Source organism: Dermacentor silvarum, chromosome 7, assembly GCF_013339745.2.
Source record: "Dermacentor silvarum isolate Dsil-2018 chromosome 7, BIME_Dsil_1.4, whole genome shotgun sequence".
NCBI classification, from domain to species: Eukaryota; Metazoa; Arthropoda; class Arachnida; order Ixodida; family Ixodidae; genus Dermacentor; species Dermacentor silvarum.
This window is the reverse complement of record NC_051160.1, coordinates 175811230-175872318: the sequence shown is the minus strand read 5'-3', so window position 1 is coordinate 175872318 and position 61089 is coordinate 175811230. Positions and strand designations below refer to the sequence as shown.

Below are 61089 nucleotides of genomic sequence, written 5' to 3'. Positions count from 1 at the left end.
TTGGTCTCCCGTCCGACGCCGAGGGCTCTCGGAGAAACTTCTACGCCGGTACTTCGCACCATACAAGGTTCTACGCCGTATTAGCGACGTGACCTACGAGGCTGTTGGTGACGGTTCATGCTGCTCGAAACGTCGTCAACAGGTGACTGAGGTAGTGCACGTAGTGCGCATGAAGCCATATCATTCCGAGTGATGTGTACACCGCCAAGCTATCCACTACCAGTCTATCCGCCACGATTTGATCAGCATCGGGACGATGCTTGCTCTAGAGGGAGGGTAATGCCGCGTCGGTATTCGTGCACAAGTGCGCCCTTGCGCCGACAAAGACGACGACCGGGCTGCTCGAGATTCCGGAACGCGTCAAGAGAAGAAGAAGACGTTCTTGTTGTTGGCACCTTTCTGGTAATCTTCTCTCGAGTACGGCGCGGTGCTTCTATAATAAAGCCCTTGAGTTTTGTGTATCGCGACAATATTATTTGTGCTGTCTTTGGCATCACTGATTCTTCCTCATGTTGGTCTGAAAAGTATGAATAGTACAAGTAATTTTTTTTCTTTTTTTCGTCTTTTTTATTATAATTTTTCTCAGATAATGTTCACCGACAGCCCTGAAAGCCTTCAGGCAGCTATCGAGGACCTAAGCCGGATACCTTATAAAGCGTATGTTTCGCGTGTGATGGAATTTTTAGAGCGGCAGGAGGAGTGGGTGCTATTGTTCCGCACTGCTATGGTCACACGTGGCCACAACACAAACAACTTCGCTGAAGCTGCCATTAGAATACTAAAGGACATTGTGTTGTCACGCACAAAGCTTTCAATGCCGTTGCCCTTCTTGAGTCATTTTCTAAGGTATGGGAGATGTATTTCAAGGCACGGATCCTGAAACATGCAAATAATCGTGCGTCTGCACACCACTTGCTGTACGACAATCTTCTAAAGAAGATGCCGGAAGGAGCCGCACAGACCATCAAGCCGCTTGGGGACGGCTGCTTTACAGTACCAAATTCTAATAATAATGGGGATGTGTATGAGGTATGTGTAGACTCAAGCATGTGCACATGCCCGGCTGGCAACACAGGTGCGTTTTGTAAGCACCAGGCGCTGGTCCACAAGGAATTTGGAGGCCTATTTCCAAACTGCTCTGCACTAACACTAAATGGCAGGCACCAACTGGGGTGGCTTGCTTTGGAAAACAGCTGTCCTGGCATAGAATATTTTGCTGACTTTTCCAATGCTACAGAAGTGGAAAACAAGCTCCATGAGTCAGCAATTGCACTTCTAGACATGGGAGAGTCCTCTACCATTCCCGGGCAGAACCAGGAGCAGACATCTCCACTAGAACTCCAAACCGAACCATCTGCTTTAGTCCTTGAACAACAAGACACAAAGGCAAGTGTCATTTTACAGCCCTCATGTTTCTGCTTGACAGTTAACACAAGTTAAGTGCAGCTTGTTTCTTACCATAACTTTTGTTTTCTTTATAGTAAAAAATGCCAATGTGCACAGTTAATTGGGCTGCCTTCAGCTGGTGCATTTTTGAAGCCACTTGCAGCAAACACAATATAAAATTATAACAATGAGCATGATGGTGTCCCCCCTGCCCCTGACTAACAGTTGAATTGAATTGAATTTATTTGCTAGAAGGATACAAAAATGATGGAAATACACGAGAAGCATCTGGACCCTTAGCATCAAGCTAGTTTGGATCCATACATGAATAATAACAGAGATTTATATTTATAGAATGTCAATTTCAACAGTTGTGCGTTTATGCAGGTAGCAGACATCTTGTATTGTAATTATAATTCAACACTAATACAGGTCTTTGTAATGGTGTTTCAGCGTAACAAAAAAGTGTTTACTTTGTTTTTTTCACGTGTACAGGAAGACTGCTCCACAAAGTACAACCAATGCTAGGGAGCCGCCTTTTGCCATATACATTTCTTACAAGAGGCTGCAGGAACTTCCCATCTTCGCAGCCTCTTGTTGGGAACCGGGAAGACATGATAGATGAGCAGTGAAGTGGACAATTTTTAGTTATACAGTTATACACTATAATTGTAGTTTTATAGTTTATTAGCTAAGTTAAGTAGTTTGGTGTATAGAAGCAGAATTATAGAACTGCTTGACTGCCACAGCCCCTTCAAAGCATCCTTTTGCATGTTTTCCTATTGAAGACATCGAAAATGAAGCAGAAATAAAGTTATCTGATACTTTCAGAGTAAATACCGTGGCAGTCAACACAATCACCTTCTGCTACATTATATAAATCTACTTGTTTGGATCCACTAGGCCTGTCATTAGCTCTCACAAAAGCAGAAAAGCTGCTTATCCTGGTAACCAGTGCACACAAGGCCATCAAATACTTTATTATTCTATTCAATCTGCTATAGCTGTAGGCGAGGGTTGCCACCTGGCCAGTTTTCGACCAGCAGAACCTGTTTTTCTCTGACAATGCAGTGTGCTGGTCGAACCCTTGCATTGACACATTTTTGCGTTTTTCAGTTATATCTCAAGACATGATAAGCTGCTCCCGCCGTGGTGTCTAAGGCATCGCGCTGCTGAGCGCGAGGTCATGGGATCATGCTGAGCGCGAGGTCATGGTCAATCCGGGCCGTGGCTGCCGCATTTCGATGGAGGCGAAATGCAAAAACGCACATGTGCTTGCGTTATAGTGCACGTTAAAATACCCCAGGTGGTCAAAACTAATCCAGAGCCCTTCACTATGACGTGCATCATAATCGGAAACAGTGTTGGCGTGTTAAACCACAGAAAAAAAAACATAAGCTGCATCACATATGTTTTCTCTGGTGTTCTTACCAGACAACTGAGCTGTTACAACTGTGTTAATTTTTTTAAAACAAACTTTTTGCCGTTGTGTTGCAACACTACTTTTGATCCTTAGTTCTCTTTTTTTTCTTAGCGTTTCCCGATAAGTACAAGCACATCTTTAGTTTTGCTGAAGTAGGTCTTCATGGCAATCACCCACCGCTGGCACTTACTGCATCATATTTCACCCATAAAAAGTTTGTATATCAGCATATTGTCACTTTACTTTGTCGTCTTTTTGTTTGCATTTTTTATGATACTCTTCACGACTTCCCCTTTTTAGAACCTGTTACTCTAGGCAGAGTTGGCAACCCTCCTGTCAAAGTAATTTCGAGGCACTACTACGTCGTAGATCTTTAGGCCAATCACTTATTTCTTCCAATATCTTCAGTCTTTCTAAGCACCATCGCAATCTGATTAACTGGTGATCCAGTTTATGATTGATGTTTTCAAACACACAGGGCTTGTAGAAAATGATGCCAAAAATAATACAAAACAAACAAGGGTGAACTTTCGATAACACATTTCTGGCACCATTCTATGCAAGCGATGAACCCTATATGCTTTGAATATAAACTGCTGGATAGTGGTCTCTAGTATTTAAATAATGCAACCAATTTCACTATGGTTCGATTGAGCCTGTCCAGTTGTTGCACTAATGTAAATATCACCATAACATTTTCTGAAATCTGCAGTCTAGGTCATTTTGGTGACAATCGATTCATATAGTGAGACAGATGCAACACACCAGGAGGTTACAGCGGGCGTGGGGGCACTAGCAAACAATAAAATAATAAAAACAGGTGCTAGGGCCTTCACATTTTAATATAAGACGACTTATATTGCCCCTGGAGAAACGTCTTCCCAGCAATGCATTTCTGTTTAAAAGTGAATCCGACTTTAAGTGGATACGTGTAAGCTTGGTCTTTGTATGCTGGCTTTCCCACGTTCTGTGTTGCGGTGAAGCGCACTGAAACGAAAATGCGATGTGAACAGGGCCCGATAACGCTATCACGTTCCACTCTTGAAGGCGAAGCTTAAGCGTCCTTCAATTTTTGTAGTTGTCTTTTAAGGCGAAAGCCTTAGATGGCTCATGAGCCGAAAATTTGACCGTCCAGAAAGTTCAATGGCACCATAATTGATGGTGCCACCTAGCAAAAGTCATGGGTTTGAATGCCTTAACTTTACCTTAAGAAAGTTTATTAAAGCACTCGAACCCACAAACTTTGGTGGCAGAAAAAAGGAAGTAACAACGTATTTGAATGAGAATGTCAAGTAATTTAGTGAATGTCTCGTGAGCATGCAGGCTTTTGCCTTCATCTCCTTTAGCGTGTGCTATAGTGACTGCCAACTTTTGTTTGTTGAAAAGCATGAAAGACATCAATAAAAAGATGTGTTTTTTGTTTCTTGAATAGCACTAAAGATGTGTCACTAAAGAGGGGATAAGTGCTGCGACATTAACAGTTCTACTACATAAAATGACAATTTATCACAGCCGTAGTGACAGCATTTATTGATCACTATCCTGTTTAGTAAGGTGATGATTTGTGCTAGTAGGTCTTGTTCCATAGAAAAAACAGCACGAACATATAGGATACGTTTGAAACCCGCACTGGTGATTACACTTGCCTAGAATACAATGGTATTTACGCAACAATGGTCATTTATGCTCACTTGTTCAACTACTAAGTCATGCCGTGTGTTGCAATATTTTTGGTCTGTCACATACTGTTTTTATCTTTGCACTGGAGCAGACTTGAACATTACATGACAGATGTAAACTAATAACACAGGTCCACGAGATTTGTAAAAAACAACATTCTGCACTGAAAAAGCATTCCATTCGAAGTTAAAGCCAGTTGCAGCGAAATTTCGAAATGTGTATAAAGCATAGTTTGAGATAATGTAGGTATGATATAAAACAGCCGGCACGCAAAATTTTGTCTGAAGTGTAAATGGATGTGTCACGCAATCTTTGCAAACAAAGAGGTTTTTCCTACCAAAACTTACAAATCGCCTTCATTAGTGCTCACCGAAAGTGACATGGGACCCAGCTTGCGTAGCTCCTCGGCATGACCTCCAAGATTGGGGGTGCTGGTGGCTTCTCTGGCATGCTGAGAGGTGACGTACTGGAGCTTCCATCATAGTGCCAGCTGCCAGATGCAGACATTGTCTGCTTATATGCTGTTAAAATGTTGCTTATGACAAATCTGACAATTACCAGCCCTTCAGCTCTGCCAGTGTTAGAGATAACATATTTAAACAATTTAGGCAAAGTAATTTTATTGCAGTTGCTCTTTAATGTCTGCGTTATCGTTAATTTTCTCATATTCCTAACTAAATATTAAAGACAACAGGAAGCAACAGCCGTGTCCTCTTAGGCTGTCACTTACCACATTATAATTGTTGCACTTCAATATTATTTAAGCTTTGCTGCTCGGCAGTTTAGTTTTCATCAATATAAGGCATTTTAGCACAACCAAGGAGAAGTGATAAAAAGGAGACAGAAGTGCTTGCCCTGTCTGTTTCTTAAGTTGTGCTTTAGTCAATATTCTTTAGTTGTGTAAACCTGCATACATATTTAAGTGCACAATTATGCTTGAGCATTTGCTCAATGGAGTGACAACTGATCATTTACTTTTTGTTAGGAAGTTCCTTAAGCACTCCTTTGCTTTCTATTCGTAAGTCCCATACACTGTGCGCCACTGTGCGATTAAGGAGACTGCAACAACAGGAGCATGGCGTAGGGGCCATCATGGCAATGGATGCTGCTTTTGGCTTGGAGCTAAGGCGCGGGCGTTCCATGAAAGTGCAACCCACAGCAGTTTCAAGGCGGCGTCCAGGCATGACGGGAGGCTCAAAACTAGTTCTCGCAGGCCGACCCCAAGTGGTCCTTCACCCAAGAGGCCCAAGAAGCGTGGCCACACACTAAAGCAATGTGTAGATTTAAATGTGCCACATGCCAAAATGCATGGCTACGGGCATTGGCATCGATTGGTTCTCACTGAACCTAACACTTTTTTTCTTTGCGACACGTTCTCAGTAGTAATCTAAAGAATAGTTTCTCATGAAGATGGAGATGAAGTAATCATTGGTAGTCAAACGAGGGATGTCCCAGGCTGACTTTACAGTGACAGTGTGGCACTGCCAACTAGAAAGTTGAATGATTGACAACAGCCAGTTAAGTTGCCGGTGTCATCACCAAACTGTTCATAATGGCTAAACTTCACAAAGCACTGCGGTGAGAGTGTCAGTACTAAGACTACGGACAGCACGGACGAAGAGCCGTTTCAAATAAAGTTTTATTCATTAATTCAATAAGACTACTGTGTCCAAGAGAATGTCGCAAAGTGCTCTGGATCAATCTGACTAGGCATACCCATCTTCCGCCCCACCAAGGAGCTCACTCAGCAGTGAATTTTCATGAAATTCTCTTCTCGTTTGCATATTCTGAAGAGTCGGCAGTATGGTGCTAAACGCGCAGGAGCAATTCTGAAAGGTCTGTGCATCATCAGAATACACTGTTTCATGCACTTCTTTTCATGGCAAGAAGTGACGAAAAGCCAACAGTGTAGTTGTTGTCGTAGTGCCAGACGAGAGTTTCAGAGTTATGGCATGAGTAATGGTGCCGGAGAAAATTAGCATATAGTTTTGCCATCAGTCTTCTAGGTATTGTAAAGCATGAATTAGAACAAACAAAGCCAACTTATCGAACAGAGGCATATTGGTACTGATACGTCTTTCCAACTTTACCATGATTGAAGACGTTTACAAGAAAGAACAAACAACCAATCACCTAGACAAAGTAGAGGTGCAGTTTGTGGCACAAGTTCTTTCCCTCAAGAGCTTGGAACCTGGTCACAAGATACTATGCCAGCTAGCATGTTAGCTGTAAGGACGACTACCCCTCCCTTCAGAAACGCGCCAGGAGCACTTCAACTTGACACACAACAGGCCCATACCGTGCAATGTGGAGCTAAACAATTAGGCCAGGAGACTACATGCAGATACCAAACATACAGAGGAGGTTGCTAATCATGAAGACACAAACGGACATCAGGCACATATAGTGTACTGATGTGGCAATAACCGTGTAACAGTAGTATGTCACTAAATTTAAATACCATGCATGTGGGGACCATTCCCGGAAAGCCTACACCCAGAGAAGCTGAGCCAAAAGTAATCAAAACGGCACTTGGGGCGCATTTGCCGACTACAACATCATCCATGGATTTAACAGATGTCAGGGCCTGCGCATCACAGCATTGTCAGGGAAATCGGGAGACTGACGCACGACTTGCAAACGCATCACCAAGAAGTTCGATTACATGATACATAGCCATGCAGATATTCCAGGACACAAGCGGGCTCATGAGGCCAACCTACGAACTGAAAACCGGACGAGTTGGTGTGGACTCGTTATTAACTACAGCGAATGATAAACAACGGACAAGATCGATGCTCTGTGTGTGTTCACTTCGTTCTTGTCCGTTGTCTTTCTGTTGCGCTGTAGGTAATGAATTCATGAGGCTGCACAGGAGAAGGATGCCCCCGCTCAAGTCCCCGATTGCACATACAAATTTGACACACCCACACACAAACACACACACACACTAATGTTGCAAGACCGCATAGCATGAAGCAGTATCAGCAGGATGACACCAGACAGGGATGAGTGCTAACTTCCAACTAAGGTTTATTCTGAATATGAGGCGGTTTATACAGCTTATCACAAAAAAGGTACAACAAGAAGGGCGGAAACAAATTGGTGCTTGATGCCACCACATAAATAAATAAGAGACATACAGATAAAAATTCCAAGTAGAGGAAAAAAATAACTGCAATTGCCAATCGTGCATGCCAGCACCTCTCAAGAAGCAAGGTTCTTTTTCCAAGAGACAGACAGCTTGCTTACGGAAGTGCACTCTTGCAGTTTCATGTCGTAAAAAATTGTGTTTTTTGGAAGGTATTGACATGTGCATTTGGTGATCAAAATGATGTTTTCTTTTTTTCCCTGGACTTGTAGATTTATTTTTATTTTCTCTCCTGTTTTTGATTATGTTTGGTTTCATCAAACAGTAGTTTTTATCAGGCTTTCTTGCTGTACTTCTTTCTGGAACCTTCATAAATCACTAAATTTTCACAATAAATCTTTTAATTAGTTGGAAGTTAGTGTACCCAGTTCTTACTGCTTCGCACTATACACTCTTGCAACATTGCCCAAATAAACATTTTACAGGATACACAGAAGCATCGCACGGACCATTAAAGTTACCTGTTGCCGTCTAACAATAATGAAGAATAGCCTGGGTGCAAACGGCACTAGAGAACATGTAGGACGAACAAGGATACTAATATGATCTAACAATGAAAAGTTTATGGAACGTGCGGAGTAAATGCTGGCTAACAAGCAATAAACCGAAGATGCACAAAAAGGACATGCAAAAAATAATGTGTGATTATAACAGATTCTGACAGGAAACAGATCCATTCGCAACCTATTGCGAATGGATGTGGAGCTTACTATACGATGTTTTCCACAAGCTACAAATAAGGTACCATGCAGCGCTCACTTTTCTTTTAGGAGACTTCAATTTCCCTGCTATATCATGGAATGACCCTAACCCTGTGGTGAATAGCGGTTCCTCAGAATGCCTTTATTAGCACCTGTGCGGATTTCAATCTTCCGCAACTAGTCAAGCAACCTACCCGTACGAGGTCTTCAAATGCAACTATCCTAGATTTATTATCAACTTCTCAACCGTCACGGTGCAATCAGTGTCACTTTTGCGAGGTGTAAGCGATCAGGCTGCCATACAGTTCGATTTATTGAATACTTCATCAAGTGGGTAAAAACCTGTAAAAACTATCAGAGATTATGCGAGAGGAAACTTCATTTCGATAAATACTGAGCTTAAAATTATTCTGCATGAGTTCGTATCATGCTTTCCAGGTAGGTCTGTACACGAAAACTGGCTTCTTTACAAATCAAAAGTATTCGAGCTTACTAACCGCTACATACCGCTTCGCAGAATCAAGGTATGATACCTTCATTCTGCACCTTGGTTCACACCATCGCTGAAGCGTTTGCGCCATAAGAAGAAGCGTCTCTTCAGAAAAGCCAGGTTATCAGCTGCACCCGCACGCTGGACAGCATATCATGCCACAGAGCATGCCATGTATACGCATGCTCTGTCACATGCCAAGCTTAACTTTTTTCAAACAACGTTGCCGTCTTTGTTAATATTGACACGTATGTTTATCTTTCACCGGTGGAAAGCGGCCACCGGTGAAAGATAAACATGTATACGTGTCAATATCAAATCCACGAAAATTCTGGCAAGTGGTAAACAGTGATGCTGAAGAAATAGTCGAATTAACCACTGCCAGCGATGTTGCTGTCTCCAGGGATGAGTGTTGCTCTGTACTTAACGCTGTATTATCGATGTCATTTATTCATACTGAACCAATTTCATTTCCAGGAATTACTACCCATAATTTCTTTCATATATGGACCCTCTCATTATAGATTTTGATGGAATAAGCCATCTAATCCATAACATAAAGCTTTATTCACCTGGTGCAGACAGAATAAACCCAAAGTTTCTAAAAAATACTGAAATCTACTCATCCATCATGATATATGATTTTTTTGCAGTCCCTCGAACATGGTGTGCTCCCGAACGACTGGGAGATTGGGAAGGTGGTTCCCTTGCACAAAACCGGTAGCAAACATGATCCTGATAATTATAGACCCCTGTCATTGACAAGGATACCTTGCAAACTCATGGAGCATGTCATTTATTGTCACCTCGTAGAATTCTTGGAAACAAACTCTTCACTGCACAGCAACACGCGTTTAGGAAAAACTACTCCTGCGAGACACAACTGTTGCCTTTCACCAACTTCTTATTCTCCGCTCTGGATCGTTCCTCTTTCACAGACTGCATCTTCATAGATTTTGCGAAAGCATTCGATTCGGTATGTCATAAATTGCTACTATTTAAACTACGCGCGCTGAATTTAGACCCTAACGTACTTAAATGGATAGAGTGTTTCTTGTCAGGACGCACGCAATTCGTTACAGTTAATGACCATAACTCTGCCCATTGCCCTGTGACATCCGGAGTTCCACAGGGGTCAGTACTAGGACTCTTGCGCTTCCTTGTATACATTAATGACCTGCCTAACAAGATTTGTTTGTCCATAAAGCTGTTCGCGGATGATTGTGTTATTTATCGTGAAATATTAACTGTTGCCGACCATCTGACGCTTCAATCGGACCTCAGTAATATAGATGCATGGTGTGAGACCTGCTTAATGAAACTGAATACTAATAAATGTAAGGCAATGAGAGTTACTCGACGTAGTTCTCACGACACATCATGTACATATTCTCTTAATAGCGTTCCCCTAACTTAGGTTTTCACCTTGGCATTTATGTTTCTTAGAACCGTTCGTGGCAAACTCATCTGAACTATATAACATGTAATGCTGGCCGTACTCTTGGTTATATAAAACGTAATTTTATTCTATCTCCCACCAACTTAAAGCTTTTGATTTTTAAAACATTAGTTAGGCCCAAGCTTGAATATGCATATTCCATTTGAGATCCCCATGTCAGTTCACTTAATCTAAGCATACAAGCGATTCAAAACCGGGCAGCACGTTTTATTTTATGTAACTGCTCATGTACAGCAAGTGCCACTTCAGTGAAATACAATCTCGATTTGCCTAAACTGTCACTTCGTCGTAAACCGCGCGTCTATGTCTATTTCATAAAATCTATCATTGTAATCCGACTTTAAGAGACTCTCTTTTGTCACCACCATTGTACATTTCTTCCAGAAACGATCATCACTTCAAAGTTGACGTGCCATGTTGCCGCACGAACACTCACTTCAATTCATTCCTTCACACAACAAGCAGCGACTGGAACCGCCTTCCCGCTTCCATTTTTTCACTCGTAAATATGCACGAATTCAAACAAGCCCTTGTTAACCACTTTTTTGTAACCTTGCTACGCTGCTAAAATCTGTTTCTTTTTTTTGTGGTGATACCACCCGCTCCTCTCTGTAATGCCTCGGCCTTGAGAGAAAATAGATGAAAATGAAATGAAAATGAAACACCTAGCCCATTCTTTGGCCACTGGATATGTGCCACCGCGACACATGGGCAAATTTAAGCCTTTTTGTGCTCGTTTTAGCCTTGTTCATTAGCTGGTTTTTATCATTATGCTTTGTTGTACTTTGTGCCCTGTTATGTTTCTTTTCATCCCGTTTCTGTTTGCAAGAGCCTTGTTTATTCTTTTTTCTGTTACTGTTAGGTATTGTAAAAGGTTGTCCCCTTCGTCCTTCTGTAACAACTTTTTTATTCCCCCCCCCCCTCACCTTACACTCCAACCTTGCAGCCTGTGAGGTATATAAATGAATACATCTCTCGCCATTCCTCCCTCAACAAACATTACTGCGTTGATATCTTGGAGTGTGCATCCACATTAGCTGCCATTTGAATTTTGGTATATAGCTTATGAAGAGTTTAGCGCATAAATATTACATGACATTAAGGTTGTGACCTATGCGATGCATAAGGAACCCACCGCAGTGGCTCAGTCAGCTGAGCACCAGATCGTTTTAGCTCAGTGTCAACGTGAGCGTGACAAAGTTATTGCGTACGCAAGTCACCTGCTTTCACACGCTGAACGCAATTACTCGTATGGGCAGTGAGCATATCCGGCCGTACTTATACGGTCGACCTTTCACTGTTACCACGGACCATCACGCTCTCTGTGATGGAGCGTCCATCCAACTGGTCGCTTAGGTCGGTGGGCACTACGTCTTCAGAATTCACCTACACAGTGGTGTAGAAGTCTGGTAGACTACACCAGGATGCCGATTGTTTGTCTCGGTACTTGCGCTGCTGAGCACGAGATCGTGGGATCGAATCCCGGCCGTGGCGGTCGCATTCCAATGAAGGCGAAATGCAAAAACGCCCGTGTGTTTGCGTTGTAGTGCACGTTATAGAACCCCGGGTGGTCAAAATTATTCCGGAGCCCTCCACTACGGTGTGCCTCATAATCAGAACTGGTTTTCGCACGTAAAACCCCAGAAAGAAGAAGAAGAAGGTGCATAAGGAAAACTTGCAAAAGATGGCATGTTGTATTGTTGAAATAAGCAATTGTATATAGGCGCAGTTACTTTAAGAGCATTTAATTAACCACTCGACAAGACCTTCACTTAGCATAGATTCCAACAAGTGCACTTAATCCACATTTCTTTTACTTAATAACGTGGTCGTTACTGCGTGGCTAGATCTTGTAGATTAGAAAAAAAAAACTTGAATAAATCACTTTGTTGCAACATATTTAAAATTGGATACAACACTGCGATTGCAACGCCAGAACATGATACAAACACTCGCACTATAGGATGCGGACAAATGCTCTGGACAAACTCCACGATATTTGGATCCTGAATCTTAAGGAAGTGAACTGTTTAATTCCACCACTGTTAATGGGAGGAAGAAATAAAACTTAATTTTATTCCTTAAACAAAATCGCATGGATAAGCTCAGCCATTGCTGTGCACGTTCGAAATGAGTAATTATAGCTTGCTATCGACATTGAAGCAGCCTTTAGACTGCAAGAAAAAGAAACAGTTTTGCCGCATTGAGCATTCAATAGCAGGCAATTCAAGCGGGGATAAAATTATGCAAGCAGAATCTGCTTGGGAATACCAGATAGGAATGAGCATTGAGGCTTTCCTTTGTACTTTCGTACATTGAGTAATCTAGTTTGAAATTACTCCCATTACCATGTCGTAACAATGTTGATCTAATATATATTGGTTAAATACATGTGTACTGTGAAATAAGGAGCAGTGGCCTATCGGGTGTCCACCATGGAGCGTGGCGTCATCGCTGAGCACGTTGGAGACATGCTCCAACGCGGTGTCATACAGCCTTCGCACGGTCTCTCGGCTACTCCTGTAGTGCTTATCAAAAAAAAAAGATGGCACAATTCGCTTTTGCGTGGACTACAAGCGCCTAAATAAGATCACCCGCAAGGACGTTTATCCACTACCTCGCAATGAAGACGCGCTAGACTGCCTCCAAGGCGCCGAATTCTTTTCATCTTTAGACTTGCGATCCGGGTACTGGCAAGTGCCTGTGGCTGAGTCAGACCGTCCAAAAACGGCCTTCATCACACCCGGCGGTTTATTCGAATTCACCGTGATGCCATTTGGCCTGTGTAATGCGCCTGCCACATTTGAAAGAATGATGGACAACATCTTGCGCGGCCTCAAATGGCAGATATGCCAGTGTTATCTCAACGACATCGTTGTATTTTCCCCGGACTTTCCTTCCCACTTACTTCGACTTGAACGCGTCCTCAAATGCATCGCCGATGCTGGCCTCCAGCTTAACTTGAAGAAGTGTCGCTTCGCCACCCGGCAGCTGGTCATCCTCGGCCATGTCGTGTCAAAAGAAGTTGTACTCCCTGATCCGGCGAAACTACAAGCTGTTGCCCAGTTTCCACGCCCAAAGACCTTGAAAGACCGGCGCAGCTTAATTGGGTTAGCGTCAAACTTCCGCCGTTTCATGCACAATTTTGCCACCATAATATTGTCACGAGCCTCGAGAAGTAGCCCTGAAGGTTTAATAAACGTAGAGCAGCTGGCTCTCGTCTTCGTACGTGATGATCCTGTGTTTAGTGATCGAAGTCTGGCGTACCTTAGAAGAATGTGCGAAGCAGGTCCTGAATTCAAGCAAGAGCTTGCGCAGTGCTGTCTGGCGATCGGTGGACAGTTCAGAATTGATGTCGAGATGGCCCAGAGACGTGTCTGCTGTCTCCACTACTTGTGACGTGAAGCAGTTGTTAACGTTTGCTACTGCGTGAGCAAACGCTAACGAAGTGCCGCGGAACAGGTGTCGGTGCTCGTAGCTAAAGTTGGTAACAAGCAATTGCGAATGACCAGCACGAATCTGTATAACACTTCGAGGCACACAAACACCTTGCTTCAGTAGGTGTTCCAAGTTACTTTCGGCCACCGCTTCGCCATCGCGTAAGCCACAGCATGTAACGTCGACGAGGACACTGGCTCGTGGAGGAAGCGTTACACTGTCTGCCGAAACACGAAGTACGTCGTCGCGCCGTTGGCCGTCTTGCACGTCGATTGCTCGTGCGGCAGAGAAAGTGATACGACGCTCTTGCAGATCGATAATCGCGCCGTACTCCTGCAGGAAGTCAACCCCAAGAATAACGTCGCGGGAGCATTCGCGCAAGACAAGGCAGCTCGCAACGAATGTAGATCCTTGAATCTCAACTCTAGTCGTGCAGGCGCCCAGCGGAGTAACGACGTGGCCGCCAGCCGTCCGAATCTGCGAGTTATGCCGGGGAGTGATCACTTTCTTCAGCTGCATTGCTATTTTCCTGCTTAGTATCGTGTAGTCTGCGCCGGTGTCCACTAAAGCACTCACGGCATAACCGTCAATAGTCACTGGTATGTCGAGCGAAAGCCGGTCGTCTCGTTCATCTGCAGGTGATGGCGGATCGGTATGTTTCCGTAACTGCGTCCGTCGGAGGTCTTCAGCGCTTCGACCGTCAGCGACCTCGCCCCCAAAGATCGCCTCAGTTAGTCTTCCCGGCGGGGACTGGTCGACCGCTCGGGAGAATAGCGCTGGGGCGGAGGTGAAAATCGTCTGGGAGACGGCGATCGCGACTGCCGCCTGGCAGGCGGTGGCAAGCGCTGCTGAGAGAGGTAGTCCTCAATGTCCCGGGGTCGCTGGCCGTATCGGGGTGGCGGCGAGTATGCGGAAAAGCCGCGAATCCCAAGGCGCCGATATGGGCACTGGCGGTACAGGTGGTCAGCTTCACCGCAGTGGAAGCACAGAGGCCGATGATCGGGTGTGCGCCAAACATCCGACTTCCGAGGGGGCGGCCGTCTGTCGTCGACGTGGTGAACCGCTCGCTCCGAATGGTGGGCAAATGGAGCGGCATGAACAACGGGCGGCGTGGTGTACCCAGCGTCGTAGTACGGTATCGGCTGTGCCGACTGAACTGACACCGTAGGAACAGCACGAACGAACAGCGGCGGAGAGGAAGCAGGGCGCTTCAGGGCTTCCGCGTAGGTCGCACGAGGGTATTCAGGAGGTACTGGCGCGGCGTTAGCAGGAGGCAAGGTGTCACGAAGGGCCTGATGCAGTTCGTCCTTTATAATGCTTGCTATGGAGCTTACCGTAGGTTGCGGTGTTACAGCGGCCTTTTGCAACTCTTCACGCACTACAGAGCGGATGAGTTCTCGCAGAGAGTCACCGTTGCTTCCTATGGCCGCGAAAATGTCAGCAGTAGACATGCTGTTCGCTTGCCGCTCATATAGGTTCGAGCGGTGCAGAAGCATTTTTTCCATGGTCACGGCCTCGGACAAGAACTCCGCGACCGTCTTCGGAGGGCTCCGTACGAGGCCAGCGAAGAGTTGCTCCTTGACCCCGCGCATCAGATGACGTAACTTCTCCTCCGTCATTCTTGGATCGGCCCGTCGGAAGAGGCGCGTCATGTCTTCGACGTTAGTGGTCACAGTTTCGTTTGGCAACTGGACGCGGGCTTGAATCGCACGTTCCGCTCGTTCGTGGCGATCAGGACTGGTGTATGTCTCCAAAAGCTGACGACAAAACTCGCGCCACGACGTCAGTTGCCCCTCGCGGTTCTGAAACCACGTACGCGCCATCCTCCAGGTAGAAGTAGACGTGTCGGAGTTTCTCCGTGTCGTTCCATTCGTTCACGGAGGCCACGCGCTCGTATTCGACCATCCAGTCTTCGACGTCTTCGAACACTGTGCCATGAAACGTCTTCGGGATCCGTGGACTCTCAAGTGTGTAACGGTTCGACATCGTGCTTCCCGTACCGGTTGGGGCGGTTTGAAGAGAAGCACTGGTCATACCGGTTGATGTGGTGGGAACTGTAGCGTTGACTTCTGGAGACAGTCCCCTGATCCTGCGGCTGGCCCGATGCACGGGAGTGTCGACAGGCACTGGATTCGTAGCGCGGATCCTTGGAGGGGTCTGCAACATCCGTGAAGACGCTTACCCAGCACCTCCACCAGTTTGTCACGAGCCTCGAGAAGTAGCCCTGAAGGTTTAATAAACGTAGAACACCTGGCTCTTGGAAGACGCGACCGTCGGGGCTGGCTCGAGCAGAGAAGGAGCGCGCGGTCTTCTTTCTTCTCTTGGGCTCGACCCACTCTTGCCCTCGACCCACTACCTACAGGTGGCAATATCACCTTTAACGCAGCTTCTTGGTGGTGACCACAACTTGTCGACCTCGTCACCGGATTGCGATGCGGCATTCACGAAGCTGCGTCGTCTCTTGACGTCTCCCCCAATCCTGCGCCATTTCGACCCAAGCAATCCTACAGAAATCCACACGGATGCCAGTGGCGTCGGCTTTGGTGCCGTTCTTGCTCAGAGAAAGGTTGGCTTCGATGAGTACGTCGTCGTCTTCGCCAGTCGTGCACTCACTAAACCTGAATCAAACTATTCAGTAACTGAAAAAGAGTGCCTGGCTATAGTTTGGGCCATAACGAAATTCCGCCCGTATCTCTATGGCCGCCCATTTTACGTGATTACTGACCACCATTCGCTGTGCTGGCTGTCGTCCTAAAAAGAACCATCCGGTATCTTGCGCGATGGGCGCTTTGACTGCAGGAGTGCGACCTTCGAGTGCTGTGCCGTTCTGGCCGAAAACACTCGGATGCGTATGCCTTGTCTCGTTCGCCACTAACAGACAAGGTTACGTCCCCGAAGGCCCCATTGTCCGAGTCTTCCCGTGCTGCCACGGATATCCTTCTGGAGCAGAAGAAATACCCTTGGATCGTGTCAATGCTCACTTTCTTTGCCACTGCATCGACAACCACTACCAATCGCGCCTTACGTCGCCAAGCACATCACTTCTCCATTCACGACGGGCTCTTGTACCATCGTAACTACCTCTCGGAGGGCCGCAAATGGTTGCTTGTCATCCCTCGACATCTACGTTCTATTATTTGTGCAGCGTTCCACGACGATCCCCAGTGCGCACATGCAGCTGTACTAAAGAAATACGCGCGTCTACGCCTTCGTTACTACTGGCGAGGGATGTATCGATTCATCCGTCATTATGTCCGCTCCTGTCTCGTTTGCCAACGCCGCAAAGATCCACCTCGTCATTTAACCGCCCCATTGCAGCCTTTGCCTTGCCCAGCACGTGCTTTTGATCGAGTAGGCATCGACATTTATGGACCTTTGCCAACCAGATCAGACGGCAAACGCTGGGTAATCGTGGCCATCGACCATCTTACGCGCTATGCGGAAACTTCCCCTTTGTCCGGCGCTTGTGCACGTGACGTCGCCTGGTTTGTGCATGTCCAGCGTCTCAAGCCGTACTATGATCCGCCTGTCTTGTCCTACCCCTAGGTCGCCGGGACGGCTTCTTTCTTCGCGGGGGAGATAATTGTACTGTGAAATAAGGAGCAGTGGGAATGTGTCTGTGAGAGAGAGAACGACGAGAGGGATAAGCCTTGTGTCGGTGCTCGACCTGCGTCGACAGATTTGTACCAAGTCACTACATAAAAAGAAAACAGAAAAATGCATGGGTAACTCGTGACATTGTTCACATGAAGCGTAAAATAAAAAGGCTACGCAAACAGCCAAAAAAGTTAAACGAAATATCACAGGTGCGGAGCAGGCTTAAAACAGCATTATCAGAATCAGAAAGAAAGTTCTTCAACGAAACTCTCGGCAACTTCCTTGAAAATGCGCCACAAAAATTTTGTCATTTTTTGGGAGCACAGAAAGCAAAGATAGAGCAGATAACAATAGAAGGCGAACTTGTGACAGACACGCAACATATAGCAGATGGTTTCCATGAGTTCTTTCATCCGGTGTTTCACAGAGATACAGATAATCACGTCCCAGATGACGTAAGCTATTCCTGCGCTTTTCCTTCAGGGCCTCTTTCGTTTCACCAGGAGGGCGTATTCATCAACTGCTATACTGCTATACTAAGGCTGCTATACTGCTATACTAAGGCCAGTGGCCCCGACGGGATACCGACAGTATTTCTGGAGCGATATGCCGATTGGATGTCCTTTTATGTAGAAATTATGTTTAAACACTCTTTACGTACTCATTCCCTTCCACAAGAGTGGCGCTGCGCTGCTGTTAATCAGGTGTTCAAAAGTGTAAATCGCCTGCTTCCAAACAACTAGCGCTCTGTATCCCTGACATCTGTATGCTGCAAACTCATGGAGCACGTAATAGCAAAACACATCATTCATTTTCCGGAAACAAATAAGTTACTTTATGCAAATCAGTATGGTTTTAGACAGGGCCTCTGAAGGTTACCCAACTAATCGAAACGGTTCATGATTTTTCAGTGGCTTTAGACGAACACCAGCAGACTGATGTGATTTGCGTTGATTTTAAGAAAGCGTTTGATAAATTGTCGCATAATAAACTGATTATGCTCCGACTCCGACAAGTAGGTACCAATAATAATATTTTAAAATAGATTGAAGCATATTTAACAGGTCGGAGGCGCGTTGTACGCGTTCGTAATTGTGTGTCAGGTTTCTTGGGGGTATTTTCTGGGGTACCGCAGGGTTCTTGCTTTATTTTAATGATGTAGTTACAGTTTTTCAGCCGCCAGTGGTGTTGAAGCTTTTTGCATATGACTGCTTAGTGTATACACCAGTTAGCTGTAAAAACGATCAGGTGAATCTTAACCAGTGTCTCGAAGGTCTTCATACTTGGTGTCAGAAATGGAACATGAAAATTAATTATGCCAAAACCACCTTCGCGCACATTACCCGAAAGAAAAAGGTTGTTTCCTTCGAGTATCATATTGGAAATCTGTCTGGCTTGTTTTCTTTACGTTTAAAGATTATGCGGCGCATATCACAAAATTCGGTAGTGAGCAAAAGACCTGCGCGCTACAATATTATTACGAAGGTATGGGTTTATTTACAGGTGATTATAGATGAAAGGACATGAAGGGAGCAGCCGAAGGCGAAAACCAGTCCGGTACAATGAACCACCCAGTTCAAGCGTGCGCTCCACACCACCTCTTTGTCTTCTTCTAACCCCCGCGCGTAGCCGCGACATTTTGCCCGGGGCAGACGAACGTCGCCGAGCGAGTTAAATGGGGCGGTGATAATACTGCTTGAGGCGAACCACATGAACAACTTGTGTCACGCGCGAGCGCCGAATATTTGGAGTCACTTAGGCGACAACGTAGCTTACGTCACTTAGGCAAGCGAGAATGACGAAGGGCCTAGAGTAGGTGGCGAGAAACTTGCGTTACAGCCATTTTTTGCGACCTGGTGTCCACAGCCAAACATAGTCACCGGGCGAAAAGCTCACGGGAATATGCCGGGCATCGTAGAGGCTCTTGCTGTGGCCTGGTGATGACAATGTCTTCAGACGTGCGAGTCGCCGGGCTTCTTCTGCACGACACAAAGTCTGAGCGATGGACAGGTCTTCATGATGCTGGAAGGGCGGAAGAGTGTCCAGAAAGCTCAGTGGATTGCGTACGTAAAGCAAAAAGAACGGCGCATATCCAGTAACTTCATGCTTGGCAGTGTTGTACGCGTACGTAACGAAAGGCAAGACGGCGTCCCAGTTTTTGTGGCCAGCGTCGACATACATGGACAGCATGTTGGTAAGGGTGCGATTCATCCGCTCAGTGAGACCATTAGTTGGCGGGTGGTAAGGAGAGGAATGCCGATAAGAAGAACCACAAAGCTGCAGAAGTCCTTCAACAACGTCGGCAGCAAATTGCCGTCCACGATCACTGATGACAACCCGTGGAGCACTATGACGTAAGATGACGTGGTGCAGCAGGAAGGAAGAGACATCAGCCGCTGTGGCAGATGAAGGTGCTGCTGTTTCCGTGTAACCAGTTAAGTTATCCACGCACACTATAATCCACCGGTGACTAGAGGATGTCTTCGGGAGTGGTCCGAGCAAGTCAATGCCAAATTTTTCAAAAGGCGACGTCCGTGGCGTGACAGGTTGCAAATAACCTGCAGGGCCAGTCGCTGTTTGCTTGTAGCGCTGACAAACAGCACAGCTGATGACGTGCTGCTTCGTTGTTTTCGAGAGTTTCGGCCAGTAAAACCTCTCTCGGAGCAGGTGTAGTGTGCGTGCGAAGCCAAGGTTGATCGAACGTGATGTCATCGTGCATCGAACGAAGAACCGCAGAGCGCAGGTTTTCTGGCACTACCAAGAGCAATGGAGGGCCGTTAGCTGAGTAATTCGTCTTGTACAGCAAACCATTAAAGATAGTAAATGGCTACCCTGGTGAATCATGCGCCGATTCCGATAAATGTTTCAAGGCAGGGTCACGCTGTTGCTCGCTCTTGAAGCTACTGAGGTCTGGAAAGTCGCACGAAATAGAAACTAAATAGTCGTCGAAGTCATCGTCCTCTGCGTTTGCGTACGGTGACGGGAGGCGCGAGAGGCAGTCAGCATCCGTGTGGCATCGTCCGCTCTTGTAGGTAATTGAAAAGCTCTACTCTTGAAGGCGCAACGCCCAACGGGCTAATCGGCCGGCTGGGTCGCGGAGCCCAGCAATCCAGCACAGTGAATGATGGTCAGTCACTATGGTGAACTCGCGGCCGTGCAAATACGGCCGGAACTTCTGAATGACGAAGACAACTGCTAGGCACTCCAGTTTGGTGACGGTGTAGTTCTTCTCCGCTTTGGTAATTGTCCGACTGGTATAAGCGACGACATGCTGCCGACCGTTGCAGATCTGAACGAGCACAGCACCAACACCAACACCATTAGCATCAGTATGCAGTTAGGTGAAGGCAACGTGATCGAAGTGCATCAGGACCGGTCCGGAAGTCAGTAAAAAATTCAGTTGCTGAAATGCAGCCTCACAGGAATCCGTCCACACGTATGGCGTGTCCTTGTGAAGAAGGGACGTCAGAGGAGAAGCAAGCTGTGCGAAATTCTTCATAAATCGTGGAAATATGAGCAAAGACCCAAGAAAATTCGGAGCTCTTTCACCGTCTTTGGTTGCTGAAAGTTACGAACCGCCGCAATATTTCGTGGATCTGGTCGTATTCCCTGGTTGTCGACCAGAAAGCCTAGTACAAGAGCTGCACGCTCACCAAAGTGACACATTTTGGAATTTAAAATAATGCCAGCTCGCCGTATGCATTCAAGCACGATCGATAAGCGGTGATTATGCTCTTGAAACGTCGTGCCATAATAAATAATCACGTCATCTAGATAGCACATACAAATTTGCCATTTGAGTACGCGGAGCACTGTATTCATAAACCTCTCTAATGTGGCCGGAGCGTTGCACAAGCTGAAAGGCATAACGTTGAACTCAAAGAGGCCGTCGGGTATTACGAAGGCTGTCTTCTCCTTGTCCGAGGGGTGCATAGGAATTTGCTAGTATCCTGACCGCAAGTCATCGGAAGAAAAATAGGACGCGGAGTGCAGACAGCCGACGGCGTCATCTTTACGTGGTAGTGGTACACGTCTTTTTTGTAACGGTCTTGAGAAGGGCGATAGTCCACGCAAAACCGCCACGAATTGTCCTTATTTTTGACGAGAATAACCGGAGCTGCCCACGCACTGCATGATTCTTGTACGACTTCTTTTGGGCAGCCCAGAACTCAACGACCAAACCCTGGCCGTCCAGAGTGCCCGCGATCGGGCCGTCAAGCTCGGCTTGGCAGTCCCTATACGTAGGACTAGCCGGGTGACACGGGGTCTTCCCTGCGTCTTCTCTGGACCTAAATATAGTTAATTCACTCACTCACCCACTCACTTCGTTCCGCAACATACCTTGAACCTGCTCGGCGATGATTTTCCTCTCAGAAGGCGAAACGCGGTAAGGCTTCTGGCGAATTGGCGGCGCTTGCCCGGTATTGATTCGATGTTGCGTACGAGACGGCGGCGGCGTATTGGTTGATTTTTGGTCTTCCGTTAAATCAAACACTGAATCGTAACTTGCCAACACCTCTTGAAGGAAACGCCGCTCAGCAGAAGGCAGCGACTTGTTGATTATGCGCTCAAAGTCAAGGGAATAATCATGGTAGGATTCAGAATGGGATTTCGCTCCGGCAGGCGACAGTTCCACGGTTTGGACAGTCATCGTAGTTTCTTCGGCAAAGTTTGCCAGTTTAAGTCCTGCAGGCAGATATATCGGTTGTGTTGAGACATTTATGGTCCACAAGTGGGTAGAGCCGTCGACGGCGGGCACGAGGCAACGAGGTACTATCAGATTTTTCTTGAGCGCGTTGTTAAAATTAGGCTCACTAAACCATAGCAGGATCTCTTACGAGGACGAGAAGAGTGTACGGGTACGAACAGTGCTGTCCGTGGGGCACACAAACATCTTGCGACACCGAGAAAACATCCGAGGTATCATTAATGAATTCAGTCACGGGAGTACGCACGGCGCTGCGCAGAGAAATGGTGCCATTACCACAATCCAAAGTAGAGCACTGCACGGGCCGATTTTAGCGTGCTGTGCGTGCTGTGCGTGCTGTGCAATTCGCGTGCTGTGCGTTAAAGTCTCCCAGAAATATAAGTTGGTCCTTTCCTTTTAGAAGGCCCAAGGCATGCACTAGTATATTCTCGAAGTCGTCGTGTTTCTCTCTGGGAGGGCTATACACATTGACTATCACCGGTTTCGGTTGGCCGCGTTTTCGAGGCCAGACCGTGATTACGTGATGTTGAATGGGTTCGTTCCCTGCATAGCTAATAGAGCACTGCACGGGCCGATTTTTGCGGCCCGGGCCCGGCCCGGGCCCGTTTTTACATTGGGCGGCCCGCCCGAGCCCGATCAAAACTTTTATGGCGAGACCCGGGCCCGGCCCGGGTCTCGGCCCGACCCGGGTCAAGGCGGTCTTGATAAAGGTGATCGTACTGCGGCCTCGCCCCCATCGGTCGCACCAGCTAGTTTCCTAGCAGTGGCGGTGACCGAGAGCGACGACGCGGTGACGGGGATCGCCGTTGTCGCGTCGGTGCCGGGGGAAGGCTGCGGTCGGACATTGGGGAGTCAGCTCGTGTTGCCGTAGTTGAAAGGAACTGGTAAACGACCATGGCTCGTCTGCGGTCGTAGGAGGGGTGCAGGCATTAAATCGCGGAGCTTGCTGCTGGCGGTGAGGGCAGTACCTAGCGATGTGTCCAGGCAGACCACAGTGGTAGCAAGTGCGGGAGTCGCGATTTGTCGTCCCCGGTGAGAACGGGCTGGCTGGTTGGTTGTAGACGGGATAAGGAGCCCGAGTAGGAAATCTTTCTGGTGGAAGTGGCCTACGTCCCTGATTTCCGAGAGGGCGCGTGTTCCTGCTTTCAAACCGCTCGGTATAGGTCACACGAGGTTCCGGATAACTCTGGCGAGACCAAGTTGTTTGTGGTGCATGAGGGCGCTGGTCAAAGGCGCATTGATGACACTCATGAGCTGGATCGGCAACTCGAAGCAGAGCAAGCTCTTCTTTGACTACTTGCCGTATTACCGAGATGTCGTCATCAGATGGGACTGTCAAACTTGCAACGGTGGTGACATTGTCTCTAAGCGCTTAAATTTTGGTAAAATTATCCGCATTTTAAGGGCTTCAAACGTCTGACAGTGCTGCCTTAGGTCGGAAGGGGTTCTCAGGTCTTCTTTCGTTAAAAGAAAATTATAAACATCTTCTGCGATTCCTTTCAGGAGATGCCCCACTTTATCCTCATAAGACATTGTTGCACTCATTATTGCGCATAATTTTATAACAGCCTCAATGTAAGTTGTGCATGTCTCGCCCTGCGTGAAAGCGACTGCTCAGCTTTCTTCTTTTTTAGACATTGAGTCCCTAAAGCACTTCTTAAATTCTGCGACGAAATCGTCCCAGGTTGTCAACACGCTCTCATGGTTATCAAACCAGAGAAGTGCGGTCCCGGCAAGAAAAAATACCACGTTCTCGAGCTGCTTCGTAGTACTCCAGCGGTTATGGCGACTCACTCTTTGTTAGTGCTTCATACAGTCTTCCACATCTTCATCCGGCTTCCCCGTAAAGGTGCTTGGATGTCGCTCCGGTGTCCCGTAGACACTCTTTTTCTGGAATCGCATAATCTACTACCTAAGATACAGCATGGGTTTAGGCGCGGTTTTAGTACGACAACGCAGTTAGTTGAGTTTACGCATGACATTTTCCTTAACCTTGATGTTGGCCACCAGGTTGACGCTGTCTTTATAGATTTCTCGAAAACATTTGACACAGTATTACATTCTTAACTTCTTGCCCAACTTAATGCTGTACTAAATAATTCTCAGCTGGTTCATTGGATTTCTAGCTTTCTCTCACTTCGCTCCCAATTTATTTCTGACAGCTCGACTAACTCTTCTGCTATTCCTGTGACATCTGGAGTGCCCCAAGGCTCCGTTCTTGGGCCACTGCTTTTCTTAATCTACATAAATGATTTGCCTGTAAACATCTCTTCTAACATTCCTCTTTACGCCGACGAATGTGTTTTATATGAAGTGATTCACTGTTCTCATTATCATTACCACACCCAGGAGTCATTTGCTAGGTTTTGCAGTTGGTGCCATACCTGGCAGATGAACATTAATTTCGATAAAATCGCCCGCAGGGGCGTCTGCGTCAGCAGGCGTTTGGTGTGTTGCGACACCACGGACCCGAGCACATGAGGGTTGGCCCCTCCCGCGTTTAACCGTACGTGGCTTAGCCCTGTCCGGGGAAAGGGGGATCCTGGGGGTTGAGCCGATGCCGGGTGCTTGGACCTTTACGGCCCCCCGGCGGAGGCAACACACCTATTTGGCCTCTGCTTCACGTAGACGGCACCCCCGGACTGACCCACCTGGGGGAAATCGGTGGTCGCCTTTTCCTATCCCCCTCTCCAACCTTTTGCTTTCCTGTCTCCTTTCTTTAACTATCCTATCATCTCTTCTCTTCTGTCACTTCCTAATTTTCATAGGCGGCTTGGGTTAACCTTGTGTATGTGCCCTCCCTTGGGTATAATATATTAGGTTATAGTGGCAATGTACGGTTGGCGCCTGCAGCCTTACGCGTTAAGCACTGCAGCGTCCCCTAGTTGGGCTCCGTGGTGGGTGGCCGCCATTGCCGCCGAAATAAAACAAACCGTTATGGGAACACCAGCATTTCCCCGGCTACTTGATCGTCACCCTCTAAAGAGGGGACGCACCGATGAACTTAGCCTGTATTCCAACCGACCAAAAAAAATCTATCCGAAATACCATGTTGTAGACAGTGAAAATGCTTCAAAACCGGCCAGATCCATTTCTCCATTCATAGTTGCGAAATCTTTGACGGAAGCTTTAGGCTCAGGTTACAAAGTGATCAAAATGGCTAGCGGAGACCTTCTTCTTGAGGTCCCTCAGAAACAACAGTACGAGAAACTCGGCAACCTTGTGACTTTCGGTAACATACGAATTTCTGTATCACCACACCGATCAATGAATAGCTCACGTGGAGTCGTATCAGAAGCAGACCTCCTAGAATTATCAGAAGCAGAACTCCTGGAAGGGTGGAGAGATCAAAATGTCACCAATGTAAAACGTATCATCAGACGGGACAACAAAGAAATCCCCACCAAACATCTTGTCCTCACATTTGGATCTAGCGTTCTGCCTGAAACCATCGAAACAGGATACATTAGGTTAACTGTTCGACCATACGTCCCTAACCCTAGACGGTGCTTCCAATGCCAAAGATTTGGCCATGGCTCACAGAGCTGTCGTGGTCAAATAACTTGTGCAAGGTGTGGAGTACAGGGCCACTCCTCCGACAACTGTACTGGCACCCCTCACTGTTTGAACTGCAGTGGTGACCACGCATCCTACTCACGTTCCTGTCCAAACTGGAAAAAAGAAAAGGACATAATCACCCTAAAAGTAACAGAAAATATTTCTTTCAAGGAAGCCCGTAAGAGGTGCTCACTTTTCCACAACACATCTTATGCTGATGCGGCGCGTCGGGGGGCAGCGTCGCAGCGGCCACTGCCACCTGCCCAGCCCGCACACAGCGAGCTGTCGCTTGTGGCCCCTGCCCTCGGGGTTGAAGGAGCTAAGCCTACCCCACCCAACCAGCAAAGAAGCCCGGTTACCCTAGGGTTACCGGCACCAGAACAGTCCACGGCGGCATCCTGCGCTTCGCGTAGCGAACCGGCAGGACCGCCAGCAGCGCCCACGGTGGGTGCAGTCAAGGCTGCCTCACCCTCTCCGGCCCCTGCTGCCGCTGGCAAGAGCCGGCGCAGCTCAGGCCCAAAGACAGCCCCATCAACCTCCGGGCTGGTGGGCGCAAAGGTCTCGTCCTTCGCGGCGAGACTTTCTGGCGAAATTTCTCGCTCGCAAGAGCGCGTGTCCGGCGCCCCACATGAGGCAATGGACACTACACCCATCCCGACGGCGCACCAAGCGCCTAAGGAGCGGCGAGGCTCCCTTGACCGCTTCAGAAAGGACAAATCCCGCGTTACAGGGCCCGGAAAGGGCTCTGTAAGCTAAGGCAACACTTCCTTTTTTTAGTACACACAGCACCAATTTACTTTCAGTATGGAAACACAAATCATACAATGGAACATCAGAGGCCTTCTGAGGAACCTCGATGATGTGCAAGAACTTCTCCACGAACACAATCCAAAAGTGCTGTGTGTACAGGAAACTCACCTAAAATCGGAACATACAAACTTTCTCCGACAGTATGTTACGTTTCGTAAAGACCGCGATGATGCTCTTGCATCTTCAGGCGGTGTTGCCGTTATAATTCACAAAAGCATAGCGTGTCAACGTTTAAAGCTGCAAACGCCACTTGAAGCAGTGGCAGTTCGACTTGTTCTCCTAAACAAACTCGTCACGATTTGCTCGCTTTACATACCCCCACATTACCATTTACACAAACATGAATTTCAGTCCTTTATAGACGAATTGCCAGAACCTTATCTTGTTCTTGGGGATCTCAATGCACACAGTGGTCTGTGGGGCGACTCTCGCATCGATGCGCGAGGCCGTCTAATTGAAGGCTTTCTTTTCTCATCCGGTACGTGTCTGCTGAACAAAAAAGAACCTACATATTATTGTCTTGCAAACAAAACTTTTTCTTCTATAGATCTCAGCATAGCTTCTCCATCCATATTTCCTGAACTTGAATGGGAAGTTATAAAAAAATGTGGTTGATCCCTCTTATATAGGAATCGGTATAGAACACGAAAGTGAAACGTGTCTTCACAGAAGTAGTGTAATGTTTATTGCACATTGATATATAATGTCTATTGGTGTTTTGTGGCTAAAGCGCCCTTAGGCGTTGATGCACCCACGCTGACGCCTGGTGGCACGTCTCCTCCATCACGACTACCAACGTCGATGACCATGAGCAACCGTCGTGCATATGGAAGCTGCACTACGCTGCACACGCTAGCACAACGCGAAAGACGAAGCACGTAACTGACACACTAATACAACGCGCAAGACAAAGCACGTAACTGAATCGTCACCGAGTCAAATCAGCGCGTACAGCGCGTCGTAATTGCAGCCTCCGCGATCAACTTCAGAAACATTTTCAGAGCTAATTGCGGAGGCCACGCTCCGCTGTGCTGAGTACGGTGAACGCCACCTAGTGTTGGTAGTGCTTCTTGATGCCAGCGTCCCTTCGAATGCTGGCATCGAGGCGTCGTAGTGCTGAGACCACCGAAGCGTTCACTGTCGGTGCGCGTTAGTGTCATAATGCAGTACACGGAGAAGTGTTAGATATATAAGGCGCGTCTGTGTAGCTCTCTGCAAATGCGTTTGTGGCGCAATGGGTTAAACGCTCGGCGATCTATCGTCGCGGACCGAGAGGTCGTGGGTTCGATTTCCAAATTTTGCATGTATGTGGAACTTTTTCTTCTGGTTTCTTTCTTTGTATTATGTTCGTGTACATTGTAAGCTGACGTATTTCCGTGACGGAAATACGTCAGTGAAGTCTTGGTGGACCCCGGCATAAAACACTTTCGTGTTAAAACCCTTACGGGAGCGACCATTTCCCCATACTGCTGAGAACACCAAGACAATACGAATCTCCACCACACGCTCCCCGGTGGAAGGTCGATGAAGCGGACTGGGAGAAATTCCAAACACTTACCAGTACGCTCTCGTGGGCTGATATTTCATCACTCGGAATTGACGGTGCCGTCGAATATTTTACTAATTTCATAATTGATTCAGCTGTTAAATTTATTCCCCAAACAAGTGGACTTTCTAGCAAACGCCGTGTCCCGTGGTTGAATGAACAATGCCGGAACGCACGTAGGCAGCAGAACAAAGTATGGAGGCAGCTTCGCGATTTTCCTACTACTGAAAACCTCGTCAATTTCAAGAAAACAAAATCCCAAGGTAGGAGAACGCGCAGACAAGCCAGAAGAGACAGCTGGCAAAAATTCTTATCAAGCATCAATTCGTACACGGATGAGGCCAAGGTTTGGAACAGGGTCAATATAGTAAGAGGGCGACAAACAAATCCACCTCCCCTGGTACACACGCAGGGAGACAGCCTGGAGGACCAAGCGAAACATCTGGGTGCACATTTTGAACATGTGTCCAGTTCATCACACTATTCTCCAGCATTTATAAAATACAAAACAGCAATAGAAAAACAAAAACTAGACCGAAAGAGCACCGGGAACGAGCAATATAACATGCCTTTCTCTCTTGCAGAGTTGCATGCATCACTCACCTGTTGCAAACAATCTGCCCCAGGTTCTGACCGCATACTATACGAAATGTTGAAAAACCTGTCCTCTGAAACGAAGAAAACCCTTCTTTGTCTATAACTCTATATGGACCTCCGGCGAGATCCCCTCTGCCTGGAAAGAGGCCATAGTGATCCCTATCCTAAAGCAGGGCAAGGACCGATCGTCCGTATCCAGCTATCGGCCCATATCTCTAACAAGCTGCATCTGCAAAGTCTTCGAGAAGATGATAAACCGCCGCCTGATACATTTCCTAGAATCAAATAAGCTGCTTGACCCATACCAATGTGGGTTTCGCGATGGCCGATCCACCACTGACCATCTGATACACATAGAGGCTCAGATTCGTGAGGCTTTTGTCAACAAGCAATTCTTCCTGTCTGTTTTCCTCGATATGGAAAAAGCATACGACACCACGTGGCGGTTCGGAATACTGAGAGACCTCGCACACTTTGGAATACGTGGAAATATGCTGAATATCATTGAAAGTTACCTGTCCAACCGCCGATTCCGTGTCCGTGTGGGTAATGCCTTATCAGTACCATATGTGCAGGAAACTGGAGTACCACAGGGTGGTGTGCTCAGTTGCACCCTTTTTATCATAAAAATGAACTCTCTGCGTCTGTACATCCCACGCAACATATTTTATTCAGTATATGCCGACGATGTACAGATAGGGCTCATCTCATGTAACCTTGCAATCTGTGAGCGACAAGTTCAACTTGGTCTCAACAAGCTGTCTAAGTGGGTAGACGAGAATGGGTTTAGGCTTAACCCACAAAAGTCCACATGCGTCCTCTTTTCCAGAAAAAGAGGTCTGCACCCTGATCCCAACATCGAGATGCAGGGTGAGGGTCTACCTGTAAAAACGGAACACAAATTCTTGGGCGTATTTCTAGACGCGAAGCTAACATTTATCCCACATCTAAAGTACCTAAGAAACAAGTGCATGAAAACAATGAACATCCTGAAAGTGTTGTCTCGCACTGCGTGGGGTAGTGACACAAGATGTCTATTGAATCTCTATAAGAGCCTCCTCCGATCCCTTGTAGACTACGGTTCCATTATATATCACTCTGCGACGCTGAGCGCCTTGAAGATGTTGGACCCTGTCCACCATCTGGGTATCCGCCTTTCTACGGGTGCGTTCAGAACAAGCCCCGTAGAAAGCCTCTACGCTGAATCAAATGAATGGTCGCTCCATCTGCAGAGAACGTACTTATCCTTTGCATATTTCCTAAAAGTGAACTCAAACAATACGCACCCTACCTACACAACCATAAATGATCTGTCCAGTGCCCAAACCTTTCAGAACCGCCCCTCCGTGAGAAGGCCCTACGCACTGCGAGTAAGAAGTCTTGCCGAAGAAATGGATGTGTCGCTCCACGAGCACAATGTCATGCCCGCTCCTGTACAGCTGCCGCCATGGCAGTGGCTGCTGATTGACTGTGATCTGTCCTTCATTGAGGTCACAAAGCATGCGCCGGTCGTACATATCCGTATGCACTTCCTCGAATTGCAGCACAAGTACTCTTGTCCAGAATATTTTTACTTAAAGTCGCTCGCTGGCGTGTCCATACTTTTCGGCTGCTGGAGCTCTACACCCAAATACAACCATCTTTACAGCGGAGGCCTATGCCATCCTGGCAGCGGTTAAACACATCAAACAGTTAGACATACCCAAGGCAGTCATTTATACTGACTCTTTGAGCGTATTGAAATGTTTAAAAACTCTAAGTAGGCACAGAAACCCCGTAATTGTAGCTCTTTATTCCACCATTTGCACCGCGTATGTATCGAAGCAGCAAATTGCGCTCTGCTGGGCGCCAGGGCACCGCGAGATCGAAGGGAATGAGTTGGCCGACAAGCTAGCCACATCCGTTCGCACAGACGCTGCCACTTCACCCATAGCTGTCCCTGTAATGGACCTAAAACCCTTTCTCAAGAAAAAGGTCAGGGCCTACTGGCAACGTCTGTGGGACAGAGAAACGAGCAACAAATTACACACTATCAAGCCTCATCTCGCTCATTGGCCACCAGAATCGAAGACACGCCGCACACAAGTTACACTTTGCAGACTCAGAATAGGACACACATACAGTACACACGCATACTTATTGTCCGGTGGCGATCCGCCTGTCTGTGATGAATGTGGCGAGCCACTCGGTGTACTTCACGTCCTCCTGCAATGCCCTGAACTGGAGCCTCAGAGGAAAAGACATTTTTCATTATCATTACGGCACAATCTTCCATTGCATCCATGTATGTTTTTGGGCAATGAACCTCTTTTTGAATACCAATCCGTTTTCGCGTTTTTAAAGGATATACCTAACTTTCGTGTTATATATGCAGGTGACTTGTAGCACGGCCTCTCTGGAGAGGCCGCTGCTGCGGTATTTTTGTTATAGAAAGCACGTGCCTCCTGGTCTTTGACTGCAAAGGCTTCCAGTAGGCGTCGTGCTACTTTTATATTCTTAATACTCTAAGCACCATGACCATTTCTCATCCGTTCACTACCCATAGATCATTCCACACGTCACTGCCATAATTCTATTCGATATATGATTTACGCTTCTATACCGCGATTTGTTCTTAAGCCCCTTTACAGCCACATTGCATCCTGTCATCGGAACTCACTGATCCTGGCAAACATACCATTCATTGTCTTGGCGCTCTTTGGCCACACTTGGCCCTTGCGCCACAAAACACCAAATATCATCATCAATTTCGATAAAATCGTCCTTATGTCCTTCTGTAACAAATCTTCTCCTCTTTTTCATTGCTTCTTCAATAACCGAGCCGTGGGTAGGGTGTCTGAGTATAAGTATCTCGGTGTCATTTTTACGCATAACATGTCATGGTCAAAGCACATTGATTACATATTGACACGTATAGATGTTTATCTTTCACCGGTGGCCGCTTTCCACCGGCTAACAAATGTTAAACGTTATCGCTCGGCGCAGGACGCGCCTGTATCGGAAGTTTCTAGAACGTTATCGATGCTTCTTTCCATCGCCTGTTTTCACCGACGCTTATGTCATCTGATTGCATGACTGACGCGAATTGTCTAGAACTTTCTGGAAGACACGCGGGCATCAGGGATTAATCTAGAACCTTCGATGACTCAGGTATAAAAGCCGACGCGTTTCGCCGCTGATCAGATTTTCGACGATCGCCGACTGTGTTCGCCGCTATCGTTCTGCTTTGAGTGTAGCTTGCTTTTGTGGGCACAGGTTCGCCCAATAAACAACCAGTTTCGTCATACACAGTTTTGTGACTGTTTTCTCTACCGTCACTACTACGTGACATCTGGTGGAGGTGCTAGTTCGTTCATGCACCGAACGCCCCCGCAAAGCCGCGACCCAAGCCCGAAACCGGAGAACGAGACCAACGTCGCCAAGGACCAGCGAGCTAGCCGTAGGCAGCAAGGACTTGTACCGGAGTTCGGACTTCTTCCAGAAAAGACCACTGCAATCAAGGCCAAGTCAACGACCAAAATGGCAGCACCAGCGTCCCCCATCCTGCTGCAACAACCTCGGGAACCACCGACCTTCCGTGGATCATCGGCTGAAGACCCCGAAACCTGGCTGGAGACATACGAGCGGACCGCGACGTTCAACAAATGGAGTGACGATGACAAGCTGCGCCATGTCTATTTTTCGTTGGATGACGCTGCTCGGACCTGGTTTGAGAACAGAGAGACCACCCTCGTTACGTGGGACCTTTTTCGTGAAAACTTCGTGAGGACCTTCACGAGTGTCGTACGAAAGGAGAGGGCAGAGGTTCTCTTAGAAACCAGAGTGCAATTGCCGAACGAGAACATCGCTATCTTCACGGAGGAGATGACTCGCCTCTTCCGCCACGCCGACCCCGACATGTCTGAAGAAAAGAAAGTTCGGTTCTTGATGCGGGGTGTCAAAGACCAACTATTCGCCGGATTGATGCGCAACCCGCCCAAGACTGTCACCGAATTTCTTTCTGAGGCTACAACGATCGAGAAGACGCTTGAAATGCGCGTCAGGCAATACAACCGCCGTGCCCTGACCAACTACGCCGACGCTCAAGCGCTAGGCGCCGACGACCTGCGCGAGACCATCAGAGCGGTCGTTCGCGAGGAGCTGCAGAAGCTCTTTCCAAGGTCGCAGCCTCACGTGGCATCTATCGCCGATGTCATCAAAGACGAAGTTCAGCGCTCACTTGGAGTTCCCGATGTGCAGCCACAATCGCCTCAACCCCAGCCGGAAGCGCTGACCTACGCCGCCGTCGCCCGTCGTCAAGGCCCCCCTCCGCGCTCGCGCCAGGGCCCCGTAACGCCGCAGTTCCGTCGTCCACCGCCGCCGCCGCCGCCGCCAGCACGCCCGCCCGTCGCCCAGCGCAGCTACCAGAGGAAGACGGACATTTGGCGCGCCCCTGACCACCGCCCGCTCTGCTATCACTGCGGGGAAGCCGGCCATGTCTACCGCCGATGCCCATACCGCGAGATGGGCCTACGAGGGTTCGCCGTCAACGCGCCGCGTCCACAGCTTGGCGAGCGACCACGTGACATCGCCGACTACCTCGCCGGAGCCCAGTGGCAACCACGACGACCCTCACGCTCGCCGTCACCGGGACGCTACATCTCGCCGCATCGCCGTCAGTATACCGGTCCCACCCGGGGCCGATCTCCGAGCCCTTACCCGGGAAACTAAAGGCAGCAACCGATGGAGGTGCGGTTGCTGTACGACGCAATACCGAAGATCCTCCGCCGCCACCGACGACGACAACTCACGCATCATCACAACGAGGTACCAGCACACCGCCTAGCAAGAGCCATGACGACAACACTTCGCCGCCGAAAGAAGACCTACCGACGCGACGTAGCAGCAGCGAAGCAAGCCGACGTAGCCGTGATCCGACGCCACGACTTAACCGCAACGCCAGACGACGGTCTACCGACTTAGACGTGGTAATCGATGGTCATAGCGTCACCGCTCTCGTCGACACTGGAGCTGACTATTCCGTCTTCAGTGGCCCGTTCGCCGCCAAGTTGAAGAAGGTGAGGACGGCCTGGCAAGGACCTGATATCCGGACAGCGGGAGGCCACCTAATAACGCCGGCTGGAATCTGCACAGCGCGAGTCACGGTTAACAATCGCACTTACCCGGCGAGCTTCGTAATCATGCAGCACTGCTCCAGGGACGTCATCCTAGGCATGGACTTTCTAAACCAACATGGTGCAGTCATCGATTTAAGGTCCAAGTCAATAACGCTTTCAACCCACAACGCGATACCACCGGATACAGACATCAGTTGCCATGCCTTGAATGTGCTAGAAGAACAAGTCACCGTTCCGCCTCGCTCCAGTGTAATGATTTCCGTCGGTGCCGAAGTGCCCGCAGATATGGAGGGCGTCATCGAGGGCGATCATCACTTACTGCTCGATCGTGAAATTTGCGTCGCTAGAGGCATAGCTAAGCTACGTGAAGGCAAAGCAAGAGTGATGCTCACGAACTTCAGCGACGAATACAAGCACGTTAACAAAGGCACAACGGTCGCCTACATCGAGGAAATAGTACAAGCCGGCAGTGCTTTTGCCTTCACGGATTCTAGTGCACCTGCAACGAAGACTGTAGTACTTGAACAAACTTTCGACGTCAATCAGAACCTTCCTTGGCATAAGAAAGAACAGCTAAAAGCTCTGCTCCGGCGATACAAGGACTGCTTCTCGTCGTCGTCAAAAGTTCGACAAACCCCGGTCGCCAAGCACCGCATCATAACCGACGAATATGTCCGCCCACTCCGTCAGAGCCCGTACCGAGTTTCGGCGCGCGAACGCGAGGCCATAAGGCAACAAGTCGACGAAATGCTACGCGACGACATCGTCCAGCCGTCCAAGAGTCCGTGGGCGTCCCCCGTGGTGTTAGTGAAGAAGAAGGATGGAACCCTACGTTTCTGCGTCGATTATCGTCGCCTCAACAAAATCACGAAGAAGGACGTATACCCTCTCCCACGGATTGACGACGCCTTGGATCGACTCTACAACGCAAAGTATTTTTCGTCGATGGACCTCAAAACCGGCTACTGGCAAATCGAAGTCGACGAGAGAGACCGGGAGAAGACTGCCTTTATAACACCAGACGGACTGTTCGAGTTCAAGGTCATGCCGTTTGGTCTTTGTTCGGCACCTGCGACTTTCCAACGGGTCATGGATACAGTACTGGCAGGCTTGAAGTGGCAGACTTGCCTCGTCTATTTGGACGACGTCGTTGTGTTTGCCTCAAGCTTCGAGGAACACCTCCGGCGCCTTGAAACAGTTCTTCAAGCTATCAAGACCTCCGGACTCACGTTGAAGCCAGAAAAGTACCGCTTCGCATACGAGGAGCTCTTGTTTTTGGGCCATGTCATCAACAAGTCTGGAGTGTGCCCTGACTCACAGAAAACGGCGGCCATCACTGACTTTCCTCCGCCCGCCGACAAGAAGGCAGTGCGTAGATTTCTTGGCCTGTGCGCCTATTACAGGCGCTTCGTCAAGGATTTTTCACGGATCGCCGAGCCACTGACATACCTCACGAAGGCCGACGTCGAGTTCAAGTGGGAGACGCCGCAAATCGAAGCATTTGAAGAACTGAAGCGACGCCTGCAATCGCCGCCCATTCTTGCGCATTTCGACGAAAACGCCGATACCGAAGTCCACACCGACGCAAGCAGCGTAGGACTCGGCGCCGTGCTTGTGCAGCGGACTGACGGACTAGAAAGGGTTGTAAGTTACGCTAGCCGGTCGCTATCGAAGGCGGAATCAAATTATTCCACAACAGAAAAGGAGTGCCTCGCCATCATCTGGGCTACATCAAAGTTTCGCCCCTACCTCTATGGCAGGCCCTTCAAAGTTGTAAGCGACCACCACGCCTTGTGTTGGCTAGCTAACTTGAAGGATCCTTCAGGTCGCCTCGCACGATGGAGTCTGAGACTTCAAGCATTCGACATCACCGTCGTCTACAAGTCCGGCCGAAAGCACTCTGACGCCGACTGCTTGTCTCGCGCCCCCGTCGAACCGCCGCCACAGGACGACCAGGATGACGACACTTTCTTGGGACCCATCAGTGCCGACGAATTCGCCGAACAACAGCGAGCCGACCCGGAACTAAGGAGCCTTGTAGACTACCTAGAAGGCAAGACCGTCACTGTGCCGAAGGTGTTCAGGCGAGGATTGGCGTCGTTTTTCTTGCAAAACGACATTCTCCTAAAGAAGAACTTTTCGCCTCTCCGAGCCAACAACCTCCTCGTGGTACCCTCAGCGTTGCGTCCAGAGGTTCTGCAAGCTCTCCATGACGACCAAACGGCTGGACATCTCGGTTTTTCTCGCACGCTCGCGAGGATACAAGAAAAATACTACTGGCCTCGCCTCTCTGCCGACGTCGCCCATTACGTAAGGACATGCCGAGACTGTCAGCGACGCAAAACACCGCCGACAAGGCCAGCCGGACTTCTACAGCCGATCGAACCACCTCGCCGACCATTCCAGCAGATCGGGATGGACTTACTTGGGCCTTTTCCGACGTCGACGTCCGGGAATAAATGGATCGTCGTAGCTACGGACTACCTCACCCGCTACGCCGAAACAAAAGCCTTGCCCAAAGGCAGTGCCGCCGAGGTAGCCCGATTCTTCGTTGAGAACATTCTCCTGCGTCACGGTGCTCCAGAAGTCCTCATCACCGACAGAGGCACGGCCTTTACGGCAGAACTAACTCAAGCCATCCTGCGATACAGCCAGACAAGCCATCGCCGGACCACCGCCTACCACCCGCAGACGAATGGCCTCACCGAGCGCCTAAATAAGACCATCGCCGACATGCTGGCAATGTACGTCGACGTCGAACACAAGACGTGGGATGCCATCCTTCCGTACGTGACCTTCGCATACAACACGGCCGTGCAAGAAACGACGCACATGGCGCCGTTCAACCTGGTCTACGGAAGGAACCCGGCAACGACGCTTGACGCCATGCTACCGGACGTCACCGATGAGGAAAATCTAGACGTTGCCACCTATTTGCAGCTTGCCGAAGAAGGTCGACAGCTCGCCCGCCTGCGCATCAAGAACCAGCAGAAGACCGACAGCCGACACTACAATCTACGACGACGCTACGTCGAGTACCAGCCCGGCGACCGTGTCTGGGTCTGGACTCCGATACGCCGACGAGGACTTAGCGAGAAACTGTTGCGTCGCTATTTCGGACCATATAAGATAATCCGACGTATTGGCGCACTGGACTATGAGGTCGTGCCAGACGGCATTTCGCAATCACAGCGGCGCCGCGCACGACCCGAAGTCGTCCATGTGGTGCGTCTTAAGCCTTTCTACGCCCGCTGACGAACTTAGGTACTTTGTTACTTTATTTTTTTTTCTTTATTACGCGTGGTTTTGTTTTCGCTTTCACATTTGTTTGTAGCATCGGGACGATGCTTTTTAAGGGGAGGGTATTGACACGTATAGATGTTTATCTTTCACCGGTGGCCGCTTTCCACCGGCTAACAAATGTTAAACGTTATCGCTCGGCGCAGGACGCGCCTGTATCGGAAGTTTCTAGAACGTTATCGATGCTTCTTTCCATCGCCTGTTTTCACCGACGCTTATGTTATCTGATTGCATGACTGACGCGAATTGTCTAGAACTTTCTGGAAGACACGCGGGCATCAGGGATTAATCTAGAACCTTCGATGACTCAGGTATAAAAGCCGACGCGTTTCGCCGCTGATCAGATTTTCGACGATCGCCGACTGTGTTCGCCGCTATCGTTCTGCTTTGAGTGTAGCTTGCTTTTGTGGGCACAGGTTCGCCCAATAAACAACCAGTTTCGTCATACACAGTTTTGTGACTGTTTTCTCAAACAAAGCACTAGGAAAATTAGGTTACCTGCGTCGTACACTATCCAACTCTCCAAAAGATACTGCGCTACTGTTACAATAATTGTTAATCCGCCCTGTTATTGACTACGCATCTATCGTTTGGAACCCTTATAAGCAGTTTGAGATTAACAGACTGGAAGCGATTCAGAAAAAAGCTGTAAAATTTATATGTCACCGTTACGATCGCGACTTTTCACCCTCTTCTGCACTTCGTTCCTTGAATTTAACTTCGCTCTATATACGTCTCCGCATCGCATCATTAGGTTTTTTGCACGTCATCATCAACTCGTCGGCTACACTTAAAAAAAAACCACTATACCAACCATGCGCGCGAGTCATCGACGAGATGACATCACAACTTAAACTTGCTGCCCTACTTTGCACGCAGTAACATGTTTAAATTCAGCTTTTTCCCTCGTTTCACAGAAGACTGGAATTCCTTACCTGGGTCTATTCACTCATGCCCATCCCAAAGTTTTGTATCCGCCAACCAAGATGTATGGTCTTAGCACATCATCCTTATCGTTGTACGGTATTATGCTTTGTATTGTCCCCTCTGTTAACCCACTCCTGCTATAGCGCTCATTGCGCTGCAGTATCTACAAATAAATAAATAAATATAAGCAAAACAAAACTTCAAGAAAGTATTATATTTACAAACTCCCAAAGCGTCAAAAAAGCCTCGAAGTCAGTCTGTAAACACGAAAATTCTGTACTCATTAAGCTCTATTCCGTTTTATGTAGAGCGTATATATCTAACCAGCATCTCATTATATACTGGGTGCCTGGCCATAGAGGCATTAAAGGGAATGTGTTAGCAGACCAAATGGCCACATCAGCTACATCACACGCCATTAACCCTACAGCTACTGTTCCTGCAATAGATGTGAGGCTTTTCTTGTGAAAGAAACTGTGAAGCCACTGGCAACGCTTGTAGGATGCTGAAATAAGCTTCACTTGATTGAGCTACAGTTAGGTTTCTGACCTTCCAGAACGAAAACACGATAAACTGATGTCCTGTTCTATCGTCTCAGAATAGGACACACATATGGCACCCATATTGCTTTTTCTGACTGGCGATGAACCACCAACCAGTGGTAGAAGTGTAACACGAGAACAAGGTTAGAGCAGGAGCCAACGTTTCGACAAGTGGACTTGTCTTCTTCAAGGCACCATATGCTCTCGACACGGTATATATAGGTAGGGTTCTTCTAAAGGGGAGAGAAGGTAAGGCGGGTGGGTGAGGTAACGAGCGAAAGTGTGTTATCGGCGAGTAAAAAAAAAATTAAAACGGGTGGGGGGGGCGTAGATATATAGATGAAAGAACTAAAGGATTGAGTGAAAGCAAAGGGAGGTTTTTGTGCGCCGGAACACCATTTTGCTGCCGCTACTTTTATTCTGCCTGTCAGACACGACAGTTCACTGACCTCCAGCAAAGCAGACCCCCCCGTCGTCCAGACTCCTTTCATGCACAGAGGAACCTGCCATGACATGTCAAACTGCTAACACATGGCGCTACCTCAAACTCCTCCACCGACTATCAGTAGCGCAATATATTTCTTTTCAATTCTACACCCTCGCCAATAACACACTCTCGCCCGTTACCTCACCCACCCGCCTTACCTTCTCTCCCCTTTAGAAGGACCCTACCTATATATACTGTGCCGTGGAGAGCATATGTCCCCTTGAAGAAGACAAGTCCACTTGTCGAAACGTTGGCTCCTGCTCTCACCTTGTTCTCGTATTACTCATCGTCTTGAATCGCCATCTCCTGCATTCCCCTTGTTTTCCCTGGATTTCAACCAGTGGTAGATGTGGTGAGAGGCTGATCTTCCTCCTGGAGTATCGGGAAGACAAAACCGAGAGAAACATTTTTCTCTAACTTATCAGAAGGGTATTCACTCGGACCCAAAGGCACGCCTCATGGGGCAGTGTTCTCGCCCTTGTTGTTCAACCTAGCCCTCAGACAACTGTCGGTATCCCTGTCGGGAATCGATATACCACACGATATACGCCGATGACATTACCATGTGGTGCACCGGCGGCAGCGAAGGGGAAGTGGAATCGAGCCTGCAAAAAGCACTCGACCGTACTGAAACCTTCCTCGATGGCACAAGCCTACGATGCTCGACAACCAAGTCTGAGCTACTTCTCTACAGACCGGTCCGCAAAGATCGTAAACCCAGGGGTTGGAAGCCCCTGGATGAAGTCGACATTGAACTATACACCAAAAGCGGATCGAGCATTCCTAGGGTCGACACCCTAAAGGCGCTGGAAATGTTCATCGAGTCTACCGGAGGCAACATCACGACGCTCAGAAAAATCACGACCAAGACAGAGTGCATGACATGATTAATCAATAGAATCTCTAACAAGAGGAGCGGTCTAAAGGAGGACAATCTCCTACGGCTATTCCACGCATTATTAATGAGTCACATAATTTACGTGGCTGCAATGCACAAGTGGTACGCTTCTGAAAGGCACAAGCTGCACACGCTTATCCGTAAAAGCATCAAAAAAGTGATTGGAATACCAACAAACGCCAGCACGGACCGCCTTCTTCAACTAGGTGTACATAATACACTCAACGAAATCATCGAAGCTCAGGAAACGGCTCAAGTATCACGACTCTCTAGCACCCCTGTGGGGAGGGAGATACTCGCGGTCTTAGGAATCGGCTCCACTGTAGCAATGGACGTACATGTGAAATGTCAGATCACCTACGGGACAACATTATGGTTGCTCCTTTTCCCAAAAAAGTGCATCCACAACACAATGCGAGCAGGCGCAAAGCTAGGGCTGTGGCATTGCTCCGGAGGATAAAACCCTCGCCTCACATGGTAACTTTCGTTGACGCGGCCCAGTACGGACACACATCGGACTTCGTCGCAACGGTAGTTAATCACGACGGACACATCACTTGTGCGGCCTCCAAGAGACAGCACCCCGGCTAGGGCAGAGCAGGCTGCGATCGCTGTGACACTTCTCGACGATGAGAGAGCGGAAATATTTACTGACTCGAGGGCGGCGGTTCGGGCATTTGCCTCTGGTACTATCGCCGAGGAAGCTCATCGAATTCTCAAAGGCAAAGTCATCCAGCCACATACAATCACGTGGTTCCCGGCACATCTCGAACCCCAACTCGACTCCCTCCCCAACCTCAATGACATCGCACGCGTCCGAGCGCGCGAACTAACCCTTCGCGCTGACGCCACTGCGAGTCGAGGCTCCGTAGATTCTAGGCTCGTCGAGTTCCGTGACACTCTCTTCACCTTCAACGAGGTTACAAAACACTACTTGGTAGGAGACTATACCCTCCCCCACACAGCACACTCACCAGACCTCAAGCTGTCACACTACGCATGCTTCAGACGGGATCATATCCCAACCTGATTTTATTTCACTACATCAATCCAGACTGCTTTAGTCCAGACTGCCTTAGCTGCGGACAACGTAGTACTTCAGACCACATGCTCTGGGGATGCCCCTCGTTACAGAGGGGCCCGCATCGATACACTGCAGAAGAGTGGAGCTCTTCTCTTCGGAGCTCCGACCAGTCACGCCAATTTTGAGGCTGTCCAGAGAGCTCACGATGCGGCGTTGGAGCTCGGTCTCCCCGTCCCGACGTGGGTGTGGCCCGCGGCTTCGTCGCCTCCCTGAGAAGGGGCAACGGAGCTTCTCAGGACCTTCATTAAAGTTCTTTGTCTGTCTTTCTGTCTAACATACCACTATCATGTCCCTCTCCATCCCGTTATGTTTCTTGGCGAAGAACCGTTTTTTAACACCAAAGCAGTCCAAAGGTTTCTTGAATGACGTCGTATTACATGTAATAAGCCCGATAAATTCGTAGCACATCCTCTCACCAGAGGATGCTGCTGCGATATTGCTTAGTATAGCACATGCCTCCAGGCACTTGAGTTTCAAGGGCTCTGGTTAGGCAATAGTGTGTCTAGCCAATTTTTTCCATCTGACATGTTTTCTATACCGTATCATTCTTTCTCAGTGCATTTTCACGGCCATAGTACACATCATTAGTTGTTGCTTTAATCTTATATGTAGATTTTACGCACTTTACAGCGACTATCAGCCACGTCACACCTACTTCTCAGAATTGATCACTCCACTGCGAACTCACTAACACTGGCATGGCGCTCTTTGGCCATACCTGGCCCTTGCGCCACAAAGCAAGCTCAGCTGAGCAGAATTTTGGTGAACGTGAGACAAAGCAAGCTCGGCTGAGCAGAATTTTGGTGAACCTGAGAGAGAGAGAGAGAATTAACTTTATTAAAGGTCCTGAAGGGGCCTGTGGGCACCCCTTACGGGGGCCGGCCCGGTGGCTCCGCCCATGTGGGGACTGGGAGTCGGAGCTCGCCAGCCACCTGTTGGGCCTTCTGGACGGCCTGGTGTTGAAGGTCTGGGGTCCATTTTTCCTTGAGGAAAATAAAAACTGATTCTGATTCTGTCGGGGCTCCTGAGGTGGTTGATCCAGTCGTCCTCGGTGGCAGGAGACCCGAAGCAAGCGTTTAGCGCGGGACACTGCCACAGCATGTGATCTAAGTCGCACTTTGGATTTTGGCATTTAGGACATTCTGGCCTTATATCTGGGAGGTATTTGCTGCATATATAGGGGTTGGGGTAACTGTGCGTTTGCAGCAATCTAAGCGTTAATTGTTGTGCTTTATTTAGTGTTGGGTGAGGTGAAGGGAATTCTTTTCTCGATAACTTATACGGCGAGCAAATCTCGTGATAGGAGAGGAGTGGCTCCGGGTGCGTGTTGGGGCTCCCGGTCGGTCAGCCGGCCCGCGTCCCCGGGCTGCGCGTAAGATCTCGCGCGAGGTTATGGGCCAGCTCATTGCCGTTGGGGACCCCTGGTTGAACGTTGAGGCTTTCATGCCCCGGGAACTGGTGGATGTGCTTGTCTTCGTTTATTTGAGCGGAAGCTAGAATGCTTAAGGCCGCCTGGCATAGTGTACCGCGGCGGTATGCCAGTGCAGCGGGTTTGGAGTCGGTAAATATTGTGTCGCGCTGAGGGAGGGCTAGAACAAGGGCAATAGCCACTTGTTCGGCCTCGCAGGCTTTCTTTGTTTGTATGGTAAGAGCATTGAGGGCTGTCCCGTCTGGGGCAACCGCCGCAGCCGCAAAGTAGTGTTTGTCTGCGTATTTAGCGGCATCTACGAAAGCCACGTCTTTCGCGTGTAGGGTGGCCGCTTTTGTAAGGCTTGAGTGCGTGCCCTTCTTCGAGTCTGGTTATGCACCGGGTGCATATTGCTGGGGAAGGGTAGTACTGTGATTTTAGCACGAAGGTGTTGCGGTAATGGTGTTGGGTCATTGACTTCAGTTGGGATAGGAAGACTTATGTGTGAGACGACGTCCCGGCCCGCAGCTGTCGAGGACAGGCGTATGAGCTGGGACATTCTTTGTGCTTCTGTGATTTCTTTGAACGTATTTTGTACCCCAAGGTCTAGCAGGCGCTGCGTGCTTGCCGTCATGGGTAGACCATGTATTCGTTTCGTGCATTTGCGGATGAGGTTGTTCACTTTAGTTTCATCGCCTTTGCTCCACGGGTGAGCGCAGGCAACGTAGTGAACGTGGCACATTAAGAACGCGTGAAAGATGCGTAGTAAGCTCTCTTCTGTGAGTCCCGCGTGTCTATTAGCGACGCGTCGGGTGAGGTGAATGACTGCATCAGCTTTTTTGATGAGATGTGTGACTGTTAAGTCGTTTTTGCCATTCTCCTGCAGGTTAACGCCCAGAATTCGAACCGACGACACTATCGGGATATCCGAGCCGTCCGTTGTGGAGAGGTGTATATTTGGTTCGCCGTTGTTGCCGCCGTGTTGCGGTGGCAGAAGCAGCAACTCGGACTTAGCTGCCGAGAGTCTGAGGGCCGTGGACTTTAAAAAGTTTTGTACTGTATTAATTGCTTCCTGAAGGCTTGCTTCGATTTGTGCGTCGCTGCCTGCATTGCGCCAAAGAGTAATATCGTCGGCGTAGAACGCGTGCTCTACGCCTTCGATATGTTTCAGCTTTTGCGAAAGTTGTCTGATGGCTAAATTGAAAAGAAACGGTGAGAGCACCGAGCCTTGCGGGGTGCCCCGCGGGCCTAGGTTGTAGGTGTGTGAGTTGAGATCTCCAACTTTAAGTGTAGCCGTTCGGGCTCTTAGGAAAGAGCGGACGTATTCGTAGAAGCGTCGACCTAGGCCTGCCTCCTGAATCTCGTGTAGTATATGAGCGTGGCTTACGGTATCGAAAGCTTTATCTCTAAGTCGAGAGCTAGAATTGCTTTGAGGTCTTTACTCCTTACTCTTAGTAACGTCTCCTGCAGCATGAGGAGGACGTCCTCCGTGGCCATAGCCGGCCTGAACCCGACTTGATTGAATGGGAAGAGGTGCTCTTGCTCTGCATGTTTTGTGACTTGGCGGAGAATGACGTGCTCCATGGCCTTACCCACACAAGATGTGAGGGAAATGGGTCGTAGAGAGTCAAGCTCCAGGGGTTTGTTCGGTTTGGGAATGAGAATGACGGTCGCGGCCCTCCATTCTGGCGGGACGCTCACTTGCTTCCAAACCTCATTCATGTGGGTGGCTAGTGATTCAATGTCATTGTCAGTCAGGTTGCGGAGTAGCTTGTTGGTGACTCCGTCAGGACCCGGGGCTGACTTAGTGTTGAGCTCTGCTATTACCGCGCGTATTTCAGCGCTGGTTATAGCCTCCTCAAATGGGTCGTGAGTGGCCCCCGCGTACGGTGGGTAGTCTTCATGCGAGCTAGGTTCTGTGCATAGATACCGGGCTGCTGTAGCTTCTAAAATCTGCGCATCTGTAAGTTGCTGCCCTCGCACTTTGTGTAACAGTCTATCTAGGGTTAGTCGTTGCTCTGACTTGGTGGGCTTGTTGCCGAGCAGGTGCTTGAGAAGGTCCCATTTTAGACCTTTTCTCATGCGTGCGCCGAGCGAATTGCACACCTCATTCCACTGTTGGCATGCTAGTGTCTGGCTGTACTCTTCGATTTGTCGGTTGAGCAATGCAGTTCTTTTCCGTAGCCTACGATTGTGTTTTTGTGTTCTCCATCTTTCTTGAAGACTTTTGTGAGCCTCCAGGAGATGTGCGAGGTGGCTGTCCATATGGTCGATGTTGCGTGCGTGTTGGAGAGATGTTTTTGGTAGCTTGTTTTACGTCCCGCTGTAGTCTCGTAAAGTGTTCAGCGAGGGAAGAGTAATGGTTGGTGTCTTGTTTTCGAATTTGCCTAAAGTAGTCCCAGTCTACTATTTTAAAGTGTCTGGGTTCGGGGCTGTTTATATTGAATGTAGTGCTACAGATAAAGTGATCGCTACCTAGGTTAGCTTGCAGGTTAACCCATGTGGGATTCGATACGTTGCGTACCTGAGACAGAGCAAGCTCGGCTGTGCAGAATTTGCTGAATGTGAGTCATAGAAAGCTCGGCTGACTCGAATATTACTGAATATGAGCCGGAGCAAGCTCGGCTGAGCCATTTTGGCGAGTCTGCACAAACATGTCATTTAATTTCACCATGGAATAAATCAGTAAATAGTTGCATCTCCCAATCGAACAAAAAGATTGATATACACAAATTACAAATTGTCTGTGCATATCTTGCAAATTCTATTATACTTAAACAATAGATTCAGTAATGACAAGATGTTATTATGCAAGCTTATGGAGTAATACGTGTAACGCAAACTCATGATGAACTTTGCTTCTCGTTGAGCGTGACCTATGCCTTGTGAGATGTCTGCACACTTGATTAGCTGTGGATGTGCAAGAATCATCCACACTTGGATCCACAGGGCAGTGGGCTGGTCAAGCTGCATGTGAGCAGCTTTTTTCCCTCTGTCCTCCAATCTAATATGTATGATGGCAAATAAACTTATTATTATTATTATTATTATTATTATTATTATTATTATTATTATTATTATTATTATTCCTTTAAAGGATGCTATCAGTTGCAGGAAGGGATGCAACCGGCTGAGTTCAGTGCACGATTTTGATTTGCGTTTATTTAATGTGATATCCACTATTGTAAAAACAAGGTGTTTGCCTGCTTTCCACATTGCTGCCTGTGTTTTACATGAGGGACAGAGAGATTGAAGCGAGGAAAGTATGTGTCACGAGCGAAAGCAGACGACGCTTGGTGCGTACGTGGCTTGCGCCTTGGCGCCGAGCTCGCGCTCGCGAGGGGGGCTCGAGCAATAAAGAAGAAGGGTCAGGCAGTCCCTTCCTGGTCTCCACTGTGTCTGGATGCGTCTTATGCCGCCCCGGAACCCATAGAAACCGACGGCCACAACGGCACGTCACATTTGGCGCCCAACGGCTTGGGGTGAGCTATGAAGACGTTTATTCCTTTTTGATGTGGGGTCGTCGCTCGCTGCGCGTTCCTTTGGTCGAACCACTGCCTTCAGGACAGCGTCGGCTCCGTAAACCCAACATGGCGACCGCCCAGTGTTCCATCGATGTGTTCGAACAGTTGGATGACGCCGCCCGGGTGGAAGCCTACAGGACAGCCGTGTCCGAAGCAGGTGCCCTAAAAACCGAAGTGGATCAGCTCCGGCGCGAATTGGAAGGACTGAAAATAATGTTTTCGAATGGACACGATTGGCGCTGAGCCGTGCTCCCTCAGGGGCTGCAGAAGATAGCGCCAATCCTTTCCCTTTCCCTCAAGAACCACTTATCATCATCATCACGACTCCGTCAAAGAAGTCGACGCACCAAAGCCACCTCTTGACCCGCAGTTGCAGGCAAGTCACGACTTCTTTTGCAACTTACTCGCTCCAATTGTGGAACGCATCGAGCGCTTGGAGTCGAAAACGCGTGAGGACTCGGACGCCGAATCCTGCCAAAGTACGGAGACGAGCGCTGCGTCGATAAATCTTCAACGCGGCTCGGGAAACAAACGCGGCAAAGCTAAAGACGACGCTACTTTATGCATCTCTAACAGCTCGGGTGAAGACGCTCGCGACCGACTTTCAAGTTTCGCAGCTAGCTCCTTACCGCATCTTGGGAAAGATGTCACCGCTTGGTTTCATCAAGTTGATTTTTGTTTCAGAACCTTCAGCGTTCATGAAGAGGTCGCGATACCTTTCATTATCTCCAGGCTCCCAGCTAAGGATTTCACATGGATGCGCCACCACGCAAAGATGGTCAATATCGCTACTTGGGCTGATGTGAAGGCAGCGTTCCGTCGCCGTTACAACATAGACTGTGATGTAACCTCTAAGCAGCGAATGTTCGGAGCTACACAACGAGCTGGAGAGTCGTGTACAGACTTTGCTTACCGCAAGTTGGACCTCATGGAACAATGCAATTATCCAGTATTGCAAAAGGAGAAGTGTCAGGTCATCATGGCTACGCTTTCAGACAAGGCCAAGAAACACTTCTTTGACAAGAATTTTGAGAAATTAAATGACATGATAGACTCTTTTCTGCGCTTTGACCAGATCAGCAATACCGAGGAAAACGTTAAAGTTCTGGTTGCGGTTGAACCTCCCACATCGCAGACCACGGAACGCCCCGTTTTGGTAAAGCGTTCGTCTCGGAAGTCTATGCGGAATCGTCAGCGCAAGGAGAGCATGGAGTCTAGCGGTTCCTCAGAAAATCAGCTACCCCAGAAAAACCTACCTCAAAGGGAACATGAAGTGAAGCCGCCTCTGAAGAATCCGACTTATTATTCACCACTTGTTTTTAACAGATCTCAAGGGAACACCTCCAGGATTCGTAAACTATGCTTGAACTGCTCTAGAAGCGGACATTTTGTCACACAGTGTCGTCTGCCACTAACTGCAGAATTTTTGAAGTGGCAGGAGGAATTTGAGTCCACCAGCCCAAAAGAGCAGGGAAACGATCAACTGGTGACGCCAATGCCCGCGAGCAGTCATCAGTGATTGAGCAGGTGTCTTGTTCTACAGAAGCGGGTATTTTTTCCGTTCCTGTCATCATCAACGGACAAACGTTTAAAGGCATCTTGGACTCAGGTGCTGTGAAAAGTCTGATTACAGCACCACTGGTTGAGAGACTCAAGCTAATTATTGAGCCTTCGTCCCTGCGTTTGGTAGGAGCAAGCGGCCATCACTTAGAAAACTTGGGTCAAGTCAAAACTGTTGTAACAGTCGACGGCCAAACATTACAGCATGAATTTGTCGTGGTTAAGCGGCTACCTCATGACGGAGTGCTTCTAGGCGACGACTTCCTACGGGCCTCAAGAGCCATCATCGACTGGGGTTCACAAAGCTTTGCTTTGTCTGTTCCTCAGATGTTACAAAAGATCCACCTCATTAGGGAGCAAACACTACCTGCTTTATCGCGGAAGTTAGTTCCAGTGGACTGGCATCGCATGTCTAGAGATAAAGATTGTGTGATGGTCATCACAGGAACAAAGCTCTTGTACGACCGCTATTCGGTCATTGTGGAGCCCATGGTTGCAGATGCATCCGAAAAGATAGTCAAGGTTTTGCTTACGAACTGTTCACCCCAAGCCATCGTGCTTCCATCTCAGATGACAGTTGGAGTCGTAGAAGAAGCAGGGGGAATAGAGGACATTGAACTCTCTGTGGAAGACTGTCAACAGATCCTCCAAGTTTCATGCCTGCCTTCTCCTGAGGATCTTGATGAACCACCAGCCTATGCAGTTGTTGACCCGCAGCATTGCTCAATCCAAATTGGTGACGTAAACTTTAACGTTGGCACAACGTTATCCTCAAGTGAGCTGCAGGTCGTGAAGGAGTTGTTGGCGCAGCATGCTGCTTGCTTCGCACAATCAAGTACGGATGTAGGCTCATGCAAAGTTGAGCAACATTGTATTCCAACTGGGGACGCAAAACCTATCTCCCAACGACCTCGCAGATTGTCTCCTGCGCAACGTGACCTCGTCAAGAGTCTGATCAAGGACCTCATCGATGCCAACATAGTCCGGCCTTCTCGAAGTCCTTGGGCTTCACCGCTGGTCCTAGTAGCGAAGAAAGACGGGAAAACACGCATGTGCGTCGATTATCGACGGCTCAACGCACTGACTGAAGATATTGTTTACCCTTTTCCAAGGATTGAAGATGCCCTGCAGGCGCTCACCGGAAGCAAGTACTTTTCTGTCATGGACTTCGTGTCTGGTTTTTATCAGATAGCCATGCATCCAGATGACATACAGAAGACGGCTTTCGTTACACCTTGGGGTCTCTACGAATTCCTACGGATGCCGTTTGGTCTTAAAGGTGCTCCTTTCACGTGTCAACGAGCCGTCGATACAATCATTGACGGAATTAGGTATGACAATGCTCTCGTCTACATGGATGATTGCGTAGTCTTCAGTCAGACATTTGAAGACCATGTTTCACACCTCAGGGACATCTTTTCAAGGTTCCAGAAAGCAGCTTTGAAGTTCAAACCACAGAAGTGTTACTTCTTCTGCACTGCTATTAATTACCTTGGGCATGTTGTCACAAAAGATGGTGTAAGTCCTGACCCATCGAAACTGGCAGCTGTTCAGATGTTCCGGCCTCCTCGAACCGTACAGGAACTCCAGTCATTCATGGGGCTTACGTCATACTTCCCGAAGTTTATCCGTAACTACAGCGTTACCGCTGCACCTCTACGATCCCTCCTAAAGAAGAATTCTGCTTTTTCCTGGGAAGAGGATCAGCAAGTAGCCTTTGAGACATTAAAGTGCGCTTTGTGTCAGCCGCCTGTCCTCAAACTATTCTCAGAGAGAACGGAATTTAGGGTGCAAGTACACACAGACGCATCTCGTCTCGGCTTAGGAGGTCTGTTGCTGCAAGAAGATGAAGAGCGACGATATCGCCCAGTGTTATACCTGAGCAGGGCACTTAAAGGCGCAGAGGTCAATTATTCTTCGACGGAACTGGAAGCCCTCGCTGTGAAATGGGCATTAGAACAGTTGCGACCATACTTGATAGGCCGCAAATTTCAAGTTGTCAGTGACCACCACGCCCTTTGCTGGATTTTGCGCTACAAGGAAGGTAACCAACGTCTCCTCCCTTGGTCGCTGATTTTGCAGGAGTTCGACTTTGACGTCACTTACAAATCGGGAATCCTGCACAGCGCACCAGATTGTCTCTCAAGGACACCTCCCATTGTTCCAGAGAAAGGCCAAATCCTTGCTGTATCCTATCCACCACTGCGATACTGTGGCAACATGGGTGAAGAACAGCGTGAGGACGCATTCTGTGCTAAAGTCCTGGATCTGCTTAATGGTGCATTGGGCACAAAGAAGCAACAGAAACGGGCCCAAAAGAAATTTTTGATGCACAATGAGGTACTGTACAGGAGAGATCAAGGTCCGGTCAGCAGTCGATTTCTCCTCTGCCTTCCTTCTCAGCGACAGGCTGAGGCACTTCGAGAAATGCATGAAGGAAGGTACGGTGGCCACATGGGCATCAGAAGAACATTCGAAGCGCTGAGGTCCAAGTACTACTGGCCAAAGGTCTATACGGATGTCAAACGGTATGTGAGTCACTGCGACCTTTGTCAGAGGATGAAGATGTCGACATCGCTGCCTTATGGATTACTACAACTGATAGAAGAGCACAGCCCTTTTCATACAGTTGGGATGGACATCATAGGACCATTCAAGAACTCTCGAGGATATAAATATATCATCGTAGCCATTGACTACCTCACGAAGTTTGTTGAGGCAAAACCCTTGAGGAATATAGAAGCCACGACAGTTCAAAAGTTCATTGAGCGCAGAATTGTCTTGAAGCACGGATGCCCAGCCACGATTATTACAGACCGCGGTACTCAAATGATGGCACGATCTACTGAAGCTTACCTCAAACATCGTGGCATCACACATGCTGCCATTACCGCATATCATCCTGCAGCAAATGGCTTGTGCGAAAGGGCTAACAAGACTATCAAGCAGATGATTGCCATGACTACCGCCGGGGGAGAAAAGTGGGCTGATGTACTCCCATATGTTGTATTTTGCTACAACACCGGGTACCAGGACACGGTTCGCCAAACTCCATTCTTCTTAGTTTATGGTAGAGATCCAGTGCTTCCACTAGACGTTGTTTACAGCCGCCTAGAACTTGAAGAACTGAAAGAAGATTCCAGTTATGGCGCGGTAGTGAGCGAAAGACTGAAAAAAGCTAGAGAACTTGCGGCCGCGTACATCAGACTGGCACAAGAAAAACAGAAGGACTACTTCAACAAGCACCACAAGGACGTTGTGTTCGAAAGAGGACAACTAGTGCTTCTTAAGGCTCCACCCTCCGGTGTTAAATCGACCACATGGTACAACGGCCCTCACAAGGTAGTGAACAGACTGTCTCCCGTGAACTACGAGATCGAACTTGCCGATAACATGGGAACGGACATTGTGCATGTGGAGAAATTGAAGCCCTACCTGAGCCCAATTGCAGAGATGGAACAACCTCGTGCATCGGACTAAGCCGTACATGTGTCTGACGCCGTATGGATGCAGTGAAGTGTGTGGTGTAGTATAGTTCCAGTGATTACATTTATTTACGTGTGTAAAAATGGGACGACAAAGCTTGCCCTTGTAAATAGTTACTGTTGTATGATTGCTCTTTAAGTTTGCTTATGTTTTAGATAATTCCTGTTGTACCATTGCGAATGTTATGTGTTGTGTTTTTAGTGTTGTAAACAGTCGGGACGACTTGTTTCAAAACCCGGCCATGTCACGAGCGAAAGCAGACGAGGCTTGGTGCGTACGTGTCTTGCGCCTTGGCGCCGAGCTCGCGCTCGCGAGGGGGGCTCGAGCAATAAAGAAGAAGGGTCAGGCAGTCCCTTCCTGGTCTCCACTGTGTCTGGATGCGTCTTATGCCGCCCCGGAACCCATAGAAACCGACGGCCACAACGGCACGTCACAGTATGTTTATGGCGGAAGTAGTTTTTAGAATACTGCAATATGTTACGACGAGCAGAAACAAAAGAAATTCAATGCACTGAAGTAAGTGCAATGTGCAATTACCATTTAAAGTGAGGGTTAATACGAGTACAGGTGCACTAAGGATACAAAGTCTGCCACACCTTAAATGTTTATTCGTTTCTGTGCAGGAGAAAAATGATACATAAGAAAAAAAGAAAACTTTAAATTATGCTTATCTCGCATTGAGCTTAGAAAACAAATCGAGGAGAGTGTTTATTCCTAGTCAAAGTTGAATATGCTATTGTTGAAACCTCATTACGATATATAGTTTGCACGCTCACGTTGCGAGCGTGATAAGCAGTCGCGTCTGGCAGCGTAGGTAACAGAACCTTGAAATAAGATAATTCAATGGGGAAAATACTGGTGAAAGCCGAATCCAACAGACTGAAATTACTAAATGGCTGCGCGTATAGCATGACGTTGAAACGTCGGATATTACGCTATGTCGTATCTCCTTGACTAGGCCATTTGATTTTTACTTGCATGTTTTTTTGTTTTCTTTTTAATTGCTCCGTCCGTAAAAGCGTGCCGCTCTACAACTGTGGTGTTGGCGTATATCGGATTTCGTTATAGCTTCTCTAAGCTATAACGAAATCCGATATTGTAAATGCAGGCAATGCACGCAGGCATAAACTTTTTCTAATACAATCCGTTCTGGAATACCAGATTAGTTTGTACGTGGACGCTTTTCAAGTACTTTATTATTTTTGTAGAATAACTGGTTTTAAATGGCTCCTAATAGGATGCTCTCATTTGTTTAATACAGGTACAGTACTAGGTTAACCAATTAGGATGCTTGCTTTCATTTCCAGGAAAGGAAACATAACATCCGTTTCAGTTGCATAGGTTTTTTTCTTAATCTGGTGGTGGGGCAGCTAGGAACACAAGCATGTCAACGAGATTGGCCGATGGTTAGGATTACGTTCCTACGTTACGCTTGCCACTAGGAATAGAAAATTCTAGCGCTCTGTTTTGTTATCAAACAAACGAATGCACTCCAAACAACGTATTTAATGTTTGCAGTGGGGCTACGCCACCGCGCTACTTACTGCAGCATATTTATTTAGGCTCCTGATACAGATGCACCGCATACAAACAGCCCGAAACACAGGACGAGAAAGTAAACGACACACATTTGTTAGAATGCTATGATGCTACGTACACAAGTTACTGCAGTTCCTAAAAAATTGTGGTGTAGGCTTTTCCGAAATATCCTGACAGGACTTCTATACATAATTACAGCACACGCGTAGGTATGGATGAACAAGACTAGCGCTAAGATTGAAGTTCACAACAGACATTCCATTGAACGTTCAGTAATCGCACACAGATGAATTGCGACTTCCTTCAGGGGCAGACGGGAGCTTTCGGGTTGGTGCTTGCTGCTAAGCTTGGTGCAAGAATAGCGTTAGGAGCAGGCACCACTTATGTGCACTCACGAGCAATATCGACACATCATTTCCTCAAAAGTTGACGCTGAGCTTGGGTAGCGCGAGGATATCTCTGCGCTGGCACTGCGACTTCGCGGCAGCCGCATTCAGAATACTGCATGAAATGGTGAGGGTAGCTATACGGGCTTGTTGATAGGTCATTTTGCAATTTGTTGTAGCGCAGGCTGAACGACACGGCTATAAAAGGCACACGAGTTAACGCAAAGCGCTGAACGACCAGCTGCGAATAACTGTTTACGTCCACCATGTTTCCTCGCAATGACCATGCAGAAACCGCTGTTGCGCACTCCAAAACCAATTTAGACGTCAACACGTTTTTAAATGACAAGGCATGCGTATTATTTGCTCTTATAAAATAAATTAAATAAACAAAGCTAAATAGACAAGTTAAAAGGAACATCGCGCATGTGTTCCCCGTCAAGTGAACAGAGTTTCTTTTTGTTCAGGCCTCCTCCATTTTTTTTGTGTATCTCAAGAAAAATGGAATAAACTTGAATTGAATTGAAAATGTGAAACAGGCTTTAGGCAGCGCGGCGAACTCATGGCGGTTGCTACGGCGTGACTTCAGAGCATCCGGTTGGGCGTTTCAGCCAATCGCGTTCAATCTCGGCTGCTAGACGCTATGCCTTCTAGGTTTTCAATATACGCGACCGGGTACTCCTTGATTGTGCCCAGCAGCAGTTCCAGAGAGAACGCAGCTGATTCAGACATGGTGGACGCCATCTGCATTCTCTCGGCCCTATGTTTGCATTGTTTCGCCAGCACGTCCGCCGTATCGGGTTCTGATTGGCTGCGGCCAAAGCGCTCAACATTTCAGCGCGGAAAAATTTGGTCCGCATGCGATCCGGCCAAGCGGCCGCGGATTTACCGCAAAGCGGAAAATACGCGGCCGCATTGCCGAATCCGGCTGTCCGCTTGCCCGCTCCGCCTTCGGTGTGAATGTACTTTTACGCTGCCCTCTATTACAGCAAGAAGACGAAGAATTGCCGTGCCACGCGCGCCTCCATCGCTCCACTTTTGCGTTCTTTTTGCGCGAGCTATTTCTTTGCTATTATCAACACACCTGGCCTACAAAATGCTACGGGTGTATTTCTAGGAAGTACAAATGTTGTACAGGCCTCGTGACTACTTTGCCGTTTCCAAGCTTCAGGTGACATGCGCGCCGAATGCCGTCGTTTCCCGTAATGTTCTCCAGGACACGTGCGAGTTCCCACCGCAGTCTGGGTACGCAATCGTCGCGCACTGGCGATATTGCCTTCAGTAATGCTAGTGATGCATGACACTGGCCTACTTTGAGCGCGTCTGAGTAGTACTAAATATAGCGATGTTGAAAGTCTTTTTGCATTTCTTGACGCTGTATCCATGTTTTAAGCAGCTCAGTATGGGATCTAGGCACTACGGCTACAATTTGTAAGTCAGGAAGTGCTGTCAGTCGCATGCCATGCAAGAAATGGGCAGGTGTCAAGATTTCTAGTTCCTCTGGGGGCGGGTATGAATACGTGAGTGCTCTACCGTTTATTATCACTTCTATTTCAATTAGGATCCTGCTCAGGTGATCATAATCTAGAAGTGACCTTCCTAGCACTTTCCTTAAACTTCATGTCTTTAACTGATCGCTACACACGCTCCCAAAATCACCCACCAAGGAGAACGGTCGCAGAGAATTTCCACGTAATGCGATGAGCTGACAGATAATCGCCAACCTCACTTCCCCGAACAATGTCATATACAGCGAGATGTTAACGAGAAGCACGTTTAAAGCACATGGCATTGTCAGAGTAAATCACATCAGCAAATCCACGACGTGGAACAAAACGCCGAAAAGCCTTTAGAAGCCGTCGGCCGTTGAGCGCATGACAAGCAGTAGGTGAATAGCACGAACAACCGCGCAAGTGAACAACATCTTGTAGGATTTCTGTGTAGGCTCACTTTTCAGGTATACTGGTCCTTTAAAATCGACACCGACAATGTCAAACGGTTTCGGCACATTCATTCGGTCCCCAGGTAGCGACGCCATTGGAGCCGTGCAGGCTTCGCACTTAAGCGTGCACCAGGTACACCGCCCGATCACTCTTTTTACCTTCGTCAACTAGAATCGCACTCAGAGTTCTGCGATGGTCATTGCGACTCCCGCGTGAGAAAACCTCGCATGCAAGCACGTTGCCACGAATTCAGTGGCACGATGGTCACCGGGATGCAGCATCGGTTGCTTGATGCCATCCTGGTCCGCCACGTTCCCGAGTCTTGTTTGAATGCGCAGCAAATTATCCTCCTCCGCAAGAGTGGGGTACAAATGTCTGATTTTAGACGCCTTAGGGAGGTCTCGTCCTGCCTGGAGGGTTGATAATTCAAGGCCGAATCGCTGCTTATGGGCAATGGAAAGGCAATACCTTTCTGAAACGACAAGCTCCGGCGCTGTTAAGTGTTCTTTAGGGGTTCACAGGCCGCGGCTAACTGCGACAAACCTCAGTATCCATTCTGTTACCGTTAGCACCCGCAACCAGGTACTAAGTCGGAAACAGGGTGCGCCGATGTACCTGAAGCATGGAGCGTAACGGTGTCTGCTTATGACTCCTCCTCTCCTACAATTGTCACATTGACAGCAGAGTGCTTGGTCCATTCTTCACGTCTTGCTAACCAAGCTGGTCCTCTCCACCAAATTTCGCTCTCAGTCAGAGACCGGACCGAATTGCTACAAGAAACTAGGTCCGCTGGGTTTTCTTTTGCAGAACAGTGGTTTCACTGAGAAGAGTTAGTACTATCTTGGATTTCTGTAACTTGTTTCTGACCAACTGTTTCCACCTTGAAGAGACACTTCGGATCCAACCAAGAGCCAGCGTCGAATTGATCCAAAAATAGCCTTTCGAAGAAGGAATTCCAAGTGTGGCAGCTACAAACTTCGCAAGTTGGGCACCCAGTAAAGCTCCAGTAAGCTCGATCCGTGAAAGTGAAAGCTGTTACTCGAGCGTTTGACATGAGCATTTTTACAGCTGCTGCTTCATGGTTCTGCCTCAGGTAAGGCACATCATCATACGCTGCGTTGCCTGCATCCGTAAAAGCGGAGACCTCATATGAATGCAAGTCGTTAGTTAGTAAACAAAGTCTGGGCACTGAAAGTGTCTTAATATCAGGGACTTCACTGCACCGCGTATTCCACCCTCGGGCAAGTTCTGTCGGAATCTCGCTATCCCAATCATGTTCTATTTGCCAAATGCGCTTAAAGAGGATCTTGGCACGGATCAGACATGGAGATGAAAGGCCAAGAGGGTCCAACAGACGAGCGGAGGTCTGCAGGATGAACCGTTTCGTTGAGTGAGCTCCTTGCAGACATTCAATAACCGGATCGACGTTTAAACTTAAGTTGTCTGATCGGGTATTCCGCAGTACTCCGAGTATCTTCGTTTGCTCCTGCTCTTCTATGCGTCTTTCCATGTTAGTGCAGTTAGTCGCCCACTTCTGCAACTTCATTTCAGGCTCTGAGAATATTTCTCTGGCATGGTCGTATAAGTCGCAGGCATCTTGGGCAGTAAGTAGTAACGCTGGTGACTATGTCATCTACATAAAAACAACTCGTCGACTTCTCAGCTGTTCGACGGTGCTTTCCGGATTGGCGCTCGAAGTGATATTGCAATGTGGCACTCAGTAAAAAGGGGCTAGCGTAGTTCCAAATGGCACGCGGGTCATGCGGTAATCATGAACCTCATGCATGTCATATATTCCTCTTGGTGTTTTTTCAAACCAAACGAATCTCAGGCCGTCCCTGTCGCATGGCTTGATTCCAGTCTGCAAGAAGGCTTTCTGGACGTCGGCCGCGACTCCAAACTGGTGCTGGCGAAAGCGCAGCAACATCTTCAACATATCGGTGCTGAGGTTCGAGCCTTTTTCCAGGTGGTCGTTCGGCGAAGTCATTCCAGTGCCTTGGTACGACGCATCGAAGACGACTCTGAGTTTAGTTGTGATGGACGATTCCCTGATTACTTCACGATGGAGCATACAGTACTTCAATGTAGTCGCATCCTCGATGACGCGATTTGGTTCCGCATGGCCATTCTTAAGATGCTGTCTGACTGTTGCACCATAGCTAAGCAGAACGTTCTTGGCCTGAGACAGCCGATGAAGGAGGCAGCGGAGCTGTTTGATAGCTACCGAACGATTATCGTTCAGGTCTGCTTGCAGGTCCTACCAAGGCAGACAAACTTCATATCTGTTATCACGCAACTCAATGTTTTCGTTGCAAGCTTTAAAAACTTGATTATCATGGGATGATGGTTCTGTAACATCTGTGATCCCTAAGGCTTCGAGATGCCAAACGTTTTGCCGTTTAAGGATACACCTTCGTCGTTGATGCAGCAATTCGTCCGAAGTACACACACATTGCTTGTGTGTGCAGGTGAACGGGCGCATCGCTGTTTAAGAGTCCTTGGAATTTCTGGCCCAGTACAGTTTCAATTAAAAGGAGGCCTTTGTGTTTACCATCTGAAGTGACGTTTTTCGCGAGTGTCTTCCACAACTGGTCTGGCCCAATTAATAAGCTAATGCCTTCTTCTTGGTGAACGTTTGGGAGGCAAAGGGCATCAGCCAATCATCAGCCGTGATTCTGTAGGCCTTTGATGAATTCGTGCTATTTTATTCGTGATGAACACCGTCGAACTATGTGAGGTTACTTCCACTGGTCTTCGACGAATAATTCGACTTCCACCTTTGTTCCCAAAGATGTTGACGGTGAGGTTGTTCTCTCCTAACGCTTTGAGGCTCATTTGTCTTGAGACAACTTCTTTAATGAAAGTGCGCTGGCTACCGTTATCCGGAATGCCACTTAAGTAGCATCAACTTTTGGCACCCTTTATCAAAGTTCTGGACGTTGGTGGACGCTGGTGTCTCTGTTGGTGTCTGTACCTTGGTGTCTATGGACGTATGGTGCCTATGTTACTTCGCTTATTTCCGTCTGATACAGCATACATGGAGGTACTGCTCGTTATGTGTTCTGGTGGCGTCGTACGTGAGCACGTTCTTTTTTTATTTCATAATGTAAGCCCTACACAGGCTCATACAGGAGTGGGTACGTATAATACAGGCAATAATAGTAAAACGAAACGCATAAAAAACATAAAATGAAAGTCTAGTCATACCTTTACATTGTTAACAGTGTTAATCTAACAGCTTAAGAAAAAAGAGTCAGCGTGTTTTATTTTGTAAGACATATATACATAAAGCATATATGCGTATACTAATGGATACACGTGTGCTCACGTACGTGGGCACACTTGTTCATGAGGTAAGAAACAATTTCAAGAAAGACGTATATTAAAGGGTTAGAACAGCTCGGGACCGTGCCTTTTGTTGGTTGCGTTTAACAAAACAATTCTTCAAGTTTAGCGGTGAATGCTTCCGTTGATAATAGATTCATGCACTCACGTGGTAGATTATTCCAGAGTTCTATGGCAGATGAAAAAAAAAGAATATTTGAAAATGTCACAGCTCGATAAGAAAGGCCTTATACACTTAGCATGGTTGGTTCTGCTGGAATGTTGGCAAGGTGGCCTGAGGTAGTCGTTCCTGTTGATGGCTATGTTGTTGTGATAAAGGAGATATAAAATTTTCATAGCAGCGATACGCCGACGGCTTTCCAGGATTTATATGGCGGCGCGTTTGCGCAGTGCACTCACGCTGTCACTCCGGGAATAAACCAAGAGAAGGGCCTTGTTTTGGGTTGCCTCTAAACGTGTGGTCTGGTACGCTTGGTGTGGATTCCACACTATGTGGCTATTTTCGAGGATGGGACGCACGAGAGATTTGTAGCTTGATAACTTAACGTTGGGTGGTGCTGTTGCTAGCTTTCTACGAAGAAAGCCTAACTGTCTAAACGGCTTCTGGCATGTATCTTTAATATGTGTGTCCCATTTCAGCGTCGCTGCTATTGTTACCCCCTAGTATTTAAACGTTTTTGTTCGGGCAACAGCTGATCCCATGATGTTGTAGGGGAATTGTAATCGCTTTTGTTTACGGGTTATTGACCTACAGGCAGTCTTGTTTAACTTTATATCCATGCCCCATTCCTGGCACCAATTTGCTATACTGGACAAAAAATTTAATTTTACTTAATTAGCCTGTGTTCGTATTGTCGTGTATATGACGCAGTCATCGATCTGCAAAAAGTCTTAATGTCACTCCCGACTCTATATGAAAGTTCAAATCATTTACATATACTAAAATAAAATAGAACCTAGTACAGAACCCTGTGGAACCCCTGTAAAAGAAAATGGGCACGTTTAGCGCCCGTTCTGGAACACATCGAAGAAGCGTGTCTTCTTTGCCAGTACGAGCAGCTCACCTTACGTCAACAGTCCTTTGCTCAGCGTCCCTTGGTAGTACACCTGTAGTAGTAGCCAGCCGTCGACAGAAGACGCTTTTTCTCGACATTATCAATAGGTGTGTAGCAATGCTGCGTTGAATGTGCTTGCTGAAAAAGGACGCACCCCTCCTCCTTCGTCATGGCGTTGTTATTGAGGACTGCAGCTGAGGCCGCCGCCTAACACTTACGGCTGCCGAAAGGCTGCCGTTCAGCGCCGTACGAGACACGTTACTGGGAGGTCGTCTGCTCCCTGCAATATACCTCGATGCGAAGGTACTTGATCAGTTGCTGTATTTCGTGTTCCGAGCTCGGCTGGTCATTGGCACTTGACGCATTCAACCGACACCGTCGGTAATATTCCACTATTATGTCTTGTGGAATTGATTTCGTTAGCACCTTGCACAACATTGCGGCGTAATTCGACTTCGAGACTCCGACTCCTTTGAGGCCTCTGATGTTTACTTGCACAAAGTCGTATATGCTTCTCAACGCACTAACGTTGGACGACGTAGCAACGGGGTGGATAGTGCGGAGGTTTTCCCAAGTTTATTTGTTCAATAATTCGCACGCCTCCGAACCGCTCCTTCAAGATGGAAATGGCGTCCACGTAACTGATGTCTGTCGTCAGTATGCCTACGATAGCCCTTGCAGCCTGGCCGTCTTGCAGTGACCGGAGATAGTGGAACCGATCTCGTTAGGTCTAGCTTAGGAAGCCTCGCTCCGGATCTGACGGGAGCTTTTCTCGAGCTTGTTGGATGCACCAAAAATGAGTCAGTTGGTACATTTTGGGCCTTAACGTCGCCGAAGTCCGGAGGGTTAGCTTCGGGTTGTGATGTCGTAGAAGACCAACGCTTCCCACAGCCCGATTCTTGTGCTCCAGCACAGAGTCAATGTCAGCTGCCATATCGTCATGAGTCATCGCTGAGTAGCACTGACAATTGGGCGAGTTGGTACGGATGCATGGTTTTAGAAGGGCGCAACAAGGAAGACGCTTGTGTACGTGTGTTCCGGCGCTTGTGTACGTGTACGTGTGTCCCGGCGCTTGTGTACGTGTGTTCTTTCGTCTGTCGTCTTCCTTGTTGCGCCCTTCTAAAACCATGAGTCATCGCTGCCAGCTCTGCCTTCGTTGGCCTTGGCTAGCTCATCGTTGCTTTTCCCGAGGCAGTGAAAATTGCAGCGAAGCCCCGCGTCATCGAACTCGTTGCTGGATAAAAGGTCCTCAGCTTCTTTGATGATCTGAGTGCTATGTCGTCGCCGAGCTGCTGTCGCGTTTCGCAGGCGTGCCATGGTCATCGACGAAAGCCGGTCCCGGGTTTTCGGCACCAGTGTAAAGCTCGAGGACCTCGTTGTCCCGTAGACCAGGCTTCGATTACGGTGAAGGACAATGCGCCCGAAGAGCCGAGAGCAGCGCGTCTTACGCTGCCGTTTATTTCCGCAAAAAGACGAAGAACTTCCGTGCCACGTGCGCCTCCATCGCCGCCCTTCTTTCCCTTTGTTTCGCGCGAGCTATTTCTTTGCTATTACCAACACCGTCTTCACAACATCGTACGGCTTTGAAGCAGGCGGGGAGCGTAGAATATCCCTGACGATAGCGATGATGGGAGGCGTAATGCACCTATGACGTGGTCGTACATCGCTGCTGGCGACGTCACGCGGTGCTGGCGAAAAAGTGGTTCGATGCTCAGAACCCAGAGTTCTGAGTCGGTCTGCCAGAATTTGGGTAGCTTGATGTTTACGACGACCGGGTCGGTTGCAGTGGCGCTCGTCGAGGCGTCGTCGCGGGGTGTGATGTCCGTGGTCTGCCGTGACCAGAGGTTTCTGCTGGCATAGCCCAGCAAATGAGAATGACCTTGCCAACTCTGGTGGATAAGCAGGTGGCGTATTGCCGTCCGGCGTCCTTGGTCATGAATTGTG

The 61089-nt window shown here is 48.2% G+C and overlaps 1 pseudogene; it reads left to right on the top strand.

Annotated features, from left to right (window-relative positions):
* Positions 1-495: 495 nt before the first annotated feature.
* Positions 496-43352, top strand: LOC125947264 (uncharacterized; annotated as a pseudogene).
* Positions 43353-61089: the final 17737 nt, after the last annotated feature.